This window comes from Rhinolophus ferrumequinum, chromosome 27, assembly GCF_004115265.2.
Source record: "Rhinolophus ferrumequinum isolate MPI-CBG mRhiFer1 chromosome 27, mRhiFer1_v1.p, whole genome shotgun sequence".
Classification (NCBI taxonomy): domain Eukaryota; kingdom Metazoa; phylum Chordata; class Mammalia; order Chiroptera; family Rhinolophidae; genus Rhinolophus; species Rhinolophus ferrumequinum.
In genome coordinates this window covers 12940940-13013028 of record NC_046310.1, presented here as the reverse complement: position 1 = coordinate 13013028, position 72089 = coordinate 12940940, and the positions used below count along the sequence as shown (strand labels likewise).

The window sequence follows — 72089 nt, the reverse complement described above, 5'->3', positions numbered from 1 at the left end:
AGAAGAATTAGAGAATGTGCTGGGGCGAAGGGGTGGTTTTCCAATCATTAAGTAGCGAGTCTTGATCATTCATGGGCAAGAGTAATGTATCCTGCATGTGCCATTTTCAGAGGAAAGATGATAAAGAGAGATATTATATTGATTGAACGTGACAGAAGGCATGACTGAAAACCTTGGAAAAGATGCAAAGATGCACAGATAGTAATATGATTTGTAGGAAATGGTGATGATAAACCAGAAGCCAGTGAAGATGCTTTTGTATGCATGTAAAGCTGACCAATAAATGGTGGTCTGCTACTTCGTTTTTCTGTCTACATTTGATCTCGTGGAATCAAGTGAGCTGTAATTTTCAGATACGGCCACCAGGTGGCATTTACTTCCCTTGGGGTAGCTTGGGCCAAGTTTAGCGGGCCAGTTGGACTGCCCTAGGTGCCAAAGGTGGGACATCAGTAATTCTATCCTGGGTATTCTTTCCTCTGCCAGGACTGACCTATGACTGTGCCCAGCTGGTCCCCCTTGTTCTGTTGTAATGCCTGCCAGATGGATAAGCTCTGTTCTGAGAATTTAAGTAACTATTCACCCAAAGCCCAATGAACTTTATTATAAACTGTTTCCACTACTCTAAATCTATTTTTTACCTTTGATAATGTCTCTACAGAGACTTTATATAATTGTAATAAGTGTTTGTCTACTATCTGGTGTCCTACTTTTAATTCAATGTTATTTCACATGTTTGAATTAGTATAGTCTACATATATATATATATATATATATATATATATATTTAGAAAGGAAAATAATATTTCAATGTATTTCTCATGTTTCCCTTATTAGAAATAACATTGATATGAACGTGAGAGTGTGTTAGGCCCCAAAGTAGAAGTAAAGGATTAAAGAATGATTTTACAATTCTTGTTATATATTCCCAGGTTGCCTTACAGGAAAAAAAAAAAGTGGTGTTTTTTCTTTCAATTGCTACTTTCCCCTGAAGCTTCTAACTCCCAATAAAAAATATACTGCTGAGAAAGACAAATACTGTATAATCTCACTTATAGGCAGAATTTAAAACAACAACAACAACAAACGAAGCTCACAGATCCAGAAAACAGAGTGGTGGTTGCCAGAGACAGGGGAAGGTAGAGGGGAGAGAAATAGGTGAAGGGGCTCAAAAGGTACACACTCCCAGTTATAAAATAATCACGTCCTGAGGATCTAATCTACTGCATGGTGACTATAGTCAATAATACTGTGTTATACATTTGAAAGTTGCTAAGAGAGAAGATCTTAAAAGTCCTTACCACAAGAAAAAAAAGTTTTTGTAACCGTGTATGGTGACAGATTTTAACCAGACTTACTGTGGTGATCATTTTGCAATATAAACAAAGACTGAATTACTATGTTGTACCCCTGAAAGTAATATAATGTTACATATGAATTATGCCTCCATATAATAAAAAAAAATAAGTTGCTGGTGCAGGTCTTGATAAGTTGAAAACTGTCTCCCACTAATGGTGCATTGTGTTAGTAATTTATGTGAATACATGCCTTTCACTGTGTGGTATGGAATGATTTCTTTAAATGTAATGTAATGGGTCATTCCTTTAAAAAAAATGACGTCTGGATTTTGTGTCATAATTAGGAGTAGCTCCTTCTACTAAGATTAGATAAAACTTTCCCCATATTACTTTAAGTCCTGGGTTCTTTCCAGCTTTTGGTAACACATAGTGCTGCTATCAGTATTCTTGTACCTGTCTTGGTAAACGTATGTTTGCATTTCTGTTGGGGACGTACTAAGGATTTGCTCCTCTGGGATGCACATCATTGAGAAGCGTGTGTTCAGATTTGGAAGAAAGTGCTATGTTTCCAAAGCGGTTATGCTGACAGATGTACATTTTTCTTCTAATTCATACTGATAGGTGTACTGAAAACTATGCTACTCAAAACTAAAACGTTCTGCAGGAAACATTTTAAAAAAACATTTTGCTCAAAACCGTTTTGGCATTGTTGTCTGGTTTAGAACTCGGGGCCTTGGCTTTCTCACATGCTGTGAAATGGCCAAGAGAGGCGTCTCATGTAACAACGTAGACCTCCTCTGCTCATGACTGGCCAGTGATTAAGAAATTTAGGCCTGGGTTTAGTATTAGACCCCACACCCCCCAGACCACAGGGGTTTGCTTTTTCTCTTTATGGGTTTGATGAAGGCCTAAGTAGCAATCCCAATTAACCTGTTACATAAACAAGCAAACCAAAAAGATGAATGATTTTCAACTAAAAAGATCCTTGTTATGACAGAAAGTCGTCACAGCAAGCAAAGGTGAGGTTCCAGCTATGTGGGGGCGGCTAGAGAGATTCGTAGGATATCAATCCATCTTCTTGTCACCTTTGCACTGTCATTAGGGGCTCAGCACTGGCCTCCAGACTTCAGGTTAGAAAGCGATCTTTTAAACATCCTGACGTGTAAAGGGATTTTTTTTGGGGGGTGAAGTTTGGGGGGCATGGTCACTGGTGGTAATCTAACAGGTCACACACAGGGCCCAAGTGACACCTCTGAGGGGCCCCTGAGCTTAGCTTGGCTTGGGCCTTGGACTTTTAGGTCCAGCACCTGTGTTTTCTTTGTCCAGGCAGTGACAGAGTGATGACTGCTGGCCACAGACGAACGTGTCCATTAGAATTCCAGCCGAAGGACCGGGGGTTCCCGTGCCAGTCATGAGAACACTCGGGTATCTAATCCATGTCCTTAGAAGGAGAGCTGCCACCATTTCTAGTAGAAGGGCTCTCTGGTGACTGTTATCAACGAGAAGGCTGTTTCCTAGCATAGAACACAGACAACAAAAGCATTATGGCTGTGGGAGTACTTGTTCTATGTTCCTGTAAAACCTGATGAAAAATCCCTTCTCCTCATGAGAGATACCTCCCCAGTGACAGGGCTGTTTGTCCAGTGACCCCGGACGCAGGATGCTGGACAGAGATGGATGCGATTGGCTTCTTTCGTCTCCCTGAACCCATTTTTAATTCCTAACTAACTTCCTCTCTGACACGTTCTCCTTTCGATGGCTTTGGTGTCACTGATTGAAGGTACAATCAAGGGCTATTTCTATTGGCTTGACAGCTGATGCAAGTCAAACTTTCCAGAATTTGAGAGGTGGATTACTGTCTCAGCTAATTTATTAAATCAGGAGTTTGGGAAGGATTTCAGCTTCTCTGAATTTTTTCCAAGGTGACTAATCTCTGTTGGTGTTAGGAAATCAGCATGACCCCTTTTCCCAGCAGACTTGACTACTCTCCTCTCTGTAGCTACCACAGGGGATAAACCAGACAGATGGAAATTCTAGGGTCTGCACAAAACTCCTCCAGGACCTGCTATTCCCCTCCATTGATTTCCAATCTTTTCATCCACAGAAGGAGTGGGCTGCTTTGCTACGGAAAGTGGGCCAGGACATTTTCTTGACCATTTCTTGCCTTGTGAGTCTTTAGCTCACATTACCCTGGCCCTGCTCAGGGGCGCCTGATAAACTCCTCATCTTTGAAACTCACCTAGCACTCCACCGTGGTCCCAGCGCTCCACCGTGGTCCCAGCGCTCCACTGCAGTCCCAACGCTCCACCCTGTTGCAGGATTGTGTGTACGTGTGAATGTTTCCCCTAAGAAAACTTTAGAAAATCACATGGTAGGAATCCCCATTCAGTCCCCTCCCAGGCACCAGAGAGTAAGCCTGCAATGGACACTGAGGTAGAAGGTCTTTCAAGTGGAAATCCCAGAGGATGGAAAGAGATACAGCTCAGAGTGAATGGATGCCTTCAGAGTTGTTGGCAGGTTGATACATGAATGAGGACCAGATAGGATGAGTCATCTTAGGAAACGTAATATATGGGCGGAGTTGTGCACTAGTTTTAGAGTTAACCTATTAGTATTGATCCAAAATGATTGAGGCACACCGTTTGCCTCTGTTCTGAAAATCAACATGGGAAACCCCATGTCGTCATCATGAGGGTGAGGTAAGAGATGAAGTGCCGTTGACCCAAAGGGTATGGTATTGACCTGTCTTCTCCGTGTCGCATGTCACTCTTCACTACCAAGCCCCCAGGTAAGTCAGAATTACACAGTAGAAAGAGTGGGATTTGGAATCTCAAGCAGACCTGGCTTTTAATTACAGCTCCTCCACTTACCTGGCTCAGATTACTGGAACCTTTTTTGTGTGGTTGGATTTTTCCCGTGTAAAATGGAGACCTAATAACTGCTTCACGGAGTAGTTATGAGAATTTTATAAAATAATATTGTAAAAGTGCTCAATAAATGGTAAGCACTCACTCAATAAATGAGAGCCCTCATTATTTGAGGACCTTATGATGTCTTTATTTTTATTTTATTTTATTTTTTGGGGGGAGGGGAGAAGAGACATTTGACAAACCTTAAGATTTCATCTTTGATTCTTTCTGGCTATTAGAATCTTGGGTACTAGATTTTGTTTTTATTTCTGCATAATTGAGGTTAAGCTACAACACTATAGTTTTGCTAGAGGCTCAGAAAATACACACCTTTTGTTTGTGTTGTTGTCTTTTGTTCACAGGTAAGTATGAGACGAAATCTCGCATCTTTCTACCCAGGGAAGTAAACTAAACACTGGTTCTAGTAGATTGTGAACAGTCAGGTGCTGGGTACATTGGCAAGCAGAATCCCACTGGGCATATGACAGTGGGTGACTCTGGACAAAGGCCTAGGAGATGATGTGGCCCCCACAGGCAAAGCCACCAATGGCTCCCACGTGCGTGTGTGATATTTTAAGAGCTGTTGGAACCATCTGGAAATTTGTGTTCTGTGCTCCCCACCTCTTTACCCAAATAACAATCGGTGTGTATGACTTAGCATCTTATGACAAGGGGCAGTGGGATATAGGACATAGAATATGAAATTAATGATTATGGTGTATGGTTCTATGATTAGTATATATAAATATTATCGATGTGAGTGTAAACGTTGATTCAAGGTCTGCACAAATTACACCTTTCCATTTCACATTTGCCTTTTCCTGCTAAACACTGTCAGATTTGAAACCTTGGTGTCCCCTTGGGCTCTTTTCTTTTTGTCCCCTTCATATCCGAAAGGTACAGTCTGCTGGCCACTCTGTTCCTGTGGTGTTTCTATCCCTTCAGCATCTACATTACCAGCCTCAGTGTATTACATCATAAGGTCCTCAAATAATGAGGCTTCTCATGTATTGAATGCCTATCATTTATTGAGCACTTTTACAATATTATTTTATAAAATTCTCACAACTACTCCGTGAAGTAGTTATTAGGTCTCCATATTTGGGGGGGAAAGCCAACCCCTCAAAACAGTTGCAGTCAGCTGAGCCAGATAAGTGGAGGAGCGGTAAAGGTTCCCTTTGCCTGGATGTATCAGTGTGGATTTTCCCCAAGCAGTGCCTGGTAGAAGGTCCTAAGTGCAGGCAGTGGGAGTGAGTGAGGGAAGGAGGACAAGCCAATATCGGGGTGCATTACTGAGGGTACACATTGTTTTGGGCAATGAAGATGTGATTCCTCGGGGACCTTTTATGAAGGGTAGAGAATGCGTCCCAGAGTAATCCACTTGAAGGACAGAAGACAAACGTTTGTTTATTCAATGTTTTCGTCCCTCTTTAGTTCAGGGGGACCTTGCACTTCTGAGCTGCATTTGCCTGGGGACTGGTGTGCTCTCAGAGTCTTTGAGAAAGCCTGGGACAGTTAACTGAAAGACCACTGCAGGTCACCTGAAATCACAGGTGGGCTGAGGGCACCGTGGTGTCTGGTACACCTGGGCAATGGTGACAGCTTCCTAATTAATCTTTCTACCTCTGTATCTCTGCTTCCAGCCTATCCTACATATGTCAGTTTAATCTTCCCAAAGAATAGCTCTCATCATGTATTCCTCTGCTTGAAAATCTTCCATATCGCTTCATGATATCCTGGAGAGAAGAAACTCTTTAGGATGGCATTGCAGAGCCTGGTGAGCTGGCTTCAGACTCTTAAACCTGACAGGAAGCCTGGTGCCAGCCAGTATTACCTGCTGCTCCCTGAACGCTCGCAGAGGTTCCCACCTCTTACATTTGGTTATGCTCTCCCCTCTGCCTGGAGAGCTTCTTCCTTTCTTCCCTACATTTTGAACTCCTACCCATACCTAGCTCTCAAGGGACAGTTCAAATGTCACCTGCATTCGTTTTTGATTGCTGTGTAACAAATTACCACAAACTTAGTGGCATAAACCAACAGCCACGTATTACCTCACAGCTCTGTAGGTCAGAAGTCTGAGCAGGCTCAACTGGGTCGTCTGCTCAGGGTCTCACAAGGAAGAAATCAACGTGTCAGCTGAGGTGGGCTTTTATCTGGTGGTTCTGGGATAGAATCCGCTTTCTGGCTCATCCAGGCTTGTGGCTGAATTCAGTTCCTTGCAGTTCTAGAAATGAGGTCCTTTTCTTGCTGGCTGGTGGCTGGGGTTGCTCTCAGCTCCTGGAGGTGGCCCTCAGCTCCTTCCACGTCGTCGCCCTCATCTCAGCAACAGAGAAACTCCCTTGAGTCAAATCCCCTTCACACTTTGAGTTTCCTTCTTCTGGAAGAAGACTCATAGCATTAGATGGGACCCACCTGGATAAGCACCATTTTGCCAAATAAAGTAACAGAATCATGGGAACCTCATTATATTCACAGGTTCCAGCCACACTTAAACAAGACGTGATTATATAAGAGTGAGGGCCTATGGGGGTCATTCTTAGAGTTCTGGTACCACACCACCTCTTCCAGGAAGCCTTTCCTGTCCCTCCTCACGAGAGCTCTCTCCTTCCGCTGTGCCTCATAGCACTTTGTGATAATGTTGATCATAGGTGCACTGGAGTTCCTGTGATCTATTCTCCTCTCTCCACAGAGAAGAAGAGGGCATTGTCTTTACTTACCTTCCATTCCGTTTGTCTTGCTTACTATTGGTTCCTCAAAGTCCCTGCATTACTTTTTGCCAGAATGTATTTGGTATTGTACTATATTTACATACAGAAAGACACATAAAGGACAAAAATCTAAAACGGTTAAAAGAAAGGTACAGAGCCACGAAATAAATGAAATTATATAGAAATGAAAGTTCTTCAATATAATTTGTACAGGCGTTCTTCGTGACATTTTTTGGTGTTAAGCATGAAATATTCCTCTTTGTTTCTTTCCTTAAATTTAATAACGTTTTTTATTGAGGTATTCATTTTATTTCTATAAGTAGTAAAGTATATGTCCTATAAAAAGCATTCAGTTGTAATTTTAAAGTCAAATCTAAGACTCTGCCTTTTAATTGGTGTGTTTTACCATTTACATTTATCATGATTACTAATATATTTAGACTTGTCATTACTATCTAATTTTGTATTTTCTTTTTTCCATTTATTTACTACCTTTCTTCTTTCCTGCCTCCTATTGAATTGATAATTTTTTCTTTATTCTTCTAATTATAATTCTAGGTGTAATATCTCGGGGATTACCTTAAATTTTCAGAATATGTACCTATTTTTTTCTATCAAAGCTTGAAACTAATCCTTATTTATATCCTCTTCCTGAATGAGGCAAGAATTTAATGCATTTCAACTTTCTTGCAAACTCTACTCTCATACTTAGCCTGATATTGGTATTTGTTTTATTTTTAAACAAGCAAAAACTATTATTATTATTATTATTATTATTATTAATGATCAATGCATTTTTAGATTTAGATGTATTACCATATATTACCAATTTCTTTGATCAATCTTATTTTTTCATATTCTACATCTTCCTTTATATTTTTCTACCCTTTGGTAATTTTTCAGTGAGAGTATTTGGGTAGTAACCTTTCTGAGTCATTGTATATTTTTTAAAATTTACTTTTAAAATTTGTTTTGTTTTTTAATTTTTCATGACACAAAATTTCAAATATATACAAAAGTAGAGAGATTCTTATGTGTCATGATCTTTCACGTATCCGTTCCAGCTTCAGCAACTACCAATGAGTGGCCAGAATAATTTCATCTGTATCTTCACTCATTTTCCACGTCTACTGATTATTTGGAAGCAAATTCCACATTATTATCACACTGAAAACAAATAATAATTCCTAAGTATCATCAAGTATCCAGTCAGTGTTTAAATTTCCCAATTCTCTCTCTCTCTCTCTCTCTCTCTCTCTCACTCTCTCTCTCTCTCTCTCTCTCTCTCTCTCGCTCTTTAGTTTGATATTCAGGATTCATTCGTTACAATTGGTGATAATAAAATTTGCAATAATCACAGGGTATTATAAACTATTCAAATGACTTATTCTTAGGTGATAGTTTGGTTGGGCATATGACCGGTTTTTTGTTTTGTTTTTTTGAAACAGTTTATGTAGAGACCTTTCTGATATAGTGGTTTTTTAACATCAGACACTCAAAAGAAGGCTATATGGTCTTACCTCCAAGTTGCATGTATATATAACACATTTTGTGCATGTGATAATTATTGAAAGAGGTCCAACTTGGAGAGCTGAGGAACCATGCACGCTTGGGCATAAGGTAAAAACTTTATTCAAGTTTGTAAAACAGTGATGTTAACATTTAAATCTGATGCCTTTACGGAGTTCACAATTACATAAAAATGTAATGTTTAATCCAATGAAAGTTTATTTTTGCAATTGTTTATTAAATTATCACTTAATTGTTAAGTCACTGTTTTATAACTGAGTTGAAACTATTTGTATGATCTTACGCCATTTGCAAAGTGTTTTCACATCTGTAGCAGGTATTCTCCTGGGCTCCTCGGCCTCTGGAAGACTGTCACATGATAACAAATCTGTTATTTCCTGGGGCCACCTTACAAATCACGGAGTCCTACACATCCTGACCTACCTCTCAGCTGCCAGCTCTCTGTGGGGTGCCCTGGTTGCCCCCAGATTATGTCGGTATGCAGTGCTGCTACTGCTGCTTGACGCATTTGGGTTGCAAGTCATTTGCAGCTGTAACACCTATACCCAGAGGCTCTGCCAGCCCTCTCTGCAGCCCTGCTGTTGTGAAGGGGACTTGTGCTCTGAGGCACAGCGAGAGAGCAGCAGGGTGATCTCATTCCCCAACCTTCTGTTAACTGCTTGGGCCCTGGTACAGAGCTGACCACATTCTACATACCCTGTCTTAGTCTTGGGCCATTTTGCTCATCAGGAACCAGGTTCTGTTCCCTTTCCCTCTTCCAGTGCTGGGCCAGGTAGACAGGTTCCTCACTGAACTCTGTTCATTGGCTTGCTCTTTCCTGAAAAGCATCCTTTCATTCCTTCCGATTTCGTCCCAGCTGCTGGTTGTAGAGTTGAGTTGGTCATTTGGACCTAAATCTCATGTTTCTCTGTGAGGTGTCCCTTCACATGTATAAAACTATTTGATCCCCCTGGCAATCCTGTGAAGTAAGAAAAGCACATATTATTATCCCATGTAAGGCAAAACCAGGGCTTACAAAAAGTCAAGTAAGGTTTTAAGAAAGCGTAAACTTGTGAAGGACGGCTTGGATAAAAGGCTGAGGTACAATAGGCAGCTACTTAGATTGGGAATGAAGGACCTAATGATGACGACCACCTTTGACCTGGGCCTCTGGGTCAGGGCAGACTTGGCCCCCAGATGGAAGAGACATTCAGACTTTCCCACAGGGTTTGCTCTGTGATCAACACCAACACCCCGTGGCCCCAGGTGAAGGGAGGTCTGCCATTGATACCGTATAAAAATCACTGCAGCTGCCCCTTACCGAATGCTTACCTTGGACCAGATTCTGGGCGAAAGTTTTCATATATACTTTCTCCTTTAATTCTCACAGTGACCTGAGAGCAAAATATTGGCTTTCTCATTTTACAGCTGGGGAAACAGAGGCTTTCAGAGATTTAAATAAATTGTCCAATGCCCTACAGCTATTAAGGGGCAGGAGTGGCTTCCAGTATGTTCTATGTGACATTGACGCCATGATTTTAGCCACTCTGCTGTATTTCCTTTCAGGGACTGAAGTGCTTTGACACCGAGTAGGCTTTATTTCAGGGTTCGAGTTAGACAGGGGGACTCAGGCTGTCTGTAGATAAAGGGACTAATTTTCCCCACTTAGTCTGAAAAATATTATTAACAGAGACTGAGCAGCTCTTGATCTCTGACAAATCAATGTGTCACTGCCCTGTAGTTCCTGGTACCCAAGAATGAACATAGTTGGGGAAATTTTCTTCTACCCTGTTGAAAAGTCCTTCTATTTATTATTGTCCTGTGCCTTTTTTAAATTTTTTTGAACTTATTCTCAGACTGACTTAAGATTATGGCTTAGGCTGCGGGCATTATGTGAAGAAGGCACTTACATGATCACAGGCCACTAAGATCTTCCGACATCTCTTGCCATCCTGAGGTTCATCCAGTACCGGGTTCACCGGCCCCACTTACCCGCTGGTTTAGTGTTTAGAGTCTGCGCATCTCTCCAGCATCTCGCTGTCACCTGTTGTCTTCTCCGAACCCACACACATTGGCCCCAGAGATGACCGTGTCCATTTGCCTGCTGCTTCTGAGCGCAGCGGTGAGGCTCCACCTCTTTCTCGCCCTTGGGACCTGGGAGCAGCCAGGCTGTCTTCTGGTTCAACACGTTCTATCACTTAACCCCGAGTCCCGGCAGAGATCCTTGTTGGATGCGTGGGTGGCCTTGCCAGGACTGTTCAGACCGACCAGACGGACCCACCAGACGTATTTGGGCCCCACCTCATGATGTTGTAGCTTATAACCCTCTCCACGATCACCAAGAACTTTCGGTAGACCTGAATTTGAGGGGGAAATCTAGTTAATGGACACGTCTGCATTTGTGTCCACATAAAGGACCAGATCAGCTGACCAAAAGAAACGTCTTTCCATTCTCGTGTAATTCCAGGAGATGAGGCAACCCTTCTTGAAGGTTTACATCAACCCTGTCAGAATGACACTTCTGTTTCTGCAGCTGTGAGCATACTAATGAAAGTGACAGACGGCAGGCCTGTTGGGGAACCCACAGAGTTGTAACTGCTGCTGTTACAGCTGCCATGGTTACTGCTGAGACTTTCTCCAAGTTTTCTTTCACGTACGGATAGAATCGTAAGTGAAGAGCACAGACCTAGCTCCGTAAGGAGACATGCCACTGTTTCTCACTCATATGGGACCTCAAACAAGTTACTTATCTCTCTAAATCCCAACTTCTTTATCAGTGAACTGGGACTATGTGTAGCATCGATTTCATAGGGTTGTTATGAGGATTTAATAAGATATAACATGTTGTTGTTTCAGGGTCTGGCATGGAACTGAAAATCGAAGATAGCGTAGTTCCCATAACTACTATTCATGGATTTTTCCTAATCAAATCATGAAAGAATGTGGTTCATGATTCATCCTGTCTTTCGAAGAGTTGCCTCTACAGATCTCAAAGTCATGCACACCTTTGCCCACCGCCCACAGGTCACGCAGGCAGGACATACAAATCACATCCTACAAAAGCCCCTTATTTTCTGCCAACTATCAGCAAGGAAACTGAGCTGAAAGCTTCCTCTCCCCATGGAGCTGGAGTGGGACACTCTCTGTCCCTGGATACAGAGAAGAGGCCCCGCCCTTTCAGAGGAAGTGAAATTTCTCTGGAACAGGGCTGTTCACTGCAATCCAGGCTGACTTGAGTTAAAATGGGCTTATTTGTCTTAGCAAAGTGTCAGAACAACACGTCTCTCTTAGATTCACGCGTGGTGTTACGTTTCGCGAAGGTTTTCTGCCCTCCTTGTCTATGACAGCTTGCCTGGCAACTTGAGCCTGCCCTGCCCACAGCTGGGCCCTCTGCCACTTGCCTTATGATTGCGATCTCAGTAACAACTCCTGTCTGAACCTCCACCCTTGCGCATACACACACCAGTTTAATCACACCTGACCGGCCAACTCTGCTTGCTCTCCCGCAGAACCCCTTGCCCAGGTGGCTCCTGCCTGCTGACCGGTCTTCCCTTGGGACCTCCAGAAGTAGGGACCCTCCAGACTCAGTCGTTCTCTGCTGGCACCGGTGAGAAGCTAGAAGCATTTTTGACAGGAAGCTTATCTGAACTCCTCATCTGAAGTATCAGAGCTGCCTTCCACCAGCCCACAAGGGATTTCAGTCTAAGATAAGAACTGAGGATGCATAATGGGTTGGGGTTAAGACCAGAGTTACATGAAGCTGGGTTTGACACAGCTTGTGCAAGACAAAGCTTTGTTTGTTGTGATAGCGCCTGTCTCAGGGAAGTCTTTCTGCTGCGCAAGTCTTTCCTCTGGTTTGACTTTTGATTCCCTATGTTCCCTTTTCTTTGGATTGGGCTCAAGTGAATTTAAAAACACACTCAGCAATGACAACACGCAGAACATTCTGTGTGTTCCTTTAGACAGTTTGCTGAGTGGTACCGTGTGGGCTTTGGCCTTCGGCAAATCTGGATTTGACTATCATCTCTGCTATTTATTAGCCGTATGATTTGGGGTAAGGGTCTCTGCTCCAGCTGCTCTAGCTTCTATTCTGCTCATCGAACGTGCCGAGCACACTTCTCCCTTCAGCGTCTTTGCATGTGCTTTTCCCTTTGCTTGGGACCCTCTTCATCCACAGTTTCCATTTTTAAAATACCTACCCCCTGTCAGTCACTATTACATCATCTTATTTTAATTTCTTCATTGCATTTGTCCTATTTACTTGTTTATTATCTGTTATCCTCGATTAACTAGAACAGAAACTTCTAGACAGCAGAGCAGGACTTTATCCATCTTTTCCACTGCTGTGTTTGTAGAGCTTAGAATTGTACATGGCATACACATAGTAAGTTCTTAGTAAGTATTTATTGAAGGAATCAATGAGTTAGCATCTCTAAGAATTAGTTTCTCTGTCTGTAAAATGGAGATAATCGCACCTCCCTATAGGGCTAGTGAAGCTTATCTGAGAAAATGTTTGTAAAGGGCTTAGCGTGATGCTTGGCATATAGTAAATGGTGGGCCCAGTTCTTGTTACTTCTACCTGCATTTCCCCTCTCCTGAGTGTATAAGTTCCTCTAGGGCACAGATTGTCTTATTTGTATATTTCGTACTGCTATGCCGATAGTAGACACTGAATAAAACTTAGTTTAAGGGAAATGAGATTTCCTTCTTGTAAATCAAGCCTTCAAATAAATGAAATAGAAAACACACCAATTCCACGTAAGCTCATCTTTTAGGCTTAGCTCATGAGCCCTGTGCTCTATGAGGGGTTTCCAGACTGTTCCGTTCTGAGAGGGTTGGGGGATTGGTGACTGTTCCCTGAGTAGACTCCAACCAGAGCAGCTGGACACTTGATTTCACTCACAGGTATGTTTCCTCCACTCGGGCTGCATGTGCTTTGAATCTTACTTATTGTTACATCCTCAGTGGCTGGTCCCATGCCTCCTGGCACTCAATGGAGAAGCTTGAAGGACAGGAGAGCAGCAAAAGACAATGGCATAGTGATTATGAGTGCAGATTCTAGACTCAAAACACCTGGGTTCGAATCCTGGCTTCTGCCACTCACCCACTGTGAGGCAGCAGACAAGTTACTTAGCCTCTCTGTGCCTCAGGCTCCTAATTCATAAAACAAGGATAACAAAAGTACCAACCTTACACGATTGTGGCAATTAAAAGAGTCCCTACACTCAGGGTTCTTAAAACAGTGTCTTCAATTCTACGTGTGTACCTACTTCACATAGATATGCCTCGGCCGTTCTTGGCTAGTAACAGACATTCAGTAGTGTTTATTAAATTAAACTGAAAAGTTGTGTGTCAATGGAAACGTTTTGGTGAATAAAAACATTTAAATGGACAGGGAGAATTCGCTCTAGTAGGTCTTTTGTGATATGTATAAGCATGCCTTAATTGATATTTTTTTAGATTTGGCCTGTGGTTTGCCAACCTGTAGGTGGAGAGGAATTGGAGGGAGTGAGAGGAGATGCAGGAAGACATGCCTTTTACAGGAGTCAGGAACAAACCCCCCCTATTCCTCACAAAGAGAAAAGAGAGCATGGTAAACATTTATTAAGTGCCATCAAGACTATGTTTGCTGAGTACCTGCTCTGGGCTGGAGATACACAAATAAATGAATAACGAATAGCTTTTGTCATTGGGTCTAGTTGGGGGGACTAGATTGTTTTGTTTGCTATGTCATATGTTAAATGCCACAATAAATGAATTGTGTGTGTGTATGTATGTGTGGCTATTGAATATAGATGAGTTATTGATTAACTGTTTGAGAAATGTCTAACATGACTCCCAAGAATTACATTTAGGTGGGCACTTCAAAGATGAGTAGAAGCTTATCATATAGGGTCGGGGGGAAGGTATTCAAAGTAAAGAGGAAAGCATGGATATAGGCAAGAGCCTGGAAACCCAAGCTTTTGCTCCAGCTCTCGTTTGAATATCTGCTAACTTGAGGGGAATGCAGTAGAGAACCAAATACATTTCTAGGCTTAGAAACTAATAAAAATGGAGTATATAAGGTTTCAAGAGGGAGGATAATTGGTGGCGCAGTAAATGGTCCTACGTGATCCAGACTCTGGCTACATCTTCTAACCCTCTTACAACCCCCCTCCTTCTTCACTCAGCTTCAGGCGCATTGGCTTTTTCGCTGTTTAAGATGCCACCCACACGCCTGCCTCAAGCCCTTTTCCCTGCTGTTCCACTGCTTAGAGTCTGCTTCCCTCCCTCTTTCTTCAGACGGCTTCTCTGACCACCTTAATTCAGACATTACTCTCTTAGGTTTCCTGCCCCCCCGCCCATAGTATTTATTATTACCTCATTCATTTGTTATCTAGCTTCCCCACTAGAATATAAGCTTTATGAAGGCATAGTCTTTGTTTTGTTGACTGTGGTATCTCTAGAGTCTAGTACAGTGCCCGGCAAAATAGAGAGTGGGAAGAAAGTAGAGGAGGCACGATGGATTGGAGGGAGGAGGGAATGAGTTGCAGGAGGGCAGGACCCCATAGCCTCTATTTTATTGGCTAAGTGAGGTCGGAGAGGAGAGAGGGATGCAAGGTTTGGAACATCTGTGGGAAATGTGGAGAAAGTTGGGAACTCAAACACTTGAACTCAAGCCAAACAGATAATTTATTGTATGTGCCTGGCGGTGAGGTGAAGTTCAAAAGGGAAGATACTCCCCACCCAGCTGGTGGTAATTTGACTTCTCTGTTTTGGGGATTGAATATAGAATTATAGAGTAGGGAGAAGCAAGACGAGGCTCTTGACAGACGAGGCAGGTGAGGGGGGCAGTGAAGAAAGAAAGTGAAGCTTGGAAGGGAGATATTAGGTTGGTGCAAAAGTAATTGCGGTTTAAAAGGTTAAAAAAAAATTGCAAAAACCATAATTACTTTTTCACCATCCTAATAACCCATATGGGAGGGAGCCTTTTGTGAATGGCACAGAATTTGAAGGAATGAAACCAAAGCTTAGACATGGGTTTTGTTTTTTGTTTTTTTGTTTTGGCTTCGTGCCTCTATGATTTAAAAAAAGAAGAAGAAAAGAATACAAAAAGGTCAACATAAACATACTTGCTATTTGGCAATTTGTTGGTAGGGAATTCTCAGTTGGCTAGAAGTGAGTTTTGGGACAAAGTGCCAGTTGCTGTCCCTTTTTCCTCGGGCAGGATATCTATGAAACAAGGAGGAAAACAATAGAACTGGACCCTCTTATTCCAATTTCTCTCTCCTTGCTTCTATTTCCATTGTAACTGTTTTATAAATAAGCCAGGGCTGCAAATGCTCATACTAGATATAATTTACTATTGTGTGTGACCAGTTTTCGGATAGTAAAGAGATATGCTTTTTCATTGTTGAGAACTGGAGGTTTTCTGGATGACTGTGGATCATGATATCTTAGGTTGTTTCTGAGATTTCTTTGTATGCAAGAAAATAATGAAAACCACTGTAACACGACGTAGGGGTTTTCGTGCTAGGTAGTGCCTTTGTGAGCTGCAGGTTGCCAGAAAGGATTCTAGCTGTGCACAAAGGTGCTAACTTTCAGAATTAGAGTTTCTTTTATTTTTCTTAAGATTCTCAAATTTAACATGATCTCTTCCCTACAACTTGCTCCACTTGTAATCTTTTCCATCTCAGTTGTTGGCAACTTCCACCTTTCAGGACAAAAACCTTGGACTTATCCTTGACTTCTTTCCCTCCTTTTCCATATTGAATCTGTCAGGAAATTCTGTGAGTTTGGCCTTCAGAATACATCCAGAATCTGACCACTTTGCACCACATCCACTGTTATTGCCCAAACCACTTTCATCTTTTGTCTGGACTATTTGCAAGGGCTTCCGACGGGTTCTCTGCTAACTTTGAGTCTGTTTTCCACAGCGGCTAGAGTGATTCTATTACATTATAAGTCAGATCATCTATTCAAATCCTTCCCTTGGCTCCTCACTCCACTCAGAGTAAAAGCCCAAGTCCTTACAAAGGCCCACAAGGCCACGCATTATCTGGCCTCTGACATCACTGTACCTCATCTCCTCCCATTCCCTTCATTCAGTCTCCTCCAGCTATCCTGGCCTCCTTGATACCATCGTCCTGGAATATGCCAGGCAGGCTGCCATCTCAAGGCCTTAGCATTGGCTGTTCCCTTTTCCTGGAAGCCTTCCCTCACATATTCATGTAGTTCACTGCATCTCCTAAAAGTCTGTGCTCACACATCACATTTTCAGTGAGGCCTACCTTGACCACCTATTTAAAATTGCACCTGTATTCTCAACCCCCTTACCCCCTTCAATTTTTGCTTATAATGTTATTTGGTAATTTATGTAATTATTATTAATATACTTAGCTGTGGGTTTTACTGTCCATCCAAGTTTTGTTTGGTTCATTAATGTATCTCTAGAATACCCAGCACCTGGTAGGTATTTGATGAATATTTACTGAACCAATGAAGGGATAAATTCCCTTTACTTCTCTTAGGACAATTCTCTTAAAAGAACTAGACTTTAAACTAGAGTTTTGGAGGATTTTTGAATTCTAATTCCATTAGCCATAGCTGACTATTTCCAGATGTGTAGCTGGGACGGTGCCATAGGGAGTTCGATGGAGATGCTATTAAGGGATTTGATGGACTAAGAAGTGTCCATCCTTGAAGCGAGATAAATCCAGGTGCTCTACTCCACTGTTTAGACTGAGAAAGTGATTCTGAGTGAGCGTGCATGGACACTTTTACCGGAAGGAAAGCTCCTGGAGTTGGGGTTCCTGGAGTCTGTCTCCGTGGAAAGTGGAGGAGGGTGCCAGAACCAGCTCTCCTGCTCTTTCAAGGTGAGGCACTGCAATTTGCCTTCTTCTCCCTTCCTATGAGGATAGTATGAAATCCAAGTTATTCTTGAGCAGCAGAAAAGCTCCTCAGATTACTGCTTTACACATTTTTAACCTTTCGGGGGGTTATTTACTTCTTTTATTGTGGTACACATAGACCATTTAAAATTTTAATCATTTTTTTAAGCGTACTTTTTGTAAATTACAGTCACACGAGTTTTGAAATTAGAATTTGGGCAACGGCCAACGAGATGCAAGGCTCACAGCTGAGCGCTGCTTCAAACGAGGAACTCCCGGAATGTGCTGCGGGCTGAGCCAGCACCGCGAATCTCCATTTTGTTGGGACAGAGCGGCCCTGGCGGCTTCCCGGGGTATCGCTAGTCCCGGTGGCGGGCCGGTCCTCCCACGAGGGTCCCGTCGCCTGGCTCCGGCCGAGCCCAGCGGCAGAGGGGGAGGACCCAGTCCAGGCTCCGAGTCTCGGCCCAGGGATCCCGAAGGTCAAGCGTCCAACCCCCAACCCAGTTGGAAACTGCAGGGGAGGTGACGGCCGCAGCTCTTTGCTCCTTGTGTGTCTTTCATTACTACTGAGTCTTCCCAAGGCGCCGCCTCCTGAGCCCCCAGTTCCGCCAGCAGGCGCGCGCCCGGGTCGTTCCGCCGCGCGCCCCCGACCGCACGTCGTCCGCGGCAAAGAAAGAAACGGGCGCCGGCGCCGGCCCCGGGCGCGCGCCCGCCGCCGCGCTTCCCCCCGCCCGCGGGCCCGCGCAGGCGCGCGCGCCCCCGCGGCCTCTCCTTCCCCAGGCCCGCCGGGAGCGCTGTGGGCGGGGCCCCGCGAGGGGGGCGGAACCCGCGCGGGCGCGCCGGGGGCCTGGCCCTGGGATTAGTTGGTTTCGGAGCGGAGGAGGGAGCCCGGCCGTCTGGAGCGCGGACGAGACAAAGCCGAAACCGGGGGCCCCGCGAGGGTTGGGACCCAGGCTCCGAGGCGCCCCAGCCGGCGGGGAGGGCTGTGCGGACAGGCGCGCCGCCCCGCCACCCACCGCCGCCGCTTCGCAACAGGTCCGCCGCCTCCGGGGCGGCCTCTCTCTCAGCTCCCCTCCCCCGTCCCCCGCGCCCCCGGGGGCGCCTCCGCTCGGCTCCAGGCCACGGTTCGGCCACCCGCTTCGATGCGGTTCGGGTCCAAAATGATGCCGGTAAGCGGGTGGGCGGGCTGGGGCCGGGGCGTCGGGCCCGGAAGTGTGCGGGGTCGCGGCGGGGGTCTGATCGGCCCCTGCGTGCGGGTCGCGAGTGGAGCCGGGGGCCCGAGCCCGCGTTGAGGGCTAGGGCGTTGCGAACCTCGGTGGAGCAGCCGCGGCTCCATCCTGCGGGCTTCCACCCCGGGCTCCGGGCGGCGTGGGGGAGCCGGGAGACCCTGACCCGGAGGAGGGCTTCCAGCAACTGCTCCAGAGCGAGCTGAGCAGCGAGCGGGGCCGCCACTCAAACTTTTCTTTTCCTCTCTGGCTGGGTCCTGACTTTTTGCAGTTTTTAAAGGTCAAGAACAGAGGAACCGGGAATCTTACTTGCTTTGTCTTAAAAAAAAACAAACACAAAGACAACTTTTCGTTGGAGTGAAATATGCATACCGAAACGCGTGCCCTTGCTTTCTTTTTAATTGAATTTCGATCCTGATATTTGCTATAGCAGGCAAGTCGCTCTATCCTTTTCTGGAAAACTGGTTTTAGGAAATGCAGTTGCGGAGTTTTTAATCGCAATAAAACGTGTGTGCCTGACTCGCTCTGTTTCCCATAGCAAGACCCCTGAGAGGATTAGTGAGTTATTTCTGGGCTCCGCGGGCTTCGGACATGGCCCTCAGGCCACAGGTGTACAGCAGGTTTGAGACTTGAAATGTTGATTTCCTTCAACGGTCGCAGAATCTGGAAGGCTGCAGTGGCTTGGGCAGACTTGATATTAGCATGTTTCCTCTAGGAACTTAAGTTTGCACCTCTCCCCCTGAAGCCGGATCATCTTGCAGTCATCCGATGTTTTCTCAGGGCTTCGTTTGTTGAAACAGAAACAATTTTTCTTTTATACAATCTGTGGATTGAAGTGACGACACATTTTATATTTATTTGCAGTCACAGACGGAGTATAATATTCTGTCCCTTGGTCCCCTCCTTGTGTCATGGGAGAGCCTCCTAAACTTTCATGTATGGGACAAACTGAATTCATTGGAATTCATAATTGAGTTTAGATGGTTTGGGATATTTTGTCCTGTCAGGAGTCAAGGCTTTGAAAGTGTTAATAGCAGTATGCATCCTATTTTAGGTTAATACCTGGTTATGAAGTTAGGTTTGTGATATGAATGTCCAAAAATAAATGCGGGCATTGGGCAAGGGTGAAGGATTTTGCTGTTAAAATTTTTATTCCTGGGATTTACATTTCTTTGTCTTGAAATAAGGAAATTTTTTTGCAGCTTGTGAATTTTTCCTAAAAATAGGAGTTAGACATCAAGTGTTGGTTGTTGCAATATGATTTCTTCCTTAAAGATCAGTTTCACATCAAGGTATCCTTTGGGCTTTCTTAACACTTGTGAACATTTTTCTCCTCCCAGCTGCATGCCAGATCATCAGAATTTATTTTTAAAAAGTTAGGTAGCTCTTGAGACTATGTTTAATTTAGCAGTATGGTTCTTCTGATTGCTTTTCTGATGTCAGAGTAGAATCTTAACAGATTGGCAGTGTGGTGTGGTGGCATGCGTACCAGCTTTGAAGCCCAACTAATGCCCAGTATTTGCCCAGCTACTACCTCTGGGACCATAGGCGTTTTTTCTTTTATAATGGTTTGTCCCTCAGTTTCATTATCTGTAAAATGGGGATGATAATAATATGGAGCCCTTAGGGTTGTTGTGAGGATTAGAGTTACTGTTTATGAAGCAGTGAGAACAGTGCCTAGCCTGGAATGGTTGCTTAAGTAAGAACTTCTCCTCCTGAATTTGCAGTATTGGTTAAACTGGAGATTCTTATCCCGGCGATACATAAACATATGAAGCATGTTCATTTAGTAACCTCATGTTGTATATGTCTTTATCCTGTAATCATTTGGGTACTTGGAAATAAGACTATTTTCTTAAATGTATTTCTCATCTTTAGCTTTTAATATGGATTTTTAGTCCAGCATTAAGTGAGGTTTTGAATGTATTACTTTGAGAAATTCTAACCAACTTATCAGGAAAAGCATTATAATTAATACGAAAAAATGGACAGTCACAGAATGTAGACAGTTGCCTTGATATGCTTTTTTGTTGTGATGAAATGAACATATTTTAAAAATGACCATTTTAGCCATTTTTTAAGTGTACAGTTCTGTGGCATTGAGTGTGTATTCTTTGGTTTCCTTTTAAAGGCATTCTCAAGATAACAGTTTGCTATTTAGACTGCATTATATTAAAAATGTGCAAATAAGTTGTGTTCGTGTATTTTCTCACCAAATGGTAGAGAATCAAGTGATTTTCTTTCATGTGGGACATGAAGTGATAATTGGACCCAAAGCTAGAAGGGGAAGATGCAGTTTAGTAGGTTAACTGAAAATAAGTAGACAGAGCTGAGAATCACGGTAGAGGTAATGACGGGGTACTGCAGAAATGGGTGTGCTGATTACAGGCATTTTCAGATACCTGCCAGAGTCCGTATCTCTGCTTCTGTGATATTTCCACAACGTGGCGAGGAGAAACTGATCAGTCTAATACTTGACACCTTATTTTCTTCATTAAAGAAGAGTTTATTTGCAGTTTGAGAGTGTGGCTTTTTAGTGAGTTACTCTCATATTTGATTATCAAATAAAAGGAAATCATTATTAAAAGCAAAATTTCTCAGCTATTTAAAATTATATCAGATGTTTTTTTGTTCCTTTCATTTTGCGAAGTGTTATAGTCAAATATTTTTATGGAAGAGCTTAGCTAACTCTAAAAGCCTTTGCTGTTCTTTTTAGATATGGTTTCATAAAATTTCCTGTTTTTGCCTGCTGCTGAAATGGTAAACGAAAAAAACCTCCACACAAAACCAGACAGCATTCTGCGGGGCCACATCGGGGGCCAGAGACCTTGAATTTGCCTGTCTCTCAGTGGATGTCATATGTGTGGCATTTATGTCCAGCTATGATGGAAATGTTGTCTGTGCTGTCCAGTATGGTAGCCACCTGCCACTACTGCATTTGAAATGTGACTCATGGGACTGAGGAACTGAAATTTAGAGTTATTTAATTTTAATTATGTGCCTGGTGACCCCGTGTTGACAGTGTAGTCAGTTTGACCAAGTAGCACAAAGAACTTTACTTTTGCATCACCTATTTGCAGCTTCACATTTCCATGAATACTCTGAAATGAAATTATACCGTGTTTCCCCAAAAATAAGACCTAGCTGGACAGGCAGCTCTAATGCGTCTTTTGGAGCAAAAATCAATATAAGACCCGGTCTTATTTTACTATAAGTATTTACTTATTTACTTATAGTAAAATAAGATCGGTTATTACATTATGTTAGATTAGATTAGATTAGATTAGATCCGGTCATATATTATAGTAAAATAAGATCGGGTCTTATATTAATTTTTGCTCTAAAAGACTCATTAGAACTGATTGTCCGGTTAGGTCTTATTTTAAGGGAAACAAGGTAGGTTTCTAAAGGTAACTGTGCAACTTGTTCAGCAACACAGACCAACAGCTTAACTTCTGCTTAAATAGTTGTATTATTTTCATGTAAAAATCTGGTTTTATTTGTACATATTTTCCAAACTGAAATTGTGTTTTAAAATTAAAAAGCTTTCAAAAGCTTTCAAGCATTGGAATATTGTATTTATATGACTATATACCATGTGCTGAAAGAATTCTTTTTTGTGGTTGAGTAGTAATGTAGCAAGTTAGCTTAGGTTTTATTTCAGAATAATGTTTAAGGTAGGTTCTGTATAGAATTGTGATCCTCAAAGGGTGCTAACCAAGTCATCTATTTAAAAACATGCGCAAAGGATCTTCCATTGCATGTGCTGTAGTGAAGTTCGCCTTGTGACTTCTGCTATAGTAAGTAAAAGCCAAAAAGCATTTAAAATTTTCTGTATTTTTATCTGTTTCAGAGAAACCAGGTTTAGACTTTGAAGCAACTTAGCAGAAGTGTACACCTGCTTATCATTTAAAAATTAACTTAGAGTTTATTTATCTGGAAAGGACCTGGAGGGTTGTATTCAGACTCTGCTTCTAGTAAGAACTGTGTCTCCCCCTCTTCATGTCTCCTGCGCCCCAGCAGCAGACAGTCAAAACAATAAAACAGAGCCTCTCTTTTCTGGAGCTTTTAAGGAATACTGTAGACCTTTATCTCCCGGTAATCTACCATAGTGCGTGGCACTCCTTAAAAAGTCTTTGCAAAGCTAGTTGAACACTGAGCCTTCTCAAGGCTCATATGTTGTCCAGCCTCTTTTCAGCTCAGATTGGGTAACTACATACCAGTACACGCTGTTAGGACTTGCTGTATGTATCATGACCCTCTCTACTGAGTTTCTTGAAGAAGAAGAGTGGGATATGAGAGTTTAGGAATCCAGAGTGCTCTTTTCAGCTCCTGCCACTTCATCAAGTCAAACATTATTAAAATACTTGTTTTTTTGATGGTATGCTGGGTACTGAACAGAACATTGTTCTGTAATCAGAGGTAATTGAGAAAAGAAAGCATGGATGACAGATGGGGTATGAAATGTATCTTATGATGGAATGGCAGGTGAGACATTAAAATTTTACTTCTCACTAGGGGAGAGCCAAAACGTTTTAGTCATTAGGGGACCCTTTAGGAGCACTGAGTATTCATTCAGGAGGCAGTGATTCTTAAAGCACTTTGTATATTGTCTTGTCAAAAGAAAATTATCAAAGAAATGCAAAATCTAAGTGTAATTACATTGTGTGCAGGAAAAGTAGCTTCACTCCAAAGTAACCACTCCGAAGCTGTGGTTACTTAGCTTTTGTCAACATAAAGTTTATCCAAAAACAATTGATTTATTTGGATGATAAGAGAACCAGATTTTCATTGAAAATGTTCATTTGCCAGTAAATACTGAGCTTTTACTTTTGAAATGCAGGCTTCAATTGTTCTAGAAACACATTTATGATTATTACTACTTTACTTAAATTTGAAACATTTCAAATAAAAGTTCTAAGGTACAAATTCAGAAAGATAGTAGAAAATCTTAATGAACAAACTGTTAGGTTGGTGCAAAAGTAACTGCGGTTTAAAAACTTAAAAATAATTGCAAAAACCGCAATTACTTTTGCACCAAACTAATATTATAAATACCAGTATAAACTACTAGTGGTGATAATAAAAAGTGGTTGAGACAGTTTACTGACCCTCCACAGTGGAATGAAACATTTCTGTGTAAACCGGTGCAGTTGTAAGCCCTGCGTTATAATTTCCCACCCAGGGAAGGTGAGGAAGCTTCTCGCGAGAACCCTTTCTCTGCCTCCTAATGCTGCCCGGTGATTTAGCTCGGTCATCCCATCTTGTACCTGTATGGCCCTGTGAAGTGAGTCTTCTCATTCTCAATCAACAGATAAGGAATTCGAAGCCCAAGGGCCTTCAGTAATTTGCTCCTAGTCAGCAGAAAACGAGATGTGAATGCAAGCCTTTCTGCTAACAAATGCCCTTTGAGATGGCAGTGCCTAGATTAAAATATTTTTATGTACTTGACAGGACAAACAGTGGTCAAGATTGTGGATATGGCTAATGATAGCTTCAAATATTGCTTTGCAGAGCATAACTGTAATTATTTTTGAAGTAGGAAAAGGAAAGCAGAGACATCTTTCCATATTTAAATCCACACGGGATGAGAAGATTGGGAGATGGTTCTCTTATCAAGTTGTGAATGATAGAGTGGTGATTACCTCACCCTGTGCAGTGGAAACAGCTCAGTGACCATTAGTTTTTTCTACCTCTGATACTTCCGTAGACATCTCAGCTCTTCCATCTGTGCAGGGAAAGAGAAGGGGTGTAATAATTACCTTTTGTTTGAGGGGTGTTGAATAATCTTTATAAGGTATCTTTAAACAGGGCTTGAAAGTGATGATGTAGGAAAGAAGGAATCCGGGAAATCGCTGTGTTGGGAGATGCAGAGTTTAGGGAATCGTGCAGCACCTGCCGTCATTGTTCTTCAGCCATTTCCAGTGGCTTGAATGGTGCAGCAGTACCTGAAGGAATGCCCACTGCTGGTGGCACTTTGAGACGCAGTGGAGTGACAGTGCCCGCACATACTGCTTCAGGGTTGTCTGTATAGTTGGCACTGTGATTCGATTTCGTCAGATGAATTCATTGGAAATAAACTAGAGACTAATTTTGAATGAAATTTCATTAAATTGTCACTCTTCATTCTTCCTCATTAACCTGTTGATTGTTCTTGGATGGTCTTTTGGGGCCAACATCCGTTCAACAGGTACTTAGTAAACATCCACTGTTTTCCACGCACTGTCCTACGTGCCGTGGATCCAGGAAAGAATAAGACAGTTTTCAGAGAGCTCACCTTTCCTGGAGCGTAGTGGAGGGCGTGGACGGGGAAGAAATAAACAACCCCTGAGAGTGGGATTTCAGCAGGATAATGTGACTGGCGCTGGTTTAGACTGGGTGGCCATGGAAGTGACAGTGCAGCTGAGCTGGTCCTGTGTGGGTTTGTGCGTGGAGCATGGCAAATAGGCAGACTTCCTAGGGGCTGGAGCCACAGCCTGGCAGATGCCGTGGAGGCCGGTGGGCCTGGGGCGTAGTGGGCAGAGGGGAGAGTGGCAGCGGCCGAGGTAAAGAGAAGGGCAGCACGGGGGCTTTCGTGGGTGGGAACAGAGAGGTTAGGTGGCATCGGGTGGGGTGTGGTGGCCACCGGTAGAGTTGTAAGCAGTAAAAAGGACATAATGTGACTTAGAAAAGACCCCTCTTGCTGTGTGGAGGATGGATTATGGGGGTGTCAGAGTGAAAGAACCGGGCAGCGTGGGGAGCGTAGGCAAGACTTACGTCACCTGCTGTAGGAAAGTCTACAGAGAACCACCTCAGATGAATCAGAGTTTTGCTTTATCACACCACGTGCCCAGCTGACAGACGAACTGGATGTGAACTCAGCGAACAGTTTGTCACATGTTCTAAGCACTCAGAAGCCCCAGGGGTGAGAGCGGAAACTGTAGCACCTACTCAGGGTTGGGAAGAAGATTACCCCACATCCACAGCTCCTTCCCGTGGGACTAAAGAAAACCAAACTTTTCATGTCGTCAGGGAGCGCTGAAGGGCCTGAGAGAAAGCCTCCTCCTGTCACCGGTTCTTTGAAACCGAGGAGGGAGCACCAGGTTTCTTAAGGAAGTCATAGCCTTCAGAATGCTTTACACCAGCCCCACTTTTGACCACATGACCCTACCGGCCTGGAAGCTTCTGACGCTTTCACCTAAAAGTTCCTTGACCACTTTTTAAAAAATCAGTAATATCTTCATTTTATTGACAGAAATACAGAGTAGCCAGTGATCTAGGAAATTCAAGTCAGAGCTGACTTCACTTCTAGAAAGGGTCTCTTCAAGCTTTCTAGTGTTTGCACTACAAGGTTGACGTGATAACTGCTAGCTCGTTTGTGACATGTGGGTCATTTTCGGGTAATTCGTTGATTTCCCGAAAAGGGTTATTTTAGATAACATTTTATATCAAAGGCAGGTGGGATCCTTCTCTGGTAGGTTTTGCTTGTTGCTCTCAGTAGCGGACCGGGCGCTGTCCCCCTTTCCTTCCGTTCCTCCGTTTTCTCCCATATCTTGCATCACTGTGTCACCGGTCCCTGCTCGCTAGTCCCCGGGCTCCTCTTCTGCTTTGCCCGTCTCCTGCCTGGGCTGCTGGGACCCTCTCCTTATTTATATCCTTCCCTTTCCTGTTCTCTGCCCCTCGGCCCGTTCACCACACTACTTCTGCGGCGGGCTTTCTGACACAGACTCTGTCTCCTGCTCCAGAACTCTTGCAGACTGACTTCTGTTACAGCACAGAAGGTAAACTCCCCAGCTAGATATAAAGTGTCTTTATTGTCTAGCCCTGGTGGATGTTAGCCTTTTGGTGTCAATGATATCCTTCCATTCCAGATATTTAGCCTCACAGTGGGAGGGACAGAAAGTCTCAGGACACCAGCCAAGTCAGTATTTCAAACACGGCGCCCACCGTGGGGGAGAGGGGAGTAAGTAGCGAGTGGTTCATGGTGGGGGGCGGGCACCATCCTTGCCCCACTAGCCACTTGGCCTCCTTTGGAGTTGTGTTGAGTTCAGGAAGGCCTGCTTACTGCCTCACACATGCTCCCAAGGAATTCTGCACTCGGACTGCTGTGGGGCTGGGGGGTACGCGTCCCGCTTGCTCCAGCAAGTTGTACCCTGTTGTGTGTTGCTATCCATGGCCTGCTGTGTGCCATCTGACTTGACCGCGTGTGTGTGTGTGTGTGTGTGTGTGTGTGTGTATGTGCGTGCGCGTGTGAGACAAGCTTTAGACACTGAAAGCTTTTGCAGCACCTCTGTGGCTCATGGTTTGAGAATCACCTGTCCCTTCTTACTTGTCCAGCCCTGGTCCCACCGTTACGTTTCAGCAGTGCCAGGGTTGTAGTCTGACCGTCTGCCAGGTTGTCTCACGCTGCTGTGCCTTTACGTGCCATGTTTTCCTGCCTGGATGGGCCTCTTCCTGCTCGTCTTACTCATCCTTCAGTTTCTAGCTCAGCAGCACTCCTTGAAAGGGAGCGGTGCTTCTTCCTGGTCTCACTGGACGGGGCGCCCTCCGCGCGGAAGTGCTCACGCGGTGTGTATTTGTTTGCAGTGTCCCCATATTGTTCTGTGTGCTCACCGAGGGTGTGGACCGTGCCTTTCATCTTAGTGTTTCTAGCGCTCAGCCCTGTGTTTGACACGCTGTGGGGATTTCATAAATACTGTTTGGGTGAATGAATGTTCGTTCCTGTTTTTAATTTTCTTTGGTGAGGGTAGTTCTCACCCATTTACATTTATGTCCATTAGTGCCCTTTGAGCTTTCTTACAGGTTTTCACAGCGGTGAGATCTTTGAAAATGCAGGAACACGTCCGCAGTAAAGGGTGAGGTAGAAAGGGAAGAACTAGAAGCGCTGGATTGCTTGTACTCATGGTAGCATGGATGGTGCTTAGAGAATGAAAGTGAAAAATAGAATGAAATATGTAACAGCTTCTTTATATAAAAGAAGGCACAAGCCCACAAAACAACAACACTCGGTTTAGAAGAAAGCACGCCAACATTAAACGTACAGAAATGTTGGGGTATGAGTGGGGATTAACTAGTTAAATATACGGGTATATTTTTAGGTCTTTGTTGCTTATGATAGATATTGAAAGCAGAGTATCCTAAAGTGAGTTGCCTTGGAGGATATATTCAGAATTGGAAATCTATCCAAATCGAACTTCAGGCATAGTTGAAAAGGAAAGAAAAGATTTCTTAAATTATCCTCAAATAAGCAGAATGCTTTGTTTTCTTCACTTGGGACACTTTCTGACTTTGAGAAAGCTCACGCTGAAGTGATACCACAGGCTCGCGTGTAAACATTTCTTGATGGCTAATGACACACTGTGTCGTGCTCTAGTCTCCTGTTAATGTTCCCATCCTCCGTGGAGCTTTGAATCTCTGAAGCACAGGATTGGTTCAGTGGGGCAAACACATATTGCTGATTTCTGTGTGTGAGACATGAGAGCATTTTTGGGGGAGGAGAGAAACCGGGGGGAAGCATTTAAGGACCAAAACGTCTGCCCTAAAGGAATTTATAGACCAGTAAGACAGGAGAGGGATACAAACAACTACAGTGTGAGTGGAGAAAGGGTGCTTCTGGCTGGAGGGGTGTGTGTGTAGATGTGTGTGTGGGGGAGATGGAGGGGATTGGGGCAGTTTTATGGTTTTCTTGAATGATTCTAAAAAGACGAGGGAAAGGGTGAAGGGGACAGGTGAGCTCCTCCAGGGAGAAGAGTGAGGAAAAGTGTGGGTTTGTTAGATTGTTCGTTTGGTGGTTTGAGGCTGTGACTGGAGCAGATACTTTAAAATAAGTTTTAAGGCTTCATATGTCTTGTAATTGAATGGAAATTCCAAATATGCAAAGATAAATGCTAGTGTGTATGAACCTGTGATGTTTTGATATTGTTCCTGGGTTAATTGGGGTATTTCAATTGTTGTCTGCCGGTCACAGTGGTATGACTGCTACCTGCTAGGTGAGTAACTGAGCTGTACGTGATCTACAGCGCCTTACCAGAAACCTTGCTCCATGGCACATCCCTGCTTACGGCTTCTCTGGTGCAATGGTTTTCAAACCCCAGTGGTTTGGCTGGGCCCCACCTGAAGGGTTTCTGATTCAGGAGGTCTGGGCCGGGGTAGGTGGCAGGGGCGCTGAGACTTTCTGTTTCTGACAAGTTCCCAGGTGATGGCGGGTTGGTCTGGGGGCCACACCCCGAGCACGACACTGGTGACTTTCCTCTTACTCACAAGGCCGCGTGCCTCGTCCACGATGGACAGGCCGTGTGAGCCTGCCCTGTTTACCTCTCTGCCCTCCGTGTGGGCCTGTGTTCCTGATCCCCTGGCTGGCTTTCTGCTCGTGGAACAGACCGAGCCCCTTCCCGTCTCGCCTTTACACGCAGCGTCTTCCCCCAGACGCTTCGTTTCAAGCAACTGCTCCTTCAGATGTCTGTCCCCCTAGACGCGTCCCCTAACCACGACTAGCCACCTTCCTCTTTCTCTGTCACATCACTTTCTGTAACTTGCTCGTTTATTATCCGTCTCTGTCCCCTGCCCCAAGTAATACAAGCTTTTCCGTCGCCATAGTCCCTAAACTGTGCTTCGACCCCTAACAGAACATTGGGAGACGCAACTCATGGTAATTGATGAAGATTTAAAAAGCAGTTAATGGCTTTGGGTATAAATCCAGGCCAGAGAAGTCTGAATTGGCCTCTGTAAGCAGTGACCCTCTGGTAACTGGGGAGGATGGAACCAATCAGGGAGGCTGGAGAGTTCCTTTGAGGGGAAGGTCTCAAAAGCTGTCCCAGCCCCCAGGGAGGCTCCACAGAGACACTGCAGGTTGCCCACCTAGCTGTTGGGGAGACGTGGACGGGCCGCCCAGGCGGGGGTGACTGAGCAGCACGCTCACTGTAGAAGGGGTGCAGCCTCCCCACAGCTGGGGGGAGCATGTTTGAATCAGGGGGCTGAGCTGAGCCGTGTGCAGTGACCACTGGAGCCCACAGCCAGGTCTGTGAGGAGCAGGAGGCTGAAAATCCCAGACGACTGGCAGGGTCTGCGTCTCATTTCTAACCCCTGCCAGTGCTGGAAGCCATGCTTGGGCTGTGTGGCCGTGTGCATGCGAGAGAATGAAAGATGCTTTGGTGGATGTTACTATTTGTTAATGAAATACCCTTTCCGTATCCTACTGTTAAGAGGTGTTTTTCTTACTGCGGTTATAGGAAGCCTGGTAGCCACATCCTCTTCCAGAAAGTAACCTGGGACCTTCCTTCATGTGGGGTGCAACACGATGTGAAAGTGAAGTAATAATAGTTTATCTTTCTCTCTCCACAGAGGAATTATTAAACAGAAAATCACCCAGACTTTTCTCTCATCTCACTTCTAGCATTATTACCTGCCTGTCCCTATAGCGAGTCTCCTGTCAGTTAGTTGTAAGATGTGGGGAGGATTTATGTCACTCTTTTTGCAGATTGTTCATTTTTCTCTAAAGGACATTTTTTCCCCCTCTCATGTGATTTTTTTTTCTCTTAGGTGAACCTAAGGGATTTGAAGGTGTTATTGCAAAGCTTAATTTCTTTCCTTTTGGTGACAAGGCACATCTTCTACTCTTGGTTCCTTTTTTCTTTATGGAACATCACATGGTTTTTTAAATCAAAGAAATTTTAGCCTCTGACAAAAAGTAACTTTCTTATAAATACCCTAGCCAGTTTTTTATTTTAATTTCTTCTTGGAAAAGTGTTCCAAATTTTAATCTGAAATAGTGCCTCTTTGAAAATGAGACATTCTTAATAGCATAATGTTGTAGTTACAGTGAATACATGTCCTGTAAAAATGGAATTCTTAAAAATAAATCCCATTCTTTTTCAATGAAAATTGTCTGTGACTTTGGGATTTTGGAAGGGCGAGTGTTCATTTGGCCACGATTTGGGCATCAATCACGTTTACAATGTGTGGCGGTTACGTGGCACAACTTAGTATAACATAGTGTTTTAGCTTTCCCAGAAATTTCTTTCTCTTCAGATTGATAATTTGAAGAAGCAGAAGCAAATAATAACCACATTTACCATTTTAATGAAATATTTTCACATTCTTTTATCACAGTCTATATTATGTTCATGTACTTTCAAATTGTAAAAATACATTAACATTGAGATTTAAAATTTGTTTAAAGTGACATCTATACCTGCTCTCCTAATGCCACTGATTTCATTTGTGTCAGTTCATATGCACGTATGTTTTAAATGGGGATAATCTACAACTTACTATTATTCTGTCTTGTAGCTTTCTCGTACCATTTTTCTAACACCTAGCTGGGTCATAGTGCTTCTGGCAAATGTTTTGACTTTTTTATGCTTAACTTTTCCATGTTGCTGGATATTTAGTTTTCCATCTTATTGTTTATAGATTGAACTCTGGGTGAAAATCTTCAGGCAGTTGGAGTTTTTCTTTATTTTAGTTATTTCTTTGGGATAAATTCCCACAAGTTAGGTTATGAGGTGTACATAACTTTATGGCCTTTGGTACATGACTCCTTTTTACTTTCTACATGGGATTTTAAACAATGTATCACCATCACATTGAGATTTTAAACAATGTATCACCATCACATTGAGATTTTAAACAATGTATCACCATCATGTCAGGATTTTTAAGTGTGTCACCATCATGTGGTTGAGTGAATCACATTTTTTACAATCTCACTTCTTTTGGAGCTTATCTTTCCATTGAAAACTAATTTAATAGTTGTAAGTGGTACCTCATTGTTTTAATTTACACGTATTCGCCCCAGGTTTTATCATTTATATTATCTTATATGATCTTCAGTTATATCTTCCGCTCTTTAGTTTACTCTATCATTTATTGCTTGATCTCCTCCCCTGTAGTTCATTAAAAAAAATGAAGTTCCTGATTCACAAGTAGGAAGGCAGTTTTAATGTCACTGAGAAAGGCCGATTGGTATTCACTTCTTCTGCCAAGAGAAGAAAAGCCATCTACTCTGCTAAATGTTGTGAGCATTTTCCGATGCCCCAGCAATTATTGTCCTCGTACTATGCAGGTACATCTTTAAAAGCTGAGGTGTTGTTTTGATCTGATTATTGCTGCACTCTTTATGATGAAAATAATTTAGCTAAAAAGTTCCCAGGAACACCTTTGCAGCTTAAATCAGTGAGAATAATCAAGTTTCTCACAACAGCCTCCCAGGGATGTTAACTTTAGGGAACCATTTTGCTTGTTTCTCTATGGAAAAGAGACAAAGGAAGTCATGTTTATTGTCTTGGAATGTGATGTTTTATGGTGTATTAGAAAATATAAAGTGCCAGGGAAAGATGGCAGTTTGGGAATAAGGTTACTATAATTTTTTTTTTTACACTTTCCAATAATGTATGCCCCTTTGCTGAAACCTCCATCTATCTCAGATCACTTTTTTTTTATTTCTGAATTTCCATTTTACTACAAGTCTCATTTGTGTAATTTAGTGCTAAATTGTTCTCTAATTTTTCCATGAGTTAATTTAACCTCCCTTAAGAGATTTTTCTCTCTCACAGAATAAGCATGTAGTAGGCTTTTTGCACTGTGATATAATTCACATACTATATAAAGTCACCCTGGAAAGTATACAATTCAGTGGTTTTTAGTATATTCACAAAGTTATGGAATGGTCATCACCACTGATTCCAAAACATTTTCATCACCTCAAAAAGAAGCCCTGTACCCCCATTAGCAGTCACTCCCCTAGTCCCTGGCAGCCACTAATCTACTTTCTGTTTCTAATGGTTTGCCACCCATGGCCTCTTAGATTAAAATCCGAACGCCTTGCTGTGGCCTTAGAACACTGTTTCTCAGCTTGTGGTTTCCAGACCGGCAGTATCAGCATCACGTGCAGCTTGTTAGAAATGCAGAATCTCAGTCCCCTTCCCAGATGATCTGAATCAGAGACTCCCAGGGGGTGCCTAGCATCTGTGATGAACTACCCTCCATGCCACGGTTTGAGCACCAATGGCCTATAAAGGTTTGTGTGATCCAGACTCTCCGCGCTAATCTGTAATCCTTTCCCCTTGCTCCCTCTATGGTGACCTTCCTGTTCCTCAGCTGTGACTACCTTGATCCCTCCTCAGGGTCGTCCCTCCGCTGGGGATGTTCTCCCAGACAGTCCTTAGCTGGGCTCCTGCTCACAGGTTGGGATCCTTGCCGACGAGCCCTCTCTAACGAAGCGGATGCAGTCGTGGAGTATGAGGACGGAGAGGAAGACTTGTCTTCAGCCTCTTTTGCTTGCCCCTCCAGATTCACTCTACTCGCCACCTTCCCCACCCCCCCAGCTTTGTGCCCCAGGCTTCTGCACCAATGGCTTCCCGTGCCAAGCGACTGCTAGATGGGTTTGCCAGTGGGGAGTGGGAGGGGCTCTCAGGGAAAGGGCTAAGCAGGGGTATGTATTGCCCTGCCTCCCTCCCTGTGGGCTGGCTGGCCCTCTGCACACAGCTCTCTGGCTTGAATTTTGTACTGTGTACTGTATTCACTATTAGTAAGGATTATCTCGACATTAGAACTTAGACCATAAGCTAGATGGCCTGTAAATGTAGAATGAATGAAAGAATGTTGAAACAGAAGTAGGATGACTGGAGCGTGATAGAAGCTAAGGAAATGAGGAGAGCACACATTCTGTGATGTCTCCGCGTCTCTAGCTGTGCTCCATGCTGGGTGCTATATCACTTATTCATACCCGAACGAAAACTTCCTGTGAAAATAAGTCAGAGGTAAATCTGTAAAATGCAACAATAGCTTCAGGATTTATTCATTCATAAGCACACTGTATGCTTTTTACAGACCGGGCACAGTTGGAGGTGCTGAGGATACCACACCGGGCAGATAAACCCAGGGCTGTATGGAGCTTGCGTCCGAGTAGGGAAGACAGCTAACAAAACAAGTTAACTAAACAGCATGAGCCGTCTGTGGGTGACTGTGCCGAGAGGACACATAACGCAGGGCAGTGTGTGTGCGCACGCACGCGTGAGGGTGGTGTGGATTTTAGGAGGGGTGGCCAGGACGGCCTCACGGAGAAGTCAGCATTGGAGTCCAGACCTGAAGGACACGAGGGAGCCAGGCTTGTGGCCCACGGGGAAGAGCATGGCAAGCACAGGAACAGAAAGCGCGCAGGCCCCTCCAGGAGGCTGACACGGGAAGGAGGCACCCCAAGGAGGACGCTGGTGCCGAGAGCCTGGAGGGGCTTCAAGGAGACAAGGGCTGGGAAAGGGGCGGAGCTGGAAAGGGGGCGGGGCAGGGAAGGGGGCGGGGCAGACCACAATATGCTAATCCAAACCAAACTCCCTCTGCCTTCCCCTCCCTACCTTATCACTTTATCGCAATCATAAAACAAAGCAACCGCCCTTTCTTCCCCAACTCACTCTCTCAGTAATCGTTGACTTGTTCAGTTCATACACACACCTCTGTGCCCCCCCACTCTCATTTAGTCACCAGCTCCTGTCTTTTCTATGGAACCTACCCTTTCCTCTCTGTCCTCCTTACCTCTGCCTTCGTTCAGGTCCTCTCTTCATGCCTGAATCGCTAACTTCCAACTTGTAGGCTGTTGTGAAGACCTTGGCTTTTACTCTGACACCTCATAAACACCTAAAATAAATGGTGGCTCTTTGGGAATTTAAAGACTCTTATTTTGAAGATGAGGAGGCTAAGATTCAGGGAGGTGACATTACTTCCCTAAGGTAGTCTAATTATTAACAAAGCTGGTGTTAGGACCCAGCTCCGCTGCCAGGGAATCGGCAGCAACGACGCCTTGCTGGCCCCGCATGGAAGACCTGAGTGCAATTACTGAAATCACACGGAGCTCATCTTCATTCAGGACAGGTAGAAATGGGGTCAGCTCACGCACCTGCCATTCACACCGCTGTTAATCCTGTGGGTGTTTGGGGGAAAAGGAATCTCTCATTCTTGTTTGTAATTCTCCTTTTTAATAAACGAAGCTGTTTTCCAGAAAGTAAAAGGCCAAATCGCTATTAAAGTTTGGCTTATTGTGGTTAAATAGAGCCTTTCCCAATATCCTTCTCCTGTAAGGACATGAAAGAGGAGAGGATGGATCAGAAGAACAGAATTGTACCCTGAGCCTCTCATTTTAGTACCCAAGTAGATCACTTCTCTGAGCCTTCCCCCGTCTCCCCCCCATTTATAAAGAGAAAATAACACGTGTTTTGCTTATCTGAGATAATGTATGTGAAAGCACTCTGAAAGATGACATTACACGGTAAGGTGCTATTGCCTTTTATTTGTCGATACAGTGTGTGTTTAGTATATAGATTGTATATTAAATATTTCTGTGTTTAATATTAACATCTCCAAGTTTTATATTTACAAGGGAAACAGTTATTATTTTTGAAGTGTTTAACTCAAAGACAGTTTTGGTGTGTGTGGGGAGTATAGGAGAGAGAAGTTTTGTTTCATACTAAAGTGTAAATTGTTTATTTCTGTCATTCAGTGTGCTGTATATTTTGCCAGAGCATCGGCAGGGGGAATTCTGTGAGCTTAGTTAATCTTTGTTATTTTTTTCAAGGCTTGATGATTTTTTTGTAACAGTTTTAAAGTGCTGCCTTGTTGGCCAAGTTGAGACCTAGAACTATGTATCTTTATGTAATCCGGTTTATCAAAATGTGCAAAACCCGCTGTCATTAGCTCAAAGCTTCGGAGCTCATCCTGGGAAACTGCAGTTTGGGGTTTTTTTCATTCCTTGTATTTATTGTTTCAACAGTATCCACTGTTGTCCATTTTTTTGGGTTACCTTCTAATTGTAATGGGTTACCTTCTATGTTTCAAATTACTTCTTTTATACACATTTTTGCAAGTACAGAGCTTCGGTGGCAAGAAATGGAACTTGGATTCCCTTAAGAAAACATGGGTTTAGTGCAAGAAGGAGCGAGTACCGTACCCCCCCCCCCGCCCCTCCCCAGCTGAGCCCACTGACCTCCTCTTGTGCACGTTCTTCTCGCTCATTGAGTTGAATGAACACGGGGTTACTGACCGGCATCGCTATGGACAGTTTGTTTGCTGTTTTGCTCTGTTTCTTCAGCACTGGGAATAAACAGCACTTTTTTTGGTAGTTTAACAGGTGTGAAAACATGAATTCTTTAGTAGCAGTGTTCTTAAGACACAGGGTCTATTTTTACTGGGAGAAAGGTTAATGAGTTTTCGATTTAAACCCTCTGCTGGCCCGAGTGTTTATCCCAGGTCGCATCTGTTTCAGCATAACAGCTAATCATTTCCAGTCACACGTATCGATGAGGTATTACACTTTAAAGTAGGCCTTTAATTTGATGAAAACATTTTACTTTTAAAAGTACAATTTTTTGAATAGGTAATATAGTCACATGGTATAAATATTAGATTTCCCTTCAAGTTCTGTCCCCTGTTCCCCATCCCAGTCTTCCTTCCGAAGGAGCACATGCTGTGTTCTCATGTATCCTTCCAAACAGAGGCTGTGCATAAATGAGAATATTAGCTTGCTGTCCCCCTGACTACCCTCAAGGACTGACAGGAAGCTCTGTTTGGAGTTTGGGTCTGGCACACACTAACAACTAGACAAGTATTCAGTAAGCAAATCATGTAAATAAAAGGTCAGAGATTTAATTTGACCGTTAGTGTGAACTGGTTAGACTGGACTCCAGGGCTCCCCCAGGGCTCCGCTGGCCCTGCTCCTGTAGGTGGCAGAGTCCCCTCAGCAGAGCTCCGGGTCCCTCCCCCACTTGGGCCAGAGGACAGCCATACTGTTTTGCTGAACGTTTACACTTGACTGAGACTGTTTGGGGAAGGAAATAGAGGTGAACAAAGTGACCATCAACAGTGTGGACAGTACTGATAACTGTTGTGTTTCTGTTTGTTTCCAGATGTTTCTGACGGTGTACCTCAGCAACAATGAGCAGCACTTCACAGAAGTTCCAGTTACCCCAGAAACAGTGTGCAGAGATGTGGTGGATTTGTGTAAAGAACCCGGCGAGAGCGATTGCCATTTGGCTGAAGTGTGGTGTGGCTCAGGTATGAGACCCAGGCCACCTTGTGCTTTAGTCCTTGCGTCTTTTCTTAACTACTGGTTTGCAGACACGGTCGTGTGTGATGCTTGTGTTTATCCACAGAGAAACTGTAGACTAGCGTGTCCATCAGGAGATGGTGTTCTTGATCCAGCTTTGCTGTGACATAAAGTCTTTCTGCTATTTTCTTCCTCTGCAACACAATGAAGACACCACAGTAGAAAAGGTCAAAGGACAGGCAGCTGATATACCAGGTGGAAGATTCTGGGGGTTACAGTAAAATGTATGGTGCCCGAAAGTATTTTTTGTCTGCTTAGGCTTTGCTTAGTTAGAAATTTGAGGCATCCTGATTGTTTTTGCCCTCTCGAAGTTTTTGTAGGTTTTTAGGGAAAGCTGTTCAAGGTTATTAGGAAAAGCTATTCAATGTTGGAGGAGGCAGTGTTGAAATCATAGGCATTCTTTTGACTTTGAAATCAGTCCTCCCCCGTGTAGTTCTTTGGGTCTCTGAAATGGGACAGCGTGGTTTCTTTTTGGCCCCTTAGGAGTTTGTAGATGTGGGAGTAATTTTTCATAAGCTCTGCCTGGTTCCTCTACAGCCTGGGTGAACTCCCACTGTTCCTTTTTCTCCTCTGGGGGTGCCAGGTCACACACTGTGTTAATTGGGTTCACACCATTCGTGAGCTCTGACTTCAGCTGAGCACTCACTTCTTACCAGGCAAGTCCTCTTATTATTCACCTTTGGTTGACTTTCCCACAGGCAGGTGTTCTAGAATGTCTTCTGCACTCACCTGGAATTGCTTATTCTTAACCTTCAGGTAGGAGCTGGATTAGGCCATTCGCATAAAGAAACCCAGGTAATCCTTTTTAAATGAAAATTGGATAGTTTGACTTCCCTGATGAAACTCTGGAGTGGCTTTTTTTCTACTTAGAATAAAATCCAAGCCCTTGATCTTAGATTGTGAGGTCTTATAGGTTTGTTTTCATCTGGTACCATTTCCTTCCTTGCCCCCTTCTTCATCTTTTTTTATATTTCTGAATAAACCAAACTAAGCTCTTTCCCACCTTAGAGCCATTGACACTAGCTGTTCCCATGATCTGCGTTGCTCTCCCTCCGTATTGTCGTTGCTGCTCCTTCCGGTCACTTGGATTTCAGTTAAAATGTTACCTCCTTGCAGAGGTGGTTCCTGAGCATCTTGCTAAGGTCTCTGTTGTATCATCCTGATTTAATCCTCTGCATAACATGTGTCACTCTTTTTTGTGCATATTGATTGGTTTATTGCCTGTTTAATCCTTGCAGCCCCAAACACATGCACTAGAGTGTAAACTCCCTGAATAGAGACTCTGCTTATCTTGTTCATTGCTGCACCCAGTTCAGGGACAGTGCCTGGTCTCCAGTAGGTGCTCAGTAAATCTTTACTGAATGAATGAATGAATGAGCTTCTCTATCTGCTTCTGGTCGCCTCCTTGCATTCAGCTTTCTACCTTGCTTTCTGTTTTACTGAGATGGTTGAAACTACTCATCTGAGTTCCTCAGTCTTCTTCCTCTGTACTTAGAGTCTTTCTGAGTGTGTACCCACCCTATCTTCCGATTTCCTTAGAGGAAGGAATGTTCTTCCTCTTTGCCAAGGCTCACACTCTTGAAACTATTGATCCACCTGTTCCCTTTTCTCACTAATATCGTCCTCACTGGAGTTCAGTAACCCTTAACAATGTGATGATGATGTTTAATGGATTTCCTTGTAATTTTTTTAAATTAAAAAAAAATGACAAATAACACCTGGATGTCTTCTTTTTGTAAAAGAGAAAATTATATAGATAGAAGTCTCTTTCCCATCCCCATCCCCGATTGCGTGATGTAATTGCTTATAATTTAAGCAGATAACTTTTCAGACCTTTTTCTCTCCATTTATACATAACTGTAGAAATAGTTTTGTAGGTTGTCTTTTCCTCTATTTTCTTCTTTACGTAAATAGTGTCATATATATGAACATCCTGCACTTTACTGTTTTACCTTACAACATAGCTTGGAGATCTTTTCAAATTAATTGTATAAATCTAATTCAAATTAATGTATAAATCTACAGCATTATTTTTAATCATAATTTTCCATCGTCTGCATCAACTGTAGTTCATCTAGTCATTTCTTTATTCACAAACATTTAAATGAATTCTACTCTTGTTTTTATAAATGCTGCAATAAAAATCCTTTCAGGAGCCTCTTGATCACGTGAAGCATTTCAGAAGTGGAATTGCTTAGTTAAATTGTCACACATTTTAAAATGTATATTGCCAGATTTCCCTCAACAGAAGCTATGTAAGTGTGCACTCCTACCAGTTATTTCTAATAGTATCCCTTATCAACAGTTGATACAATAACACATTAACTTTTTTTACAAATTGGTAGTTACAAAATAGTCACGGGAATGTAAATTACAGCACAGAGAATATAGTCAATAATGGTGCACAAACTGTGTATAATGAATGCCAGGAGGGTACTACACCAATCAGGGGATCACTTCAGAAATTATATAAATATCTAACCACTCTGATGTACACCTGAAACTAATGTAAAGTAATACTGAATGTCAAAAAAAATTGCTATTCTTACAAAAATAATCATATATTAATTTTTGCTAACCTGATGCTGCCCATTTTTTCATTAGGTTATTGGCAACTTGAGTTTCTGTTTAAAAACAAAAAATCTTTTTTTCCCATAGCCTTTGCTCATGTTTCCTTTTGCTTTTGCCTTTTCCCTCTTGATTTGTAGGCATTAAACAAAACAAAACAAAACAAAAACTGCTGTATTCTGGACCTCAGGCATTTTTGTGGGAAAATCCTTTCCTTACTCCAAGACTTTAAACACACTCTCCTTTTATTTCGTACTACAAGTTTTAAAGTCTTTTCCTTTCCTCCCTTCCCCTCCCTTTCTGTCCCCTTCCTCATTAATATTTGTGACTAGTGTGTTTTAGGGATTTAATATTTTTTCCCAAGTGGATAGTGAATCTTCTTAAGTGTCATATTGAACAGTTGGGTTTCTGCCTCATTGATGTGACAAATCACTTAATAGCCTATGTCATATCTTACATAAGGTTATGTTCTTTCAGCTTTAGTCAGTTTGTTTTAGTTTTATCTTCTTATTTAGGACAGAACCAGTTTGTTTGTGTGTTTGTTTTATTTCTATTGGGGAATATTGGGGAACAGTGTGTTTCTCCAGGGCCCATCAGCTTCAAGTTGTTGCCCTTCAATCTAGTTGTGGAGGGCGCAGCTCAGCTCCAAGTCCAGTCGCTGTTTTCAATCTTAGTTGCGGGGGTCGCAGCCCACCATCCCATGTGGGAATTGAACCGGCAATCTTGTTGTTGAAAGCTCATGCTCTAACCAACTGAGCCATTCGGCCACCCCAGAACCAGTTTTAATTACTATAGTTTCATAACATATTAGGTATCTTTAAGGCAAGTGCTTATTTCATTCTTCTGCTTTTTCAAAAAAAATTACCTGAGCTATTATTCTTGTATATTTTCTTTTTCAGATAAATTTTAGACTTTCTTTGCAAAGGTTCTATGAAAAATTCTGCTGGGATTTTGATTGGTTGTGGTGAATTCATAATTCATTTGAGGGTTGTTTGTATGGTGTGGTGATTAAGAGCAAGGTCTTGGGTATCAAAATGCTGTCTCTGTCGTTTACTAGCTTCATAATTTAAGGCAAGATTTTTTAATTTCTTTAGTCCTCAAGTGTTTTATCTATAGAATTGGGATAATTATTGAGTAGACCTCATAGGACGGTGTGAGGATTCCAGGAGATAATATTCGAAGGGGGCTTAGTTAGCCCCTGGCACATTTAGTGTTAGCTCTCAGTAAGTAATAGCTATTAATGTTTTCAGCTACTCCTTTTTTGCTATAAATTGTCCAGCGTGCCCCTTTTCTAAAATAGTAAGTATATTACTTCCATTTTGTTAGCTTCTCCTGTTTCTCATTTTCTTTCACGGACAGTCTTTGAAAATGAGTGGCTGCTGTTTGCCATCTCCATTTCCTTACTGCCCACTCCCTTGTTTGCGCAGAGACCGTCCCCTGGATTCCTCTTAAGGGCTTGCAACCACACTCGATTGTGCGGGGTAGAGAGAGGAAGTTTCCTGCCTTAAAGCAGAAGCGCGTTTGAGCAGACCTTCATAACACAGTGTGATGGGTGGGCGTGCTCATCTGCAGAAGGACAGGGGGGTGCTGGGGGCGATTGTCAGGCTAGGAGTGGCGTGTTCAGAGTCACAGAGGCACGGATGCTGAGGGCAGGAGATAGAGGTGGTTGGAGGCGGGGTGTTAGTAGGGCGCTTTAACGGCCTTTGAAGTGTATTTCAGCAAGTGCAGGCCTAAGCCTGGTCTTCTGTCATCACAGGCCATCAGGACCTTAGCTCCTAGACCTTACAAGATGGTTCCTGCCCTTTTAGGAGGGTCCAACCCAGCATGGACTGGAAGCTGTTTTACTTCCAAAGAGTTTTCTCTCTGCTTCTGGAACCCAGAGATTTCACTTCACTTCTCTTGAAAGAGAGAGAGAGAGAGAGAGAGACAGAGAGAGAGAGAGAGAGGAGGTGGAGGGTCTACTCAGAATTTCTTTTGGGGAGATGAGTACTCAGACGTGGTTGTTTCCTTTGCGGGGGAGCGGGAAGGGTATTAGTTAAAATTTCTGTTTTGTAGAAGAGGAGTGTCTGTGTCAACACAGTATGTTATGTTACTGTAAATAGAACCAGAACTGCACTGTTTGTTGCAAGGAGGCCGATTAAGTTCAGGGTTAGTTCACAAAATTGGCTGCTGAATGCTTGGCTGCTCCGTTTTCTGCCCATGTTGTTTATTTAAGTGCTTAGATAGTGTCTTTGATTACTGACAAGTGCATTCAATTTTCTTAGGCTATTGCAGCATTCTTATGTTAAAAATGATACATTACTTGGCGTTTCTTGGATTTAAAGAATTGCATCCTCAGACAGTATGTTTCTTTTTATATCCAGATCCCTTGAGATTGGAAGTTTTCTGAGGGGAGCTCAAGATACATTGTTTCTCTGGAAATTCCCATCTATTAGGGTATTTAGCCAAGTCCTTCTTTTTGTCTCTAGAAAAGTTCTGACAACTGGCAGTCTCACTGCCAAGTAGATATATTTTCAGAGCAGTAAATATCCTTTTGTTTAGAAATGTTCTCTCTCTTGGAGTGGAGAGAACATGTGACTTCTTTTTTTTTTTAAACATAGTAAAATTATGATTTAAAAATAGCCTAATAGACAGTAAGACTAGGCTATTTAGAGAGTTGTTTTTAAAATTTTTGGTTTGTATATTTAGAGATTCATAGAACCATTAGAGTTAGAAGGGACCTCAGAGACCTTCCTATGTAACAGGAACTTTTGAAACCCGCAGAGGTTAAATGGCTCATATGCAGCTCACTGCATTATGCTCTTGAGCTCCTGAAAAGCCGGCCCAGCTCCATTCCTCTTTCCAGGTCTCCACCCACGTTTGACACTGATCATATGGGTGGAAAATCTGTGATAATTCATTTTGTAAGGGTTCTTTTCATGAAAAACAGTGGTCTAAGGTGCTTAGTATTTCCTACATTCAGAGTGCATAATTTACATGAAGGATCGATGGTACACAATATGTTTGTCTTTTTACCTGCAGATAACGCGGTTTCTGTTTGTTTCTTTTAGAACGTCCAGTTGCTGATAATGAGCGGATGTTTGATGTTCTGCAGAGATTTGGAAGTCAGAGGAGTGAAGTGCGTTTCTTCCTTCGTCACGAACGCCCCCCTGGCAGGGATATTGGTAGGTAGCATTAGATGAGTCACCACAAAGATTTGAACTTTGATTTCATGCATTGGAGGGCCTGGGGGAGAGGTGGCGTGTGATCAGGACCCAGGTGATGTGAGGGGGGAACGAGGTAAGGACGTGGCCCCAGTGAGGAGAGACCGCTCGTCTGACACCTGGCTGTCATGGGGAGACGAGGGCATGGTTTCGTTTTGTTTTGCTTGAAGACGAGAGAAGTTGTACGATCGTTTTTAATGCAGGTGGGAAGGAGTCAGGAGAGCAGGAGGCTGAAACACAAGAAAGAGAGGGAACGCTCGATGGGCACGTCACTAGAAAGGTGCTCCCTCAGCGCTGGCGGCGAGTCGCTCTCGTGGGCAGACGGGGGAGCCTCCATTGTAACAGGACAGAAAGCAGACTGTTGCACATGCAGATACATGCGTGCATTCGTGGGAGCACGGTGAGGGACTTCTCCCCTGAAAACATGTGTTTTCTCTGAAGTCAGAGGTGAAGTCATCGGAAAGCGATGATGGAGGGGGGTGGCAGTGTGAACCGCTGGGGGGCACAGGAGGGAGCCCCTCTGGGGAAGGCAGGCTCCGGGGCCTACAGAGGCCACGAGAGCGCACGCAGACCATGCGACCGGCTGATTTTTCTGCAGCCCAAAGGGTTGTGAGAGGAGAAGCAGGGGGTTGGATTGGCCTAAGGTTGGGGCTTGGCCAGACCAATGCAGTGGAGGGTCCGTGGGACGGGGCGAAGAGGAGACAGGCAGGATGCCATCGAAGCTGCGGGGAAGGAGTGGGCAGGTTGAGAGACTGCAAGTCTCGGGGCATGAAGGAGCGTAGTGAGCGGAAATCATGGTCCAAAAGTAGAGTGTTTGAAAGTAAGATTTCAGAGGTAGAGCACTTCTAGGTGACGTGGTTCCAGCGTGGCCATGAAATGAGCCTGAATTACAGCAGGGACCAGGAAGCCACAGAGCCGAGAGGCTGGCCATGGGGTAGGAAAGTCACGCAGAATGAAGGCAGGACTCGGAGTGGAGGGAACACAGGAGTGAGGGGGTGGTGACCAGGGTTGTGACTAGAGTTCATAGATGACGGTGAGGAGAGGGGAGAAGGTAATCCCTGAAGGTGGAGAAATAACGGGCCGAAAGCAGCGCCAGACGTTAAGGACACAGCCATCCCCGGGACCCAGGAGGTCTCGTGGGATGTGGGAGGGTTAGCAGTTTCAGATCTGAGATCTGTGGGAAGGTCTCTTAGTGGGAAGCCGTTGGTTGAAGGAGGGTTACTAGGTAGTTCTGGAAATGGGGGAACTTTTAAAATGGAGGGTTGAGGGTTTGTGCCTTCAGTATATAATTGGGAGAAAGAATGAAAGTAATAGATGTTAATTATTGGATGTCAAAAAATATCAGTTTTATTGCTTTAATATGACTATCCATAGGTACCCAGCAATTAGAAATTATTAAATTCAGAGTGTGGGGACCGCAGAATTGACTTAGTCTGGCCTCTTCCACTCTGTAGATGAGAAATGTTGATACTTAGGGGTTAAATGACTTATCAGAGGCCACACAGCTAGACACAGAGCCAGGAGTGGAACTTGAATCACCTCAACCAGCCTGTTTGACATGCCTTTCAGTATCACTGGTGTCTGTCGTTTTAATTTAAATAAGCACTTATTTTTTCCTAAGCCTTTTTTTGTAGTTTTAAATTGACATCTGTACCTTATTTTTATTTTGTTCTCTATTTACATTCCTGCAAACATCCTTTTCTAATAAATGAGATGAATTTTACCCGTTCATCTACCAGTTCAAATATCCTCCAACATAGCACTGGGTTAATTATTAAACAGCCTCTCAATAGTGCAATATGCAGTTTCGGTGTGTCTGTAATGTGAGAAATATAATCCGCAGATAAAGGAGCTGTTTTCACATGTCACAAAACAGCAGTGCCACACAGTGTTTAAACTGGGATAAAACAGGATTGCTTTTTAATGTCCTTTAGTAAGGTGCTAACCTTTTTGGTGTAGACTTCTAGATTTTGGAACAAAAGACTATTGCCATATTTTTTTTTCCGGTTTAACTAGAAACAGGGATCCAGGATGTATATGAAATTATTTTTAAACCCCTTGCCTTGTACTGTAATTATGTAACTGAACATGCTAAGGAAAAGATGGTTCAATGCTCTCTTTGAGGCAGCAAAGAAAGCAGTTATTTTTAAATGATAGATTTATTTTTCTTGCAGAAATATTGTGACAGATTACCCGAGCTATTGTGTCAGAGAATGGAACAGTATTTCAAAAATAAAGCTAACATGCTCGAGTTAGGTATAAATGTGATACCTGGCTTTGAAGGCAGTGTATTTATTAATATGGGGATTGGTGCTGAGCTTCAAGGCAGGTACAGTAGGCGTTTGATTCAAAAGAAATTTCTTGAGAAATAATTTAATAATTTTTCTGATTACAGGCAGTACAAATATAAGCTTAATTTCATGTGTTTTAAAAATTCTTTGTTGATATTATTTGTTTATTATGATATATCAGTTTAAGTTAAGACTGTTTTCCCCTTATGCATTAAGTGGTACTGAGAGACCCATATCTTTCGGCTTAGAAAATTATTCTTAGCCAAAAAGCAGAATACAGTGGTGGCTGGATGGCTCAGTTGGTTAGAGCTCGAGCTCTGAACAACGGGGTTGCTGGTTCGAGTCCCACTTGGGCCAGTGAGCTGAGCCCTCCACAACTAGATTGAAGACAAGGAGCTGCCGGAGCTGCCGGAGGGGCGGCTGGATGGCTCAGTTGGTTACAGAGCGAACTCTCAACAAGGTTGCCAGTTCAATTCCCACATGGGATGGTGGGCTGCGCCCCCTGCACCTAAGATTGAAAACAGCAACTGGACTTGGAGCTAGATTGAAGGACAATGACTTGGAGCTGATGGGCCCTGGAGAAACACACTGTTCCCCAATAAAATTTATTAAAAAAAAAAGATAAGAACTCACTAATCAGTTTACACTCTAATGGGAGAGAAGTGTAAAAAAAATTTTTTTTTTTTAAAAAACGCAGAATACAGTGTTTTCCAGTTAGTGCTTTTCCAAACTAAGAATATGGAAATTTTTTTACTTAACTAAACGGGGACATATTTCATAGTACTTACGAATTACCACCAAATGCCCTCAATAAGCCAGATATTCAAAATACCATTTGCTGTATTTTTCAGTTGCTTTCTTCCCGTAGAAGTTACAAACACTGTTAATGAGCACAAGGATGGATTGATTTAATTTTCACTGAATTCTTTCAGTGAAACTGTGTCTGGTTTCACTACGGACTAGCTAAACGGAGAACTAGGAGGAGCTACTCTAGCAAATGGTTTGAATTACTCATAATCAGAAGTACACTTATCTTGTTCATTTTTCTTCCTCTGAATCATGCAGCTTCCTAGGGAACAGTTAGCATGTGGCATTTTGTAGTGCTCACCATGCACTGTTCCAAGTAAGGTTTTCTAAAACAGGCAGAATTATGAGACCTTAATATCATTGATATTAGAAAATATTTCAAGTATGCTTTCGACTGAAAATATCGAAGGGCAATCATTACAGAACTCAGAAATGAACTGGTACTTAACAGTATCTGTCAACTCTGGTATTAATTTATAGTTTTGAATTTTGTGCCTAGTGAGTGGACCAAGGTCTCAGGATCCAGGTTTAAAAAGAAATGGTGTAAAAGTTCCTGGTGAACATCGAAGGAAGGAGAATGGGGTAAGGAACCATTTTCACCCATGCTATACATACATATACCACACTGCTACTGCCTTTTAATCTTTCAGTCTCATTCCTTTTTACCTTGTTGTTCATTGGATTATTAAGGATGGCCCTTTTTTAAAAGGTTATTTTAGATTTCTTTGGTAGAAACAATGAATTTCAGTGATCTCTACAGTGTTATTGTACCACAAATTCAGAGCAAAACAAATGTGGAGCAAATTTAAGATCATTTTTGGTGATTTTTTTGGTGATTTTAGTTGTTGCTGTAGTGCTTCTAGAAAAATGGAAAATTATATATTAGTGCTCTTGCTATTGCATATGAATGTTCCCAGATATTTCTGGGGTGCCTTGTATACGATTTCTTTTCAGAGGTCATAATTTTTAATACTGTTGGGGATTAGCTAGGTTAACTTTCTCCAATCTACAGTGAGTGAATTTATGTTAGAATCCAGATTATCTAAAGTAGATCTTGCTCCTCCTGTACCTTTCCTCAAATTCTTATTTCTATTTTCATCTTAGAGTTCTCTTGTAGTGATGAAAGGCTGATACAGGATAACAAGAATGGTCTTAGCCATTAACAGGATTTGAGTGCATCTTGACACACCATATCTTTCCCCCTCAATGGGTTTTTTTGTTTGTTTGTTTATTGAAGTATAATCGACATACAATAAACTATACACATTTCAAGTACACAGGTTGAGACGTTTTGACATAATGTGTACACTAGTGAAACCATCACCATAAAACCAAGATAATGAAAATGCCCATCACCCACAAAAGTTTCCCTGTGGCCTTTTGTTATCCTTCCCTTCTTGCCTCCCTCCCCATCCACAGTGAACCACCAGTCAGTTCACCTTCTGTCACTATAAATTGTTGTATTTTCTGGAATTTTCCATAAGTGGAATCATCCAGTATGTACTCTTTTTGTCTGAATTCACTCAGCATAATTATTTTGAGATTCATCCATTTTGTTGTGTATATCAGTAGTTAATTCCTTTTTATTGTTGAGAGGTATTTCATTGCCTGGATATCCTACAGTTTGTTTATGCACTCAGCTGATGATGGATATTTGGGTTGTTTACAGTTTTGGGCTACTTCATATCAAGCTGCTGTGAATGTTGGGGTACAAGTCTGTGTGGACAAGTGCTTTTATTTCTCTTGAGTAAATACTGATGGGTGGAATGGCTAGGTCATCTGGTATGTTCACTTTTTAAGAAGTTGCCAAAATGTTTCACAGTGATTGTTTTATTTTGCATTGCCACCAAAATACCAGTTTTTCCGTCTTTGCCAACATTTGGTATGGTCGATCCTTTTAATTTTGGCTGTCTAGTAGGTGTGTAGTGGTATTACATAGTGGTTATAATTTGTATTTCTCTAATTGCTAACAATATTGGGTATCTTTTCATGTGTTTGTTTGCCTTTTGTGTATCTTCTTTTGTGAAGTATTCAACTCTTTTGCCTATTTTTTCTATTTTTTGCCCCCTTCTTTTGCTCATTTTATTCTTTGTTTTTTTTTTGCTTTCTTATTCCTGAATTTGAGAGTTCTTTACATATTCTGAATCCAAGTCTTTGATTAGATATATGATTTGAAAATATTTTTTCCAGCCTGCAGCTTATTTTTAATTTTGATAAAGTATAATTGATCAGTTTAGAAGTTTTGCAGTTTTAAGTTTTACACTCAAGTTTATGATCCATTTTGAGTTAACATTTGCATGTGGTGTGAGAATTAAAGTTCTTTTTTTGTATGTGGATGTCCAGTTGTACAAGCTGTATTTGTTGAAAAGACTATTCTTTCTCCACTCAATTACCTCTGCACCTTTGTCTAAAATCAATTGCCCCACATATGTGTGGGTCTATTTTTGTACTCTTCTGTTTCATTATCTCTTTCTCTCTCTTGATGTCAATACCACACTGTATTGGTTACTGAAACATTGTAAGTCTTGAAGTCAGGTAGTGTATTCCAACTTTATCCTTTTCAAAGTTGTTTTGGCTATTCTAGATCCTTTGTATTTCCCTATGGAATTTTAGAATTTGCTTGTCAATTTATACAAAAAAGCCTACTGGGATTTTGGTTAGGATTCTGTTGACTCCATAGATCAGTTTGGGAAGAATTGCCATCATGACAATTTGTGAATACCAGCGTATATCTCTCCATTTATTTAGGTTGTCTTTCTCTCAGCAGTGTTCTGAAATTTTCAATGTATAGGCCTTGCACATCTTCTGTTAAATTTATTCCTAAGTACTTAGTTTTTTTTTATGCCATTGTAAATGATATTTTAAATTAGTTTTTCAATTTCTGGTTTTGCTAATATATAGAAATACAGTTGTGCTATTTTGCTAATTAATGTATTAGTTCTGGTAGCGTTTTTAGATTCTGTAGTATTTTGTTCATAGATGATTATGTTGTCTATAAGTTAAAGACAGTTTAACTTCTTCCTTTCCAATCTGGATACAATTTATTTCTTTTTCTTGTTTCGTTTTACTGGTTAGAACCTCCAGGACCATGTTGAATAGATACATGATAGTGGGCATCTTGCTTTTTGTACCTGATGATCCAATGTGTCTTGAATTTTTTTTTAATGCTAGTGTCATATTTTTAAAGGTTGTTCTGATGACTGTATTTTGGGTTTACTGCCAGTGCCCCAATATCCTGTTTAATGTGATCAAACACTATTTTCCTAATACAAATTAACTGTAGAACAAGGTAATTCTAAATTGTTCCATTTATGTCACTATTGAAAGTATTTAATTTTAAATTTACCACTTAAGAGTGTGTATGTTAGTAATATGGTCTGTATGTTAGTAGTATGTTTTACATCTTAATAAGTCAATGTTGGGGGGTATTAATACACAAATTAACGCGCTCTTTAATATTATGAAAGAAAAATGGCTAAATAATTTTGTCATGTTAGTCCACGTGAAGCTTATAAATAATATAAAGAGGCCTCTGAGGGAGAAATCTCTAGATCATTTTACAGTAAGTGGATTGCTTGTGTTTTTTATTTGTAGGTTAATAGTCCTAGGATGGATCTGACTCTGGCAGAACTTCAGGAAATGGCATCTCGCCAGCAGCAGCAGATTGAGGCCCAGCAGCAGATGCTGGCTACTAAGGTAATGTCTTGTTTTAACAGCCCTAACAGGCCGCCCCTGTTGGTGTATGCGCAGAGCTGTTTACTTTCTGCCCTCATTGTTAAGCCACTCCCCTCACAGGTAGGAGCGGATGCTCTCAACCCAGAAACCACCTGCTGTGGGTGCTTTCTTCTCTTTGCTACAGCATTTTGTAGAAGCCCTTAAATCATGTCAGTTGTTCAAGATCTTCCTGACCCTTGATTCTGATCAAATAAACCAAGCTGTGGCGGGTAGCAGAGGACTTACTCTGGGCTAAGCTTATCTTGAATCGTGGCTACAGCAAGAGAAACTTTAAAGTCTGCTAACGCTAGCACTGTCCCCTTCTGCTGCTCGGTACCGATAACAAGCTGCTTGCCTTTATTTGGGGACATTTTCCACCCACAAACTAATACTTATCCTGGCCTTGAACAAGGAAAATAGAAGAAGCCTTTCCGTGACTATCAAAACCAATCTCATCGCTGCTGCTTCTGCCAGCCATAGGCTTCTAGTCTAAACCAGATGTCATCGAACTTTCATTGTAAATATTAGAGTAAATATTGTAGGCTTTGCAGGCTGTGCTGCCTCAGCTCTGCAGGTGTAGAAGGAAAGTAGCCATAGACAGTAGGTTAATGACTGGATGTGGCTGTTCCAGCAAAACTGTACTTAACAAACATAGCCAGCTGATTGCACCTGCAGGCCATCGCCTGCCAGCCCCTGATCTAAGCGCTCAGGATCTGCGACTGACCAGCCCTTCAGTGACCATAAGTTCACTGACACTGGGGCCGACAGTTGATGGTTAGACATGGCGTGTTACCCAGCAGGACTCTGAAGCGTGGCCAGGGTTCTCCACACGCACTGTGCCTTCTGTGCAACACCTCCTATGCTTCCTCTGCACCCAGACACCAACTTTCCCAAAGTCGTGTGTGTCATTGCTTCTCACACTTTGATATGCATGCGAATCCCCTGGGGATCTCGTTCAAAATGCAGGATCTGACTCAGTAAGTCTGGGTTGGGGGCTGAGTTTGCATTTCTCCCAAGCTCCCAGGTGGTGTTGCTGTACCATTCCTTGAATAATAAGGACATGAATTCGAATAAAAAGATTGATTGTTAGCAGAGGAAATCGCTAGCCTCAGATCCTTATTCTGAAACTATTTCTGTATTATTTATATGTTTTAGGCATATTAATCTGAGAAGTGTATCCTTTTTTATAAATTGCGTGGGCTCTATTACTCAGTTTTAAAATGTTTAATATAATAGAAATAAAATTTTAAGTTGCATACTTGAGTTTTCTAAAGGCGTTAAAGTAGTTCTTTGCCACTTTTCTAAGTGTATTTTATTGAGTATCTACTAACTATGTAAGGTACAAAGAGATTTACATTTCATTCACATTTCACAATCCTCACTACAGCCCTATGAGGTCGTTATTAGTGATCATCCATGTCATAGATGAAGAAACAGACTTGTATACTCGCTGAGGTTATGTAATTTGCCCAGTCTCGTAGCTAGTAAGTGGCAGTGCTTGGGTTTGAATCCAAATTCGACTCTAACGCTTTTTATTTAACAACTCTCTTAGACTGCCTCCCTTCTCTCCATGAGCTCCTTTTTAAAATTGTTTCCACAATTCATGAAAACTAGTTCAAGGTTCACGGCTTGCTTGCTACATGAGAACCACTTGGATTTAAAACACTGGTTCCTGGATCTTACCCCCTGGAGATTTTGGGATTGGGGCCGGGAGTGTGTTTTTAACAAGCTTCCAAGGTGGTTCTGGTGGCTGTGTAACAGGACAGATGGTGAGACCAGGACAGTGTGACATGCGCACCTCAGTGTCGACATCTCATGTCGTGGTTAGATTATTTGGGGTCAGTGGTACCCCTGTTTGAAATGATATGCCTGATGATGGCTTTTATCTTTAGGAGCAGCGCTTAAAGTTTCTGAAACAGCAAGACCAGCGTCAACAGCAACAGGCTGCAGAGCAGGAGAAGCTTAAGAGGCTAAAAGAAATAGCTGAGAATCAGGAAGCTAAGCTGAAAAAAGTGAGAGCGCTTAAAGGCCACGTGGAACAAAAGAGACTAAGCAACGGAAAGCTTGGTGAGTTGTTCCCCGTCCGTTTTCTTCAGCCCTAAAGGCTGCACGTTAAACTCTGGGCATGAAAACACATCAGCGTGGGAAGTTTAGATGCATTTCTAGTAAGTGAGAAGCATCCAATGAGACCTTGTACATAGATAACTGTAAAGTGATGTTTTGAAAAGAATAATTCACTGTACTTTTGATGCTGCTGAACTGAATTCAGCTTTTAAATGGTTCAAGGTTCCGAAGTTACCTGTGGAACATGTACTGGTTATTTATTTTCTTCTCTCGAAATATATTTTGACTGAAATTTAAATGAAGGCAAGGATGATTATTCATATAATAGCTCCATCTATTACAAGACCATTTAAATTAAAATTTCAGTGGCTTAATAGTTCCATCTAATACTATAAAATTGAGATGAAAAATTCTAAAGAAATTAATGGAGTTTAATGTTTAATTATGTTCTTAATACAAATCATGCTAAAGACACATCCAGAATGAGGCACAGGTATTTAGAGATGTCTCTGTTGATTTCACTTGCTCATAAAAGAAATAGGTTGGCTCTAGGACATTTCTGGGAAATTTCTCTGCTTTTTATTAGAAAGTTAATTGTAAAACCTGGTTGCCTGGGAAGTGGTCCATTCTTGTTTTTCTTTTCGACTCCTGTTGCTTTTCTCCTTTTCATTCTAGTGGAGGAAATTGAACAGATGAATAATTTGTTCCAGCAAAAACAGAGGGAACTCGTTCTGGCTGTGTCAAAAGTAGAGGAACTTACGAGACAGCTGGAGATGCTCAAGAACGGCAGGATTGACGGTCACCATGACAACCAGTCTGCGGTGGCCGAGCTCGATCGCCTCTACAAGGAACTGCAGGTAAACTGCGGCCTGCTTGTGATCACAGGCAACCCCCCTCTCCAGGAAGAGTTGTCCACAGAAGTGGCAGGAAGTGCTGGATTTCTGGCTCTTTTCCTTGAAGAGCCAGAAAGGAAGGGGAGGGAGACCTAAACCCCAGAGAATCCAGAATAAACTTGATAGCACCACACAGGAAACCTGAGGCCTTCCTCATAACCACAGCCCGTGGTCTGACACTTACATTTAAACCATGAGATGAGCAGTGTGGACAGGCGGAGGGGGCCGCACGCGTTCAGAAATCATATAATAGTTCACCAAGTGATTATCTGTGTGAGAAATTGTTCTTCCTACTCCTTGGCTACCTTTTTTGTTTCCCCCCATTTTATTCAGTTAAGAAACAAATTGAATCAAGAGCAGAATGCCAAGCTGCAACAACAGAGGGAGTGTTTGAATAGGCGCAATTCAGAGGTGGCAGTCATGGACAAGCGTGTGAATGAGCTAAGGGACCGGCTGTGGAAGAAGAAGGCGGCGCTACAGCAAAAAGAAAATCTTTCCGTAAGTGGGCTGTCCCGTAACCGGCCGAGGAGGAGGGGAAAGATGACCAGCGCAGTGAGGTCAGTTGTCATCGCAGCTTCTTCAGAATCGTTATTCAGTGCGCCCTCAGAAGAGACCAGGCTACTGCTTCTCAAAAGACAGTCCGCTCTTCTTTCACTTGTTAATGCCGTTCCCTGTGTAGCTCTGCTTGTCATCAAGTGTGGGTGGGAGTTCATGGTGCAGTGCTTTGCTTTGGGGAGGTTTCTTGTAGTCTCTAGGGCTGGATCCTGGAAGAGCTAATTTTTAAACATTATGAGAATTTCTTGGCCTTTTCTGAGTGTGATCCAATCCGACTTATAGTTGACTTGTAATACTAAAGGACCTGTGCTTTCTCCTAAGGTCTCACCTGATGGACATCTGCCTCAGCAAGGGGTGTCAGCACCAAGCCGCGTGGCTGCCGTTGGGCCCTACATCCAGTCGTCCACTATGCCACGGATGCCCCCCAGGCCTGACCTTCTGGTGAAGCCAGCTCTGCCAGATGGTCCCTTGGCCATGCAGCCTGCAGAGGGGCCCATGAAAGTACACACACTACCCAACATGAGATCCGGGGCCTCTTCCCAGACTAAAGGTAAAAACAAGTCATTTTCAAGTCTTCACAGCTTAATTCCTCCCATCCTCACTTTTGCTTTTCCCCAGGTTTGAGTTTTGAAAGAATGTCTTCCTATCCCCTGTTCATATTTACGTTCTAAGAATCTCCTTGTAGTCTTCACTAGTGTAATGATAAGTTTCTTAATCCTAAATAATACAGTTCTGTTCAGGAAATGAAATAGAATAGAATATTTTTTCAAATCTGAAAATTATTTTGAATTCCCTCTTGTGAATAAGGAAATTTTGATCTGAGGTTAGTAACTTGAGAACTTTCCTTTTGGTGTAAAAACACCATATATGTGGTTAGTGGTGTCATTGTTGCAGAGCGTGAAGTGGTGAATCCTCTCTGTTGATAAATGGCGTTTCTGTTCATATGTGCTTGTGCATGAGAATTTCCCTGTTGATAATTTTTAGAATAAATCTTGTTGGGAAATAAAATGAGAATCACAGAGGCGCCGGCGTGTGATCTTGCATTCTGTGTAGTTCTGAGACACACGGGGAGGTGCGAGCCAGCGTTTTGTAATACGCTGGAAAGGAAGGGAGAACTGTAGGAAAATCAAGGTGAAAACATTCTTTAATGACCTTATCATTCTGACCCCGGGAGGAAAACATAATAGCCAGTATTGTCTCTTTTCTCTAACTACTGTCATGTGCCAAAAATAACTAACTTTAAAGTTATTTATTATTTTGCCATAAATTACCACCGTGAAGCAATAGTGCCACCTAATCTGGGTCTTATTGTAGGAAGAGTTACTTTTGTTTCTATCAGGAACAGTTAAAGCTATGGCTTTGAAACCTAAATATCAGTGTAGAATAAACCTGAGTACATTGATCTGTGAGACTGTGGTCCAAGTCCTGGGTTAAAATCTGCTTTTTTGCCTTTTTGTGGTGCATGCGTCCTTGTCGTGTCATTGTGGAAGACACACCTCTGAGCCCGTGGTCTGCTAAGTTGGAAATCATTTTCTAGGTTATGAAGAGTGATGTATCCTTGCTGGTTCAAGCAGACTTTCTGTTTACCACAATTAATTTTAAATTGAGTTCGGGGCGGGAAAGTCTTCAGTTGGAATTATAAAATCTAATATTTTCTAAGTAAGTTTATTAGGATTGTTGTGAGTGTAAAATTTAAAGCTGTGTTTAGAGATTAAACTTCTTAGTAGCCAAACGAACCATCAAAAATCTCTTTAGAAGGCTGGGCTATTTTTAGATGTTTTTCTGCATTCTAGGCTCTAAAATCCATCCACTTGGCCCTGATTGGAGTCCAAATACAGATTTTTTCCCAAGCCACGCCTCCGCTTCTGCACTGAAAAGCTCTGGGAATGCTGCAGACCAAGGTGAGGTTCATTTTTGCTGCTCCGGAACTTTCTATTTTGGCCATCTCAAAGGTGCTGTGTGTTCTTTTTTAGGTAGTTTATTTTCTAGTGTGTTTAAACTCCAGACAGTACTTATTTCCAGAACACTGTCATTTAGCCAGGGAATTAAGGTAGTACCAGCATTGTAGTGTTTGGGTTATTTTTTAATCAACTTAATTTAAAAATAGGGAAGTATTCCATGGGTACAGAGTTTCAGAGAGATGGTGAGGAGAGAGAAACTTACGCATGAATAAGAAATTTTATCTCCGACAGTTTGACTATCAGCGTGATTTTGTTTTATTTTTTTCTGTCTTCTTCAGCTGACGATGGGGAAGTTCCGCTGAGGGAGAAGGAGAAGAAAGTCCGTCCCTTTTCAATGTTTGACACAGTCGACCAGTCTGCTGCCCCACCTGCCTTTGGGACTCTGAGGAAGAACCAGAGCAGTGAAGATATCTTGCGGGATGCTCAGGTACTTCAGGCAGTCCCCGTTTTAAACTTTAATGGTAATTCTAAATGCGTTTTTTTAGAAGAGATAAAGTATTACATGAGGGAGAGCAGGAAAAACCAAACTACATCTGGAAGGTTAGAAAATATAAGAGTATTCTGTTATTTCCAGTTCCGTGGTCTGTGGTGTCACAGGATTTTGGAAGATGACTGACATGCTTCCTTCTGGGTCATATTTCGTGTGATTCTCTAAAAAATATGAGTGCCTGGAAGAATATCGTGTTTGTGCTGTTCATTTACTTTGTATCTTCAAAATTTGGAGCTGAGGTTACATGAAACGATTTGATGGTGAATCTTCTAGCTATTAGGATCCCAACCTTTGACAACCAGATTATAGCTCCGTGCTCCAGGATAAGGGTTTGTTACCACAGTGGCCTAGGTTGCATGAAGCTCTGATGAACAAGAATGGTTTTCCATTATTGACACCTTCTGTGACTACGTAAGGGCAGAACTTTTCAAGTGGGCAGTTAGAGGTGCCCAAGGAGGAAGTCGTACAGGGCAGGCACTGGAGTGCATTACCAAAGTCCCTTATTAAATTCAGATTTAAAACTTCTTAATGATTTAAAAATGTAGAGCTAGTATTATCTGGAACATCCTGTGTGCCCAGTTATACAGAACTTTTATTGGCTTTGTGTGTGTGTGTGTATCTTACAGGCTGCAAATAAAAATGTGGCGAAAGTACCACCTCCTGTTCCATCAAAACCCAAGCAGGTTAATTTGCCTTATTTTGGACAAACGAATCAGTCACCATCCGACGTGAAACCAGATGGAAACCCTCAGCAATTGTCAGCAGCTGTTGCATCCGTAGGACATAAACCCAAAACAGCAGGGCAGCCACAGAGGGCCCTGCTGTCCCCCGGCATCCTTTCTGTCGGCCAAGACCAAACTCTTCTTCCAGGTTCTAAGCAAGAAAGTCCACCTGCTGCCGCTGTCCGGCCTTTCACTCCTCAGCCTTCCAAAGATGCCCTTCTTCCCCACTTCAGGAAACCCCAGACTGTGGCAGCCAGCTCAATCTACTCCATGTACACACAGCATCAGGCTCCCGGAAAAAACTTCCAGCAGGCAGTGCAGAGTGCGCTGACCAAGACACAATCCAGAGGGCCACACTTCTCGAGTGGTAAGGTTCTCAGTCTTGTTTTCACCTGCGTAGGTGACGTGTGTAACTCCTACACCAGAGCTGTCGTCTGTCAGGGAGCCAAATGACTTGTCCCTATTTGACCCAGGCTTTTGTTCCGAGAGTTTTGTTTAATTGTGGCTTCTCTTCTTAAGTGGGAGTTTAAACTTAAGTTTCTGCGAAACGTCAGCTACTGCAGTAGGCACTGATGATAACAGATGAATAACATGTAATGCTATGAAAATAAGAGACGAGTCAAATTGGCGGATAAAACCTACAGGAAAGACACCGTTTTCTGTGTTGTGATTACCTGTGGGCATGTGTTTCCCTCTCACCCACGAGCTCCTTCAGAGCCAAGAACTCAGGAATAACCCTCTCTGCTGAATTTTAAGTTGCTCTAATGAGAGCACAGCCACTAGTTAAATATAAAAACATAAAGAGATTACTTTGTTTTAAACATATGTAATCTGGTCATTTGCTGGGCTCTTTCTAAGAGTCATTCGTTAGTTTATAGGATTGGAATGAAATTCACTGTGTTTTGATTGAAGGCAAATGGCTTTCTAGTCATGAAATAAGCATGTAATTGTGGTCTAAAATGTCATATTTAGACTGCAAAGAATTAATATATATGCTACATTGTACTCCTTTCATTGTTCTCAGTGTAAACTGCTAATATGATAATTTGGGAATTAGATACTTTTCATACAATCAGAATGTTAAGGGGATTAGTTTTGGTAAATATAAGTGGTTCTTAGTAATTTTGTAAGCCAAATACCATTTCTCACGTGGATTTACTCTTGAAAATTATGAAAGATGGGCTAGTGTGTATTTAGTTTCAATCTGGGCATATGAAAGGATTACCAATTTTCATTGATTCTGAATTCCTTGTACATTTTGATATTTTAAACTTGGATACTACAGTCAGTTGTTCCTTACAATTATTATTGGTAGCGTTTTCTTATTGGTACTTAAAACAATGATGCCTGTTACAATCTGGGGGTTTTGATTCTTTAATAAGTTTCTGATGCAAGGATGGAAGCCTTGCTTTGTCATTTGTTATAAAAAATTAGTTGTAGTGGAGGGCTTTATATAGTAAATACGAAATTAGAAGAGGCTTTAATTCTGTTAGCTGTGTCTGCTACCTGCCAGTTTTGTGTAGTTCATCCTAATCAGTGCTTTTCTTCTGTTTCCATTAGTATATGGCAAGCCGGTGGTGGCCAGTGCCCAAAATCAGCAGCAGCACCCCGAGAACATCTACTCCAGTAGCCAGGGCCCACCCGGCAGTCCGGAACCGGAAACAGAGCCCGTTTCTTCAATTCAGGAGAACCACGAAAATGAAAGAATTCCTCGACCGCTCAGCCCAACCAAATTATTGCCTTTCTTATCGAACCCTTACCGAAACCAGAGCGATGCTGATTTAGAAGCCCTACGAAAGAAACTGTCGAATGCACCAAGGCCACTGAAAAAACGGAGCTCGATTACAGAGCCAGAGGGTCCTAATGGGCCGAATATTCAGAAGCTTTTGTATCAGCGGACCACCATCGCTGCCATGGAGACCATCTCTGTGCCATCATACCCACCCAAGTCAACCTCTGGGACTGCCAGCTCAGAAAGCCCAGTGGAAATCCAGAATCCATATTTACATGCGGAGCCAGAGAAGGAGGTGGTGTCTCTGCTTCCTGAGCCAGTATCCGCAGAGGAAGCCGGGAGTGGCAATACAGAGAACGGTGACATGCCAGCCGCTTCTCCGGGCCTTGATTATGTGTCTGAAGGAATCCCAGACAGCAGCCCCAATTTCCAGAATAGCGTGGAAGAACCAAATCCAGAGGCTCCCCACCTGCTTGACGTGTACCTGGAGGAATACCCCCCATACCCACCACCGCCATACCCATCGGGGGAGCCAGAGGGGCCAGGAGAAGACTCTGGCAGCATGCGTCCGCCTGAAATCACTGGGCAGGTGTCTCTGCCTCCTGTGAGTAATGTGGTACCTCTTGATCGTTCGGGAGCCTTGTCACACTTCTGGGTGGTTGACTGTCAGAACTCAGTGAAACCCCAGCAAACACTTAGGGCCATTTGCAAAAGGTGTGTGTTTAAGCTGCCTGTGGTAGCGAAGGTGCTGTACAGTGTGCCTTCTGTTGTACAATTCCCTTGGCACACAGTGGAGCTTTGAAAATGTTTTCAAAATTCACTATGTTTAGTATAAAGAACATTTTTGTGTTTTCGGGAGAACCCTTCTTTGTGTGTGAAGCAAACAGTTTTATTCTTGTACCTGTAAATACCACATTTGCTCTTTCTTACCTAGCTGATGTCACATACTAGGGAAGCACACTCGACTGGGGATGAGACGACCAAGATTTGAAACTTCCGTTCCTAGTTTAGTTCTGTGAACCCAGGCAGATGGTTCAACTTCTCTCATTGTTGAAATCACTCTTTCAAACTTTTCTTTTTCTAGCAGTGAAATTTATTTTTAATGTAATATTCACCTGGAACCTCAAACTCCCAACACAGAAAATTGGAAGGGTTCTGGATGAAATGGGGGTGGGTGGGGTGGACATCTACTTAGCCTCTTTCTTACCTTCAACATAGTGTGAAATCTCTGCGTAGCATAATAACCCCAAAGGTTTGTACGTTATCCTGAAGCTTTGTATGTTTTGATTTGGGCATGTCTTCCACACTCCTTCCAAATATTAAGCTTTTATTTGGGAGTTTATCATACCGCTTTGAAATAGATGAGAGAAGATAAACATCCCAGATTGTCTTTAAAGAAAGTCAGTTTTTTCAGAGTTTAATTTGAAGTCATTTCATGTCAGTGGGATGCTACACTACGAACTTTTGAAACCTGGTCAAAAGCAAAACAGCATATTATAAGAATTTTTGGAAAAGTGCTTTATATGTTTGATGCCTTATTACTTCTTTTAGATGTGTTAGTATTCAAGGATAAGGATTATCCAGAGTTGCTTTAGCTACTGGTTACAGTAAACATTTGCTTAAAAGTTTTATTTAGTAAACACTGTATTCTAGGAAAAAATGTTTTAAGGTAGAGGTTAACACGTTTTAAACAACTTTGTCCCTCCAAGTCCTGAAGCTTGGTTCTCTTCATTTGAGTGTTACCCGTGCAAAAAGGAAAGAAGTTTTAACATCTAGTACTTTTGTCATTTCCCCTCTTTTTGTTCTTGTGCCAAAATAATTCATACTTTCAAAGAGAGAAAAAGAAAACCAGAGTTTGTAAAAAAAAAATTAAAAAAAAAATCATACTTTCTTTTTAAGATTCTATTATTTTCTTCCTAGGAAAGAGGTTTACCTTTTCCCTCTTAGTTTAAATAAACTAGAAGCTGCTATCTCATACTTTGATTTGAAAGTGGAGATGGCAGGTGTCCTTATCGGTTGTATTATTACAGTCATATCATGTGTACACTTCGGTTTTTCAAGAAACAACATTTTAGCCATTGCACATTTGTGAAATATATTGATTGCCACTTAATGACTTTCAGAACTCAGTGGTTTTCCACATTTGAAATAAAATAGACATGTGTACCATATCAGACCTTAGGAATCATTTCCACTTTTGTTAGATGTGTTTAAGAAATCCATTTTACAGGATGTTCGAGCTAGTCTTAATAATTTTGCCTTATTTTTTTAAAGCCTGACATTCAAATGTAGAAAGACTTGCTTAATTCATTCATATATCTTGGAGTCTAGTTAAATTAAGGCAAACTGATCTTTATTATTTACCTTAATTATATGCTTTCCCTGCAAGGAAGCATTATGTCATGAAATGGTTAAAAGGAAGGGCTTCAAAGAAGCCAGATTACTTGAATTTGAATTCCAGCTCTGATGTTGACTGGTTGTGTGCCTTAATTTCCTTATCTATAAAAGCAGGTAATAGGGCCGTCGTGAGGAATAAATGAACAATCATTCAGTAATTATTAGCTGTCATAATTCTGAGTTGTGCTCTTGCCCAATTGAACCGTGTGGGGTTTGCTATACTAGATTAGGTAGGTAATTTAAAGACCAATCTGGGCTAATTTTGGTACTTGACAGGAAACCAGCCTACTTGTCGTTGGAGATTATACTCTTAGTTTATACTGTAATGGATTACCAAATGTGATTTCACTGGGTTTCAGAAGGTTAAGTTCTTCTCATTTGTTACATGGGTGTATTCATCAAGCTACATATTATGATACACAGAGGGTGCCAAAAAAATGTATACATATTTTAAGAAAGAAAAAAAATGTAATAAAATTGTAATACTCAGCATATAGTCACGTTTGACGTCTGCAATTACAAGAGGTGCTGAAAGTGGTTACCATCAGCGTCCAGACACTTCTGATTACGGTGAACTATTGCTACATGAATAACATCGCTTAAAATGTGTATACATTTTTTTGGCACCCTCTGTATATATTTTTTATGAATAATGTATAAAAAGTGCTAAATATATGTATTCTTAGTGTCTTTTACTGACTCAACTGATAGGTTATTCCTCCCCTTTTGTTGGTGTTGGTCTCTTGCTTAGACCAGGATCCTTAATTTCCCACACATTTCTTCTGCAGGGCAAAAGGACAAACTTGCGTAAAACTGGTTCAGAGCGAATTGCTCATGGAATGAGGGTGAAATTCAACCCCCTTGCCTTACTTCTAGATTCATCTTTGGAGGGAGAATTTGACCTTGTACAGAGAATTATTTATGAGGTATGATTTAATTCATTAATGTCTTAAACACAACCTTGTATTGTAGTTTGTTTTAAAACTCTAATCAGAAAGTGGCCGTGGAGAAACTGTATTTTTAAATTGCTTTCTTTTGGGGGTGGTGGGGTTGTAAAGAGAAACCCATGAGCATGCTCCAAAACAGGCTCTGCTATTGTAAAGGTGTTTAAAATTTTCAATAATACTGAAGTTCAGTTTTTACTAGGGGTCCGCTAGAGTCCTTTTTTTTCCCTCTAGGAGATCATTACCCTCCTTTAAAAATTGCTCATGTATGGTTTGTACTAGACAGTGTTAAATTACAGATGCGGTCTGTACTTTTCAGAAGCCTACTATTTAAAATATTTTTAGTTGACCTTTCTTCCTTTCCATGGAAAATGTCACTTCTACTAGACACTAATTTGTGGTGGGAAGTTGGAGGATAAATAAACAAAAATGACTATAAGGATACAGTTTCTGGTACTTCTTAAATTTTTAAAGAACCTTTTTATAGTGAGTGCCTACTTAATGTGGCTGTTCCGTCTGTCTTATTTCTAGACTGGTTCTTGGTATAGTTCTCTTGGCTCCCGTAGGTTCCAATTATGATTTAAAAAAAAAATACCACAAGAGTCTGTTCCTGTGCTCATGATCCTAAAGAGCTAGTTAATAGTGCCAGTTCAGGTGACAAAAGATTTGAGTGACGGTCGCTCTTCTGGCTGTTACAGGTCGATGACCCAAGCCTGCCTAACGACGAAGGTATCACGGCCCTTCACAACGCCGTGTGTGCCGGCCACACGGAAATCGTGAAATTCCTGGTACAATTTGGTGTGAATGTGAATGCCGCTGATAGTGACGGATGGTAAGATGGCCTGGAAACGTCACTCAAATGTCACTTGTGTCTGCCGTGAACAAGCAGCTCTGGCAGAAGTGTGTCCGTAGGTGACCTCAGGCCGCTCGTAATCTCGAAGGAGGAACGGCTGGACCTTTTTGAGGCATTACATGCCCTCATGTAACAGTCACCTCACTCCCAGTTTGGAAGCAGATGGAGTCTTAAAAATTGAGTAGTTAAATAGTAAAAATGTCTCAAAGCGCTGCACAGTTAATTACGTGTCAGCAAATTTGAGAAATGCTGATTTAAGCAACATCCCGCCTGCAGCACCGATGTCCTGAAACTTCTCAGTCTTTAATGTACTAATGTCCATTGTGTATATTGGACAAGAGGGGATAAATTACAATTTATAACCTTTCCCAAATATATCTGACCATGGATCCATTTTTCACGGAGCTTTTTGTGTACATAAAACAGGAGATATTATAAATGATGAATATTGTTCATAGGATACTGGATTATTATTAAATAATAAAGAGCCTAATAAGTTACTGTCACCCCCAATAACTCTTACAGAGTGGGTAGTAAGTTTTGTATTTAGTTTTAAATTATAATATTTTCTTTTTTGGAGGAATACAAAGAGCCCCAGAGTAGTCCAGTGCTCTGATTTTTACCGTTGTGGCTATGATTCTCTCATGGGCTCAAGTACCTACGTTTAACTGATTGAAAAAACAACTGCATGAGAGGTTTTCGAAAGGCAGGACCTAGTAGACGATAGACTCAAGAGCCTTCTTACAGGTGCCGTAGCCCAGCAGGTGTCGTTCAGCCTAGAATGGCACTGCCAGCCTCGGCTGCGTCTTCCCCCCACAGGACCCCCCTGCACTGCGCCGCCTCCTGTAACAACGTCCAGGTGTGCAAGTTTCTGGTGGAGTCGGGAGCTGCTGTGTTTGCCATGACCTACAGCGACATGCAGACCGCTGCCGACAAGTGTGAGGAGATGGAGGAAGGCTACACCCAGTGCTCTCAGTTTCTGTACGGTGGGTCACCGTTCCATTCGCATGCATGGAGCTCTGTGTGAATTTACCCTGTATCTCGGGTATATTCAGTGAGCGCTTTACTATTGGGAAAACCATTTTTGTGTTGCGTGTAGTCCTGGGCATTGAAAAGAGGACAGCCTTAGCTTTGATCACAGGCATTAATGCAGCTTTTGTGGGGATACCTGGAAACAGAACGTCAGGGGCGTCTTCAAGTACAAAAGAGACCAGTGCTAATGGCCTTAACGTCTGATCTAATGGCGTCAATGGTGTTTGACCATCAAAAGACCCTCTGCTAAGACTTTGTTTAGTACTTAGTGAGTGACGGTGTATCTTTGCAAGATGAGCAAGAGATGCAGTGTCGGTATAAGAACCCAGTTGACCCAGGTGTTCCTGCTAAATCAAACTGGACATAAAGTCAAATGAAGGCAACACGTTTGAGAGCTAATTTTGTGACTTTTTTTGTCTTCTTAATTTTGAATTTATAATTTTAATTGATAACATTGTCTCTGTACCCAGAGAAAAATGGACTGGGCGTTTGAGGTGGCTAAAGGTTGGTTGACATTTTTATTTACAAGGAAAGTTTTTTTATTTACGAGTCTCAGACGTTGAGGTCAGTGTTCTTTTTATTATAGTTTGGCTTTAGAGAAATTGACAAGGGAAAAATAGAGTGAGAAATGAGGGAGTCCCTGGACTCCATACCACTCAGTCGCTCAGGAACTCTTTTGCCAGTTGATTAAATGACCGCTGTGGTTAAAAGACATAGGCCTTCTTTTCTGTTAGTAACTGTTTCCAGGCTCTAGGCGAGAAGGGACAGAGTCAGAGGGAGACCCACAAACCCCAAGTTCTCTTCGTCTCTCACTGCCAGTTTTTATTTTGCTATTTCTGATTATTTTTTGTTTATGTTCTGAACTCTGCCTCAAAGAATAATTTTGATATATTAAGATATTTTAAAATCAATATGTTAATATATATTTTATTAAATGTATTGGCCACCTTGAGCTCTATTTAAAATATGGAATATGATTTTTAAAAAAACATTTAGGAACATCTGGTCAGGGATTCTTTAAATTTATGAACCATATTACAGACAGGAAAAGTGTTTCTGACATAGGTGTGTGGTTTAAATAATAATGATAATAGATTGGCAACAGTGAGTATCGTGTATCAGCTTCAGAAACACACATTACCATTGTATGTGCTGGGATCTGTGTGCCTTACCCTGATGAAGCCCTGTCACATCTGTGGTGACTTACCTGGAATTTTATGTTTCTCATCCCTTCCTTTTAAAAAATAGTTATATCATGTGCATATGAATCCTTTAACTAATGTTACTTAGTTTTGCCTGTTTTTGAGCTTTCTATAAAATAAATCATACTGGTGATTCTGTGGCTTTTTTCATTCACCTTTTTTTTTGAGATTTCATGTGTGTGGTTGTGTGTAGCTGTTGTTGTTTTTCACTGTGCTGTACTGTCCCATTTTATGACTATATCATAGTTTATCCTTCCATTCTACTTTCGACAGACAGCAGGCTGTTTATTTATGTATCCAGTTGTAAACACTGCGCCTGTGCCATGTCTGTGCTTATCTCTGGTGTCTGTCTAGAAGTGGAATTGCCAGGTCACAGCGAAGCACTCTCAGCAGAGTTCCTTATGCTCCGTGTTCTCGTTGACCCGTGGTTTTAGTTTGCATTTCCCACATTACCAGTGATATTGAGCATGTTTTCTTCTCTAATGAGAAATTCTCTTCCATTCCTAATGATTTCTGAGACATGAGACTTGAGTTGTTACTTTGAGTATGCCAAAGTATCCAGAATTTCTCCCTACCCCCTTCCCCATCCCAAACAGATAATGAGTCTGGCCAGCTTTAAAACTTTGTGGAATTATAGCTATATGAAGTGTCATTGTCCCGCTGAATCTAGCTGTCATGCTTTGCATGTCTTTATTTAAACAGGAAAGTTGGAAATTTACTTGTCCCCATTAGTAGAAATCGGACCCTTTAGATTGTCAGGGCCTCATTTTGGAAAACAACAATTTCATTTCTTGTTTCATTTTTGCTGAGAGAGAGAGAGAGAGAGAGAGAGAGAGAGAGAGAGAGAGGGGAATACTGCATGCTACATCTTAGTAATTGATATCAGAATAATAAGTTCATAATGAATAGTTTAGTGTTCACATAAGTTGAAAAACCTGACTATTCCAAAAGCAAGCAGGTATTTTCCTGGCTTTTCTAAAAACAAAGGTGAAAATAATAGTGAGGTCCGAATCATTCAGGACCTTGATTGCCTGATTCCTTTCCTTCTCTTCTGCTTTCCTCCTATTGCCTGCCCTTTGATGATTGTGATGGATGCCGGTTATTAGCGCTGCCCTGTAGGGCAGGAAGGCATCAATGGAGAAAGGTGACACTCAAGGTTTATTTTGCGCATCTGGTAGTAACTGGTGAAAAATGCATGTTTGAGGAGTTTTTCCCTTTCCAGGTTGTGGATTTCACTATCTTCTAGAATTCGAATTCTCATTATTTTAGAGTTGGCTATATGCAGACTTTTATATCATGTCTAAAATACTTAGTCATATTTCTGCATTCTTGCATATTATATAATTTTTTTTTTAAATCTTTCCCCATTTGGAAATTGATAGAGACTACTTTAATAGATGAAATATTTCTGCTCTTTTTTCTCTGTCTTCCCTACATTTCAGGGAAAGAATGAAGTAACGTTCCTACACTTAGGAGTAGGCTGAAATTTGACAGGCATATCATTTCCTTTTTTAATATCCCAGACTCAAACACTTGTTTTTTTATTCCCGGGCTTGTGAAAGTTTTGTATTCTGAGTCATGCTGGTTTTCGGAGATGCCCAGGTATCTGTCAGTTTGTAGAGCTGTGATGGAGCTGACAGCACACGTCAACGGGCCTTTCGTATATGCCCTTCATACTGGCTTTTGGTCTCCCCTTGCCCCAGGAAGTCTATTTATTGAACGTTTATAAGTTCTAACATTCCAGCATGTACTCTTTTATGATACTCCTTTGGTTTTGTATAGCTAAAAGGTCCCTCCCTTTTTTTATTATTAGTTTCAGGTGTACAAAACAACTTAGTGATCAGACATTTACACCCCTCACAAAGTGATAACCCCACCAAGTCTCCTACCCATCTGACACAGTACATAGCTGTTAAACAATACCGGTAACCATATTCCGTAGGCTGTACTTTATATCCCGTGACTCTACGTACATTTTTAAAAATTATAGTTGACATTTGATACTATTTTTATATTAGTTTCAGGTGTATAGCGCAGTGGTTAGGCATTCATATAATTTATGAGGTGATTCCCCCAGACAAATCTAGTACCCCTTGGACACCATATATAGTTTTCACAACATTACTGATTATATTCCCCGTACTGTATTTCACATCTCATGATAGCTAAAAGTTCTTAAGGGTGGCATTCTCCGAGTTACATATTCTGTGCTGTTTCTTCTCATCCTGATTATAGGAGTTCAGGAGAAAATGGGCATAATGAATAAAGGAGTCATTTATGCTCTTTGGGATTATGAACCTCAGAATGACGACGAGCTGCCCATGAAAGAGGGAGACTGCATGACAATCATCCGTAGGGAAGACGAAGATGAAATTGAATGGTGGTGGGCGCGCTTGAATGAGAAGGAGGGATACGTTCCACGCAATCTGCTGGGAGTAAGTTATTCCAACCCTGATGATGTTTTTATGTCAGGAGCTTTGCGAAACTGATACGGTAACTCACTGCCCTTTGTTAATGAGACGTGGATTAGAAAATTCTGATGGTCTTAGATTTAGACTTACGGCCACATTTACAGTGACTCCTGTTATGAGCAATAGCACGTTTATATGTTTGCCAGGCCCAGAGGTCAGGGGTGCCGTCTACATTTACAGATAGAGTAAAAGTAACTGGATAATGTGAGGGGAATTGAACTTAGGACCTTCACGTAAATTTTAAATTTGTTTAAATCAGGATTTGCATATTTGGTAGTGACCTCACATAGGGCATTAAAGACAAAATTCTTTGCTCTTTCTCTACTATTTAAGTTTCATGAAAACCAAGAAAATAAGATATAAACACATGTAAATGAGTAACACTTCTATGTTAGTGCGAAGGGAGTGCTGTCATCAGATCAAGATTCTCAGGAGTATGTTCAGGGAAAAGGCTAGTGTGGTCGGACAGAGGCTACAAAGAGGAGACCGGAAGTGCATTAGGCTCTTGCACAACTTCCCGTGTTCCCTCGTCCGGTTGTGTGTGCACAGGGGCCATGTTGGACGTGTGAAAGGGAGGGAGAGAAACAATTAAGATAAGTGAGAGACCGAGGTAAAAGTTGAAAGGTACCAGTGCTCACAAAACCCACTGTTGTGAGGAAGTGAGGGGTGTCTGAGGGAGGGGAGGGCTGACGTCACCTGCAGCTCACGGCGTACGGCTCAGGGGTACTGGCCCCCACATCCCCAGATCCCCAGCAGCATGTAGGATGTGGGTACCAGGGCAGCAGAAAGGATGGGGGAGGGCCAGAGAAAGTGGCCTCCTTAAGGTTGTTGCGAGGATAAAGCAGCTGTTGAATATGTAGCCGATGGGAGATACCTTGATTGATATTTTCATCAACTGTCGGACAGATGTGGTCTGTGCCCACATTGAGCTTCTGCTCTGGCATTGAGGCCATGATCGGGGTTCTGTCTGTGAGTGGCCCGCTGCCTGGGCATCACCTTCTGTGGAGGTGGTTAAAATGACTCCAGTGTCGGTACCTGGCTGTCTGGATTGTGACCAGTGTCTTCTCGTCCCGACTCCCCCTTCTCCATTGTCGTTTGTCTGATGGGCAGCATGAATGACTTCATCCATCCTGACTGCTGCCTTCCAGATAGCAGAATTTATTATTAAACACACATTTGGGGTTCAGGCAATATGCCTTCGTGTGATCATAATGAAAGTGAAAAAAATTAGGCATCGAGCCCTTTAAAAACGCTTTCAACTTACCGGATGAAAGTAGAAATATAAAGGTTGTTCTCTTTCAAGCACCCCTGTTTGCTTCTGCAGCGTCTCTAACCCCAGAGAAATGTAATGTCTTATGGGGAGCCACTTTCCATCTCTAACAAACATCAATAGCAAATAAGCACTTCGACTTTTGCAGTTTCTTATCTGAGAAAAGCTCTACCTCTGAGAGCTAGTTGCTTATTTGAGTCTTATTTTAATTTTTTAACAAAGAGGTCCTGTGGTTTATGACACGTGGGAGAATGGTCCGTCCCCACTTGTGGAAGCGCTGGCCGAAGACTCAGTTCTGCTTCATATGTATGACTCTCAAAAGGTTCTGAAATCAACAGACTGGACTGAAGATTTCCATCTCAATTTAACATTTAAATACTCTTAGTCCTTTGGAAATCTTTTCTGGATAGAAGTGGCCTCTATACACCTTTTTTTTTTTTGGTTTTTTTGAGGTTGAAAAAAAGGAAATTGCATAAATGTTACATTTTTAGTCAAAGGCTCAGATATGAGTCTAAAAAATGGTATTGGCTAAAAATCTTTTCTCGGAGAAAAATAATTCTTTGTATAACACTGGTCCGCCAGTTAGTTTTCCAGTTTTGGCTGGAAGTCTGACTCTGCTTTCTTTCAGTAAAGCTTTTCTCCCCTTTGTCTATGAGAGGAGGAGGAGACGGAGGAGGAGGCTTTTGTTTAGTTGCCAGTTGAAGGACTAGTTTGACTTGCTCTTGGCTTTAAGACCAGAGATCTGGTGACCTGCACCCTCCGCTCCAGCCCTTGTTACGGAAAACACAAACCCACAAAGTCCTGAAACAAAGCACCCCACTTATCCTTCCTTAAATCTGTAGACTTTTAGTCTGTGGCATTTCGTTCCTGACAGCCTCAAGTCCCATGACACAGTGTTATGTCCACTGTGAACCAAGTTAAAAGAGACTTGAATCTCTTACCTCGTCCCTTGGCATGGCAGCGCCAGTGCTGGAGCTTATGGAATATACTCCAGTCACCGTCAGCACTTTGTATGCCGTAGGAGACTTGGTTTACAGTCAGCAGGTCGTGCAGATTGAGTCCATGCTTCGCCGTCGTGGATTTTTACATCACTGCACTTTCACATGTCCTTGCAGAATAGCTGATTAGGAGAGTTGCTCATTGTGAATCTTTGTGTCCTCAAATAGCTTGAGATGCTTCATATGGCAGAAGGAGTCCTTTCTTTAGCTTAATTTCTATCCTGTGCCATCAACCCCCCTCTCTAATATTTCTTGAGATGTTTGTTATACTCTCACGTGTCTGTACAGTATGTAAATATTTTATGAACTCTCTTACAGCTATACCCAAGAATTAAACCAAGACAAAGGAGCTTGGCCTGAAACTTTATAGAATTGTAGTTAATGAAGAAATTAATCTCTGTTATCACTAAGAAGTAACATGATTGTACTTGGCACAAATTTCAGAAGACTTATTTTAATGACAATGTAACTCGAAAGCCATGAAGAATGCTCTGGAAGAAGATGAAGGATCGAAGGACTCGCTGTTCGTGGAGGAAGTTCATCCCCACGAAATGGAGCTTGTATTATAAGTGAGCTGATCTTACTGCCTTGGGGTAAAGGTGTCCCCGATACCTGGTGACAATCCTGTTTCCCCGCAAGAAATAGGACCGCTTATTGAGCCACTGGGAAAGCTTCATGTCTAGGTCAGTTGGAGTGTTTTGGCACCTGCCTGTACCTGCTCCCACCAGAAAGGACCAGTGCCGTCATGGCACCATCCCCGATTGTCCGTCAGCACCAGCAGGCCCTCAGGGGACTCGCGTGAAGGCTCGAAGATTCCACACACCTGTATATTGTCAGTGAGGAACTGCTGGTTAGTAGTCAGTGAGCAATAACTTTCTTACTATATGAGTTCTTGTAGCATTTTAAGAATTATACATATATTGGAAATATTGAAACCAAGCTACACTACAGGTAATTAGATTTAGAATCTTGTTTTTAGGCTGAATTTCAACGTATATTTATTGCCTTTTGTATCTTGGAAATTAGAGACTTGTTGTAGACTTACCCATAATATTTGTCAAGATTATAGCTGACTTTAAAAACAATTGTGATAAAATTAAACTTTTTGACTCTATGCTCTTTACTTGTTTTAGTTTTTGATGTCATAAATTGGCCTTGTTTAAGGTTCCCAAGCATTGAGAGCTATTACTCAGCTGAAAAATAATACGATTTCTTTCCCAGTAATGTGATTAAATGTAAGAAGTATTTCTTTGCTTACGAACAACTCTCAGATTTGCAATTTATGAGTTTTGTGGTGGTCTTTGATATAGAATTAAGTTTTGTTTTTTTTTATTTTAAAGGTCTTAGAGACCAGTAGAATAGACTGTTTCAGGGTCCTCATTTTATTTCACTTTTTTTTTATCAATATTTTTTTTTATTAGTTTCAGGTGCACAAAACAATGTAATAGTTAGACATTTATCATTTGTATCCCTCACACAGTGACAACCCCCCTCCCCCATCCAGTACCCCTCTGACATCGCACACAGCCATTACATTTCCACGGTCTCTATTCCTAATGCTGTACTCCGCTTCTTGTAACTGTATACATATATAAAATTGTAGTTGACATTCATTATTGTTCAGCTTCAGCTTCAGGTGTACAGTGCAGTGATCAAATACCATGTGATCTTACTTATATATGGAATCTAAAGAAAAGAATAAATGAATGAATTAATCAGAAGCAATATTGGAGACATAGAGGAAAAACTGAGGGTTGCTAGATGGGGGGGGGGGCTAAGGGGGAAGGTGAGGGGATTAGAAAGCACAGTCGGTAACCACAAGATGGCCACAGGGATACGAAGGACAGTTTGGGGAATATAATCAGTAATGTTGGAAAGATTTTATAGGATATCCGATGGACACTTGTCTCGTTAGGGAGACCACCTCAGGGAAGATATTTTACATTTCTTCATTGAGTTATATATATTGATTTATGGGATGGAAAGTTAAGTAGACAGGGACTCCACATGGTTTTATTGATATGTTACCAAGTTTGTGAATTGTTTGTTTGGGAATTCATTTTGCTTAGTGGAACTGTTTTATTTAGTAGAAGACACAAGTGAAAAAAACCAATGGTGATCTTTCCTTATACATTTTTAGAGCTAAATTCTAGCAAGAAAGGAAGCTAAAAGACCATGACTTTCTGAGTAATGGAGAAACAGTGACAACATGAACTAATAAAAATCCGAAAACATGTGTGGTAGACAGACTTCTACACTTGATATTAGCCAAAAGGCTGGGAAGCGATTGGCAGGCAGAATTTTAGACAGCCCCTCCCCATATTCGTATCCCCAGGTGCTATGGACTAAATGTTTGTGTCCCTCTAATATTCATGTTGAAGCCCCAACCCCCAAAGTGTGGAGTTTGGCCTTTGGGAATTACTTAGGTTTACATGCGATCGTGAGGGTGGGGCCCCAAAATGGGGTCAGTGTCCTAACAGGAGGGGGACACGAGCTCCGCTCTGTCCGTGCGAGGATACAACAAGAAAGCTGCATCTGCAAGTGAGGAAGAGTCCTCACCAGACACTGAATCTGCTGGCACCTTCATCTCCGACTTCCCAGCATCCAGAACTTCGAGAAATAAATGTCTGTTGTTTAAGCCGCCCCGTCCACAGAATTTTTGTTATCGCAGCCCGAGCTGACTAAGACACCTGGTTATTCAGTCAAACACTAATCCAGCCACTGCTATGAGGGACTTTTCAGATTTAGTTAAATTTACTAATCAACTGACCTTAAAAGATGGAGATTATTCTGGATTATCCAGGCAGACCCAGCAATCACACAAGCCCTGCAGAGCAGGAGAGGTGAGGCAGAAGGGAAGTCAGGGAGATCTGAAGCGTGAGACGGACTCAGCCTGATACTGTTGGCTTTGAAGGCGAAAGGGTCACGAGTCAGGGAACGTGGAAGCGGAGAAAAACCTGGCTGACAGCCAGCAAGAAGCGGGACCTCGGCCCTATAACCACACGGAGCCGTAGCAGGCCTGGAGACAGATTTTCCTCGAGTCTCCAGTGAGAAATGCGGCAGATGTTGGACTTCTCCAGAACGGTGAGATAGTGGGTTTTTACGCCGCTACGTTTGTGCTCGTATGTTACCGCAGCAATAGAAAACTAATACCACACAGGTTCTAATCCTGGGCTGGTGCGCTACTAACCCATCATGTGACCCGCCCAGGACGCTGGACCCCACTGAGCCGTGTTGTCCTGATCCAAAGTGGAGCTTAATACCGTTGTCTCTACGTACGTCAGCGGAGGGAAACCACAGTAAGTGCTGTGTGAAGGAAGGTACTTGGGAAACTG

The 72089-nt window shown here is 42.2% G+C and overlaps 1 protein-coding gene across 1 annotated transcript; it reads left to right on the top strand.

Moving 5' to 3' along the window:
• Positions 1–18146: 18146 nt before the first annotated feature.
• Positions 18147–69868, top strand: TP53BP2 (tumor protein p53 binding protein 2). The gene is made up of 18 exons (XM_033099578.1): positions 18147–18460; positions 36388–36535; positions 42206–42319; positions 45956–46038; positions 49051–49152; positions 51063–51237; positions 51910–52091; positions 52461–52625; positions 53004–53232; positions 54476–54583; positions 54922–55070; positions 55760–56222; positions 57416–58191; positions 60773–60910; positions 61627–61760; positions 62601–62767; positions 66251–66450; positions 69073–69868. The coding sequence occupies exons 1-18, from the start codon at positions 18434–18436 to the stop codon at positions 69112–69114; spliced, it is 3402 nt and encodes a 1133-aa protein (XP_032955469.1). The 5' UTR covers positions 18147–18433; the 3' UTR covers positions 69115–69868.
• The last annotated feature ends 2221 nt before the right edge of the window (positions 69869–72089 follow it).

Bases quoted from the DNA above. Each gene is read 5' to 3' on its own strand.
- TP53BP2 (XM_033099578.1), top strand. From the start codon at position 18,434: ATGCGGTTCGGGTCCAAAATGATGCCG. The intron at 53,233-54,475 runs GTAAAAACAAGT...TCTGCATTCTAG, and splicing joins GGCCTCTTCCCAGACTAAAG to GCTCTAAAATCCATCCACTT. The intron at 60,911-61,626 runs GTATGATTTAAT...TGGCTGTTACAG, and splicing joins TACAGAGAATTATTTATGAG to GTCGATGACCCAAGCCTGCC.